This window comes from Erpetoichthys calabaricus, chromosome 4 (assembly GCF_900747795.2).
Source record: "Erpetoichthys calabaricus chromosome 4, fErpCal1.3, whole genome shotgun sequence".
Classification (NCBI taxonomy): domain Eukaryota; kingdom Metazoa; phylum Chordata; class Cladistia; order Polypteriformes; family Polypteridae; genus Erpetoichthys; species Erpetoichthys calabaricus.
The window spans coordinates 8,339,877-8,411,965 of record NC_041397.2 but is presented as its reverse complement, the minus strand read 5'-3'; the positions used below and the strand labels follow the sequence as shown (position 1 = coordinate 8,411,965).

Here is a 72,089-nt window from a genome sequence, read left to right as displayed (position 1 = left end):
CTTTTCTAACGCTGAGAAACTCGTCCCCTGCTTTTATCACATCCCACATCGATTATTGTAACCCGTTGCTGGCAGGTGCCCCTTGTAATCTCAGATCACAGCTCCAGTTGATGCAGCCGAATTTTGAAAGAGTCCTGACACGGACCAGCAACATGGAGCACATCACAGCCATCCTGCTCCGCCTTCACTGACTCCATGTGTCCTACAGGATTGAATTTCAAATTCTATTAAGCTACAAAGCTCACACCGGACTACTTCAGTGACCTTCTAAATCACTAGGCTCCTGTGATTCTGGTAATCTTGTTGTGCCTCACACTAACCTGAACTCCATGGGTGACAGCAGGACCTTCAGCTCCATAGCACCCAGACTTTGGAATGACTTCCCGACTCCATTCATTCTTTTAAAAAACAACTCAAAACTCATTTAGGAAGGCGTCTAAGTGAACTGAACATTCTGCCCTTTCTTTCAGTTTACCTCTCTGTCCAGGTGCTCAGGGTGACTTGTGTCTCTGTTGTTATATCACAGATGAGGTGATTTGTTAGGCTTCTGAATTTAGTATTGAATTTAGTATTTTGCTCTGGTTTATTGTTCTTTATTCTATTTAATGCTTTGTTATCTGTTTCATTGTTCTATTCAGGAAAACATTTATATCCAATGTTACATATACCATGCTGTTTTATTCTAAGACTCTGTGAAGTGCCTTGAGCATGAGAAAGGCGCTATATAAATAAAATGTATTATTTATAAATAAAATGTATTATTATTAGATTTCATGGTGGCACAGTGGTAGCACTGCTGCCTCTCAGTAAGGAGACCCGGGTTTGCTTCCCAGGTCCTCCCTGCGTGGGTTTCCTCCCACAGTCCAAAGACATGCAGGTGAGGTGCATTGGTGGTCCGAAATTGTGTGCTTGGTGTGTGGGGGGGTGTATGTGCCCTGCAGTGGGGAGGGTTTGTTCCTGCCTCATGCCCTATGTTGGCTGGGATTGGCTCCAGCAGACAGACCCTGTAGTTAGAATATAGCGGATTGGATCATGACTGACTGTATAATAGATAGATAGATATGAAAGGCACCAAAAAATAAATAGACAGATAGTGTGGGGTACAGCCTGGACACAGACAGGTAGACATGTTGTTACACCACACACACGTGTTTATTTACAAGTATTTACAATGATAGATTTGCACAAACCCAGTGCCTCGGCACCAATCACCCCTTCAGTCCTGGCCTTTCTCAATGCCTTTCACTGTCTCAGGTCCACCTCCACTCCTCTCCTCCGAGCTCTGTCTTCTTCCACCCGACTCCAGCCATCGAATGGAGGTTAGGCGGCCCCTTTTGTTCACACCCGGATGGGCTCCAGGTGCTTCCCAACACTCCTCCGCTAACACTCCCCTGAGGTCCAGGGCTCCCAAGGCATCGGGTCACCCCTTGGCGGTGACCACGGGCCCCTACAGGGTTGAGCTTCCCAGCTCTGTACCCGTGGCCCCCAACACAACCAGGGTGGTTGCCCCCTCGTGGTCTGGAGGAGGCACCTCCTGGGCGTCCCAGCTGGGTACCACAAAACATAAAAATGAAAGGTGCCATATTATAGATAGATGTGAAAGACACTATATAACAGATAGATATGAAAGGCACTATAAAATAGATAGATAGATAGATAGATAGATAGATAGATAGATAGATAGATATGAAAGGCACTATATAACAGATAGATAGATATGAAAGGCACTATATAACAGATAGATATATAGATAGATATGAAAGGCACTATATAATAGATAGATATATAGATAGATGTGAAAGGCACTATATAATAGATATATAGATAGATGTGAAAGGCACTATATAACAGATAGATAGATATGAAAGGCACTATATAACAGATAGATAGATATGAAAGGCACTATATAATAGATAGATATATAGATAGATGTGAAAGGCACTATATAATAGATATATAGATAGATGTGAAAGGCACTATATAACAGATAGATAGATATGAAAGGCACTATATAACAGATAGATATGAAAGGCACTATAAAATAGATATATAGATAGATGTGAAATGCACTATATAACAGATAGATAGATAGATAGATAGATAGATATGAAAGGCACTATATAATAGATAGATAGATATGAAAGGCACTATATAATAGATATATAGATAGATGTGAAAGGCACTATATAATAGATAGATAGATAGATAGATAGATATGAAAGGCACTACAGTGGTGTGAAAAACTATTTGCCCCCTTCCTGATTTCTTATTCTTTTGCATGTTTGTCACACAAAATGTTTCTGATCATCAAACACATTTAACCATTAGTCAAATATAACACAAGTAAACACAAAATGCAGTTTGTAAATGGTGGTTTTTATTATTTAGGGAGAAAAAAAAATCCAAACCTACATGGCCCTGTGTGAAAAAGTAATTGCCCCCTGAACCTAATAACTGGTTGGGCCACCCTTAGCAGCAAGAACTGGAATCAAGCGTTTGCGATAACTTGCAATGAGTCTTTTACAGCGCTCTGGAGGAATTTTGGCCCACTCATCTTTGCAAAATTGTTGTAATTCAGCTTTATTTGAGGGTTTTCTAGCATGAACCACCTTTTTAAGGTCATGCCATAGCATCTCAATTGGATTCAGGTCAGGACTTTGACTAGGCCACTCCAAAGTCTTCATTTTGTTTTTCTTCAGCCATTCAGAGGTGGATTTGCTGGTGTGTTTTGGGTCATTGTCCTGTTGCAGCACCCAAGACCGCTTCACCTTGAGTTGACGAACAGATGGCCGGACATTCTCCTTCAGGATTTTTTGGTAGACAGTAGAATTCATGGTTCCATCTATCACAGCAAGCCTTCTAGGTCCTGAAGCAGCAAAACAACCCCAGACCATCACACTACCACCACCATATTTTACTGTTGGTATGATGTTCTTTTTCTGAAATGCTGTGTTCCTTTTACGCCAGATGTAACGGGACATTTGCCTTCCAAAAAGTTCAACTTTTTACTCATCAGTCCACAAGGTATTTTCCCAAAAGTCTTGGCAATCATTGAGATGTTTCTTAGCAAAATTGAGACGAGCCCTAATGTTCTTTTTGCTTAACAGTGGTTTGCGTCTTGGAAATCTGCCATGCAGACCGTTTTTGCCCAGTCTCTTTCTTATGGTGGAGTCGTGAACACTGACCTTAATTGAGGCAAGTGAGGCCTGCAGTTCTTTAGACGTTGTCCTGGGGTCTTTTGATGAGTCGTCTCTGCGCTCTTGGGGTAATTTTGGTCGGCCGGCCACTCCTGGGAAGGTTCACCACTGTTCCATGTTTTTGCCATTTGTGGATAATGGCTCTCACTGTGGTTCGCTGGAGTCCCAAAGCTTTAGAAATGGCTTTATAACCTTTACCAGACTGATAGATCTCAATTACTTCTGTTCTCATTTGTTCCTGAATTTCTTTGGATCTTGGCATGATGTCTAGCTTTTGAGGTGCTTTTGGTCTACTTCTCTGTGTCAGGCAGCTCCTATTTAAGTGATTTCTTGATTGAAACAGGTGTGGCAGTAATCAGGCCTGGGGGTGGCTATGGAAATTGAACTCAGGTGTGATACACCACAGTTAGGTTATTTTTTAACAAGGGAGCAATTACTTTTTCACACAGGGCCATGTAGGTTTGGATTTTTTTTCTCCCTAAATAATAAAAACCATCATTTAAAAACTGCATTTTGTGTTTACTTGTGTTATATTTGACTAATGGTTAAATGTGTTTGATGATCAGAAACATTTTGTGTGACAAACATGCAAAAGAATAAGAAATCAGGAAGGGGGCAAATAGTTTTTCACACCACTGTATATAACAGATAGATAGATATGAAAGGCACTATATAACAGATAGATATGAAAGGCACTATATAATAGATAGATATATAGATAGATGTGAAAGGCACTATATAATAGATAGATAGATAGATAGATATGAAAGGCACTATATAACAGATAGATAGATATGAAAGGCACTATATAACAGATAGATAGATAGATAGATAGATAGATAGATAGATATGAAAGGCACTATATAACAGATAGATAGATGTGAAATGCACTATATAATAGATAGATAGATATGAAAGGCACTATATAACAGATAGATAGATGTGAAATGCACCATATAATAGATAGATATGAAAGGCACTATATAATGGATAGTCCCTAGTGTGTACTAGGTGTGTGTGTGTGCCCTGCGGTGGACTGGCGCCCTGCCCTGTGCCCTGTGTTAGCTGGGATTCGCTCCAACAGACCCCCGAGACCCTGTGTTAGGATATAGCGGGTTGGATGGATATTTTAAGTCAGGGGTCTTCAATCACGGTCCTGGAGGGCCGCAGTGGCTGCAGGTTTTTGCTCCAACCCAGTTGTTTAATAAGAAGTCCTCATTGCTCCAGTAACACTTCTGCTTCACTTTAGTGGTCTCGCTCATTAAGATTTTGAACCCTTATTGCTGATTTTAGTCTTAAACAGCTGTATTCTTGGTCTTTTAATTGCTCCTAATTAGTAATAACATGCAAATGACAGAAGAGACCAGCAGTTCTCCATTTAACTTGTTACCATTGACACCTGTGTGCGTATTTATCATGCACTATTGGGTTTAATTAAATACTTAGAAGGAAAGTGAAGGACATTTTGGCCTTCAAATCATTTGGATGATATCCTTAGAAAGGGGAAGAAAATCTAGAATATGAGAATGAGCTGACATAGCAGAGTTAAAGCACCGACAAGCCATGCCATTAAATTATTAGCCAGAATTGCTTTCTAATTAAGCAACCAGGTTAGGGACTGCGGCCCTCCAGGACTGGGATTGAGGACCCCCGCTCTACGTGATTTTGTAAGTTGATGTTTTCATCTTCCGCACCATCACCTCCAACTGTCTCAGCAGAGTCTATTGATACGCATTTAACCAGTGTGCCATTTTACCGATTTTCACGTTAATTCATTTCACTCTCAGTGCTAGGATTGCCCGTGTACTCCTTTTTTCTGTTGATAGCCCTTCAGTATGAAATTCTTCATTATGATTTGGACATAAGAAGTCTTCTTTTATTGGGAACTTAAAGTGAGGGAAACGTAAAAATATACAAGAGCTGAGAGAGCAGAAAGTGTGTCTGTCAAAAGCATTCACACCAATGAGAGAAGAGAGGGGCGTGGACCATTGAGAGGAGGGCGGGACTTGAGAAAATCTCTTGGAAATAGTCTTGTCTCGAAGATTTTCTTTTATAATATATATAATCTCGATTATTCATCCATCCATTATCCAAGCCGCTATATCCTAACTACAGGGTCACGGGGGTCTGCTGGAGCCAATCCCAGCCAACACAGGGCACAAGGCAGGAAACAAACCTCGGGCAGGGCCGCTTTGCTGGTTCGCAGTCCCGACGTCCCCTGTCGTGTCTGAGTGCTGCTCGGCAGATCTGCTTTTAGCGCTTCTTACGGTTTGCTTTGACCTGCAACACCCTTCCCACCTTAAATGTGCGATACACTTTTTTCTCTTTAGATTTTGCAGTTTTCCCCTTGAATATAGTTTAAAGTCTGAGTGTCGTCTTCTTCTTCTTCTTCTCCTCTTCCCGTTAGAGTTTGCCGCAGCGGATCAGACTGTTTAAAGTCTAATGGTAATTTGATTAAATACAATATTTTGTTAAATAAGATCGTAAGCTGTAATGCGTAGTGTTCTCTTAAAAGCAGACAATCTTACCTATGTTGTGATTTACGGAAGTCAAATCGGATTGCACAATTGAATACATTTCCATTGGTAGAATATGCGGGGGCCACTCGCTACAGAACTGCTGGTCACTCCAGACGCGCAGGGTTACCACAAACACGTGTCTTGGAGCGCATTGCACCGTCCTCCCGATTGCAGTATTAACATGGAAATACGTACAGTAATCCTAAATGGCGTCTGATCGGAGCTAACACTGAAAACTGCGGGCCTGCACTGGCGTCAATAGAAATGGGGGTGGAAAAGAATCCAGTTCGGCCTCGCGGGGAGCGGCAGCCCCGTCGCCTTTAACAATGTCACCGTTTTAATGGATGAAGCTGCTGGAGACGGGTGACTAAAAATGCAGATTTTCTAAGGAAGAAAGGTCTTTGTTGTAGATAGTAACTGTTTGGCTTTAACAAATTAAACGGATAAATGCTGCTTTCGTTGAGTGTACAGGATATAAACACACACACACACACACACACACACTGCTTCGTAATGAAAAAAGTGCTCCACATATCCTCCAACATACAGAAACATCGGGTGGTCGTGCTTAGGACACGAAACGGCAACGCTTGCATTTGTAGACGGAATGGCTTTTTTTTTTGACCGTTTATGTTCTACGGCGACATCGAACCCGTTTGAAACAGCAATCATATAAAAGGTCCAAGAGCACACCTTAAAGACATCGGAAGAGTTAACAGTTTGGAAACAAGGGGCTTCTTCTGTATCCATCTTATATAGTGCCTTTCACGTCTATTAATCAATTTTAAGCATGGGCCCGGCCTTTCACAGCTGGCCTTGTGTTTGGAAAAGAAAGATGAAGACCTTTACACAATTAGTAAGAGTGAGCGGCCTGAGGACAGAGGTCTTCTGTCTGTTTTGGTAACGGTGTGCCATCCAGATCGGTCTCTCAGTCAATTACTGTATATGGAGTCATCCCCGATAATCTCTGCATTACACCCGGCTTTACTACTTATACTGTATATTCACTTAATTGTGCCTTTACAATCTGTTATATAGTGCCTTTATATTTTACAGTGCCTTTATTATCTATTCATCTCTGCAGTAATAGTGCCCTATCTATCTATCTACCAACCATATAGTGCCTTTCCTATTTATATTATACATTGCCTTTATTATCTATTAATATTAATAGTATATTTCCTATCTATCTATCTAAACATACATTATATAGTGCGCTCTTATATAGTGCCTTTCATACCTATCAATTATATAGTGTCTTTCCTATGTATCTCTGTATTAATAGTACCTTTCCTATCTGTCTATCTATACATACATTATATACTGTAGTCTATTATATAGTCTTTCATATCAATCTGTTTATCTATCCGCCATATAGTGACTTTCCTATTTATGTGTATTATACATTGCCTTTATTATCTATTCATCTCTGCATTAATAGCATATTTCATATCTATCTATCTATACATTATATAGTGCTCTATTATATAGTGCCTTTCCTATCTATTTATTTATCTGTCTGTCTATCTGTCTATCTCTGTATTAATAGTACCTTTCCTATCTGTCTATCTATGCATACATTATATAGTGCTCTATTATATAGTGTCTTTCACGTTAATCTATTTACCTATCCACCATATAGTGACTTTCCTATTTATGTATATTATAATTGCCTTTTATTATCTATTTATCTCTGCATTAATAGTATATTTCATATATCTATCTATCTATCTATACATTATATAGTGCTCTATTATATAGTGTCTTTCACATTAATCTATTTGTCTATCCGCCATTAGTGACTTTCCTATTTATGTGTATTATACATTGCCTTTATTATCTATTCATCTCTGAATTAATAGCATATTTCATATCTATCTATCTATACATTATATAGTGCTCTATTATATAGTGCCTTTCCTATCTATTTATTTATCTGTCTGTCTATCTATCTCTGTATTAATAGTACCTTTCCTATCTGTCTGTCTATCTATCTATCTATCTATCTATACATTATATAGTACTCTATTATATAGTGTCTTTCACATTAATCTATTTATCTATCCACCATATAGTGACTTTCCTATTTATGTGTATTATACATTGCTTTTATTATCTATCTCTGCATTAATAGTATATTTCATATCTATCTATCTATACATTATATAGTGTTCTATTATATAGTGCCTTTCCTATCTATTTATTTATCTGTCTATCTATCTATCTCTGTATTAATAGTACCTTTCCTATCTGTCTATCTATACATACATTATATAGTACTCTATTATATAGTGTCTTTCACATTAATCTATTTATCTATCCACCATATAGTGACTTTCCTATTTATGTATATTATACATTGCCTTTATTAACTATCTCTGCATTAATAGTATATTTCATATCTATCTATCCATACATTATATAGTGCTCTATTATATAGTGTCTTTCATATCTATCTATCTAATAGCACCTTTTCACATTCTCTTTTGTATGTTGCTTTGGATAAAAGGATCTGCAAAGCAAATAAATGTAAATCTTTCTCTGTCTTCTCTATCTACGTATCTGTCTTATATAGTGCCCTTTGTTCCTATCTATGTTTCATAGTTCATAATTATATAGTGCCTTTTATATGTACCTTCTATCTGGTTTATAGCACCTTGTATAGTTCATTCATATCTCTCTCTGTCTATTGTATATAGTGTCTTTCGTATCTGTCTATCAGCAAAAGAAGGAAGCCCCAAACGTCTAATATCGTGGTTAAGAGTTGACAGCTCGAATTCAGGGGTCGTTGTCTGTCTCTCTTACATAGTGTCTTATATAGTGCCTTTCATATCTGTCGAGAAACGAGGGAAGCCCCAGACGGTTAGTGCGTGATACGAGTGAACAGTACGCTTGTTTCTGGAAAATCCTCCGGAGTGTCCGTCCGACACCGATGATGACATTAAGCAGTCGGTGACGATGTAACCACACAGCCCGATCGCCAGTGTTAAATTAACATGTAAACCGTAAAAGTAGAGAGCTGGTTTAACTCTGGCGGTGTATTCATTTGCATTTGCCCTGCTGTTTTGAAATGACATCGTTTTCGCACAGACATTGCAGGATAAAGGCGGGGCAGTTATTTAATTGATGTAATTATAAGGTGACACGACGGCGCTTGGTATTGTTTCGCTCCTCGAAATTTCAGTTTAGTTCACTTTGTGTTTGTTTAATACTCTTCCATGAATGCGCAGGCGCAGAGCGCTGCCAGAAGTTCTCATGTAAAATGCAAACTTTTTTTTTTTTTTTTAAATACAGAATTAATATGCTTAAAAACACAGACTGGTTTACACACACAAGGAAACAAAGTAGTTTGAAACTGATTAAAATAAATGGGAAAGACCACTATAGGTCCATTAATTAATCATTGAACCGTGGCCAGTTGACACATCATGTTGCGCAAATCTGCTTTAGGAGGAATGCGAGACTGTGTGATAAAAAGCCTGTGATGATGGCCTGCCTGGTAGTCGTGTTTACCGATTGGGTTAACTTCTTATCGGTGCTAATGGATTTAAAAAGCAAGGCTTTGAGAGAGCCGAACAACTGCGGATCTGCTCTTCACTACGTGCGAACTGCGCCTGTGCAACAATTACAGTCAACACGCCACACCGCGCGGGCGCCGCTCTTTTGAGCTTCTGGGTTTTATTAATTAAAATGTTTATTTATTTCCCCTCACCCCTCCCCCCCAAAATACACAAGAAAACTGCACAAGAATAACTTTATACTCTTCAATATAAAGGTGCCGGAATTTTTTTTGTTTTTGTTTTATTTTTCTTCAGAATGAAGCCACAGGGGAACCGTTTTTGATTCTCAAAAGATCCCATCCACATGAAGGTTCCGGAAAGGACCTTTTATCGATTTAGCTCTGTGACAGGCGTCGTGCAGTAAATAACCATGAATAGAGGATGACAGATTTGTGAAACGCCAATGGATCATGATAAAAAAAAAAAGTAAGAAATGAACGAGAGGAGATTAGTTATTCCATTCGTCACTCGTTTGTTTAGCTAATAGCTACGATGTCCCGATGTCTCATCCAAATGCTTCTTAAAGGTTTTCAAAGTTTCTGCTTCCAAAAACAACCAAATAAACAAACAAACCAACCAACAAAATAAATAAATAAATAAATAAATAAATAAATAGACTCTCGTTGCATACAATAACACAGGCAAAGTCCATATTTTCTTATCCGGTTAGTGTCCTGCTAGGTAGCCTACTATACGGTTTTCCCCCATATTTTGAAGATTTTTAAAACCCAAACAACTAACTTTATATGCAAAGAAGCCTTCTCAGAATGATATGATGCTTGATTAAGAAATGGTGCTACGAAAAATCTTCGTACTACCCAGTAAAGAACCTGAAAGTGTCATTAAGTTGACATCGACCCTAAACGCACCAAAGCGAAGCATCCCGAAGTGACAAAGGTGCGGAGAGAAGTGCAGGATATTGAAGGGCAACGGAGAGGTCTGAAGGTCTGACCACACGGGTTCAAAAACCTGTCAACAGCGAGCATGACACTAGTTTATGTGCCAGATATAGCGCCTTTCTGACTTGTCACGTAGTCCATCTACAACTGCTTTATATAGTGCCTTTTGTCATTCGTGAACAATGTATCTGCTTATAGGTCTAAGCTCCTCGTGCCCTTAATGGGAAACAGGCAGCAACAGAAAACGGAGACATGAACGACTGTCTAATATTTTATATAGGAGCTTATCTAGTTGTCAGATAGCTAGATAGATCTGAAAGGCACTATATTAGATAGATAGATGAATAGATCTGAAAGGCACTATATTAGATAGAGAGATAGATCTGAAAGGCACTATATTAGAGAGATAGATCTGAAAAGCACTATATTAGATAGATAGAGAGATAAATCTGAAAAGCACTATATTAGATAGAGAGATAGACCTGAAAGGCACTATATTAGATAGATAGATAGATCTGAAAGGCACTATATTAGATAGAGAGATAAATCTGAAAAGCACTATATTAGATAGAGAGATAGATCTGAAAGGCACTATATTAGATAGATAGATAGATAGATAGATAGATAGATAGATAGATAGATAGATAGATAGATAGATAGATAGATACGCCCAATATACATAATCTACATCCAAGTGACTTTCATAAATTAAACATGCGAAACGTATAAAACATATTTAAGTTGCCACCTTTTTTTAAATTAATTAATTTTGCAAAGTGATGTTTACACATTTAACTAAAACCTTTTCAATTCACCTTTTTACGCGTATTTTCACAGACTGGACTCTTTCTGTGTCGAGGTGATGATGTCCGGCTTAAAACGTTTCATTTCGATAGAATTACAAAGCCAAGGCGAATTCCAATTCCAAGTGATGATTAGAAATTCCATATGAACACGGTATAAAGTTTACTTTTGTTGAAATTACATTCTTATTCGAAACGTCGATTCGTGACTCAATAGGAATGCATTTATAAGCAGAATGTTGCTGAGATTTGATAAAAACTTGCATATTTGTTCCTGTAGTGATTAGCGGTGCCTCTCCAAGTTTAATTTCACTGAAATGAGAAACAAAACTTTATTTTTAGTCCTGCTGAGGATCAGCGAATCCATCAGAGTGCACTAAAAAAGTCAAATCTTCGATTAAATTAGGTAATCTGATTTTATATTTATATATAGCGTTCACAATTTTGTGTTAAAGGGGATAATTTTGCCGAAATTAAAATGCGTTCTTAATCCTGACTAAACCAAATGTAATGATTGTCACTGAAAAGTAACTAAAATGCTGCCTTCTTACTCCACGTGATGATTACTGATTCCATTTGAACATAATATTCGCCCTTTTTGGGTTCGTTTTCATGAAGTTGGTTTGAAACGTTAATTTAAATGTACGTGTCCTGTTTCATTTTGCTTGCAACACCATGCAGTTCCCTTCCGTTTTCTCGGCGAAAATAGAGATTGCGAAATTCGGTCCTTGTCGCTTTTTTTTGTTTTGTTTTATTTTATTTAAAAGAAAGACTTTAACCATTTCTACTTATACTTGAGAAGGTGTGGGCCACGTGTGCCCCCCCAATAGACAACAACTACAACAAAACAAGAGTAGTTAAACAGATTTAAAATCCAGGTTGATGTTTTGTAGAACGGGGTTTTGAAAAAAAGAAACTGTGGATGTAAGAGAATTATTTTTAGCTACTCTTGTGTATTTTTGGACCAAAGAGGAACTATCAGTTTCCTTTAAATAAGGATGTTCTCCGTTAAAGGTCACATCTTTGCTCCGTGTTAAAAGAAAACAGGGCCTCGCAAAGCCAAAGCACAATACACACTGCAAGCTCATCTTAAAGCGTCTACGAAAAGAAAAAAAAATCAAAGCAGGATCGGTTTACTGCGGCTTTTTAAATGGGGGGATTGAACTACAAGCCGCGTAAATTGTGTATTGGGACTGCTGTTAATTTGATTTTAGCACGGCTGTTATTTTTCACACGTTTCCTTTAACGTTCTCTACAACCGGAGATCTGTGTTTGTTTAAAATGTGTCACTTTAGTGAAGATGAATGCGCGTTTAACGAAAAGGTAATTGTGTCTCACTCAGTGAAGCAACAGCAAAGAAACGCACGCGAAATGTACGGGCTGCTTGGCGGACTTAACGTTTGTTTTTAACTCTTCTAAATTCCGTCTGAGTATCAGTTGGGTTAAGCTAAAACTTCGAGAGCTATTTAGGCAAAGAGTTTTTATTTATTTTTATTTTAATAAACCTGAATTCTATTTAATTAAAAAATCAGAACGTTGATCTGTTACTTTACCTTCTGAATTAAATGAAGACCTGCTTCGACTTGCCAGTTTTAGGAAGCGTGTATCAGTTTCTTTCTTTCTTTCTTTCTTTCTTTCTTTCTTTCTTTCTTTCTTTCTTTCTTTCTTTCTTTCTTTCTTTCTTTCTTTCTTTCTTTCTTTCTTTCTTTCTCGTTCCATCTCCATTGATCAAGTTTTATCTGGGCTGCTGAGAATGATTAATCAAGATCAAAGGCAGGCATTTACGGGATACGGCGAGCACAGTCCTTACTCTGCGCCTGCCTGTCTCGTTTCTCTTGTACTTTCCACACGAGCGCGACGCGCATTAACGCAGTGAACGCGGCCGTGGATCGAAGTGGATTCGCGTTGATTAATTATTTCATGAAACATTTCTTACGATCAACACCCCTGACCAATTTAGTATAACGTCTTAAGTATCTAACCCTGCTTTTTTTTGTCATAAAATGAGACTGTATTTTAGTTTCGATGCCTATAGTTGCTCTACACGCACTTTACTAAAATTTCTCTGGCAAAGAGAGCATTAAGACTTTTGGCACACGAGAGAAGAGCATTCAGTCCACCGAGCTCGTTTTGTTAGCATATAGTTAAGTTAAAGAAACGCTATAATTGAATTCGGGTTCACTTACAAAGAAAAAGTTTCAAATTTCGAAAACAAGAAAATAATTCACTTACATACGCAAATCCGTCCCTTCAAAACGAGTTAAAAGAACAGCATTGTTTTCACGCATCTGCAAAAGGATATTATTTGTAGAAGTTCAGTTCACATTGAAAACTAAAAAGAAAAAAAAATCAGAAATATGTGATTAAAACACACACACACACAAAACATTTTAGTGACATATTTCTGAATTAACAACAGTTTGCTGTCTGGAAACATATAAGAAAGTAAAAGGGCAGATGCTGTACCAGCAGCTTAGATTCACACGCGATAAAACATCATTTAAATATAAAAGGTTAAACATTTCCTATTTACATTTGCGCAAAAATAAGACCGCAGCATACACTGTCATTAACGGGTGCGTGTGGCTGTATTTATACATATAAAATTAAAATGTCTTTGGGATTGAATTTCCCTACTTATCTTTATATTGCACATTCATATCTAAATGGAAGGAAGGTTGGGAGCATGCATATCTGTATACTTGTATGCAATTTATTAATTTAATTAGTTCAAAATAATTTCAATAATTTTAATCACAATCAAAATGCCTTACTTTAAAACTTAAAGCCTACATTATATTGTACATACACACACACATTATATATATATATATATATATATATATATATATATATATATATATATATATATATATATATAAGAGATGTGGGCGCGTACACTTATTTAAACGTACTTGTTTAACTTTCTGGAGCATGAAACTGGATCGCCCGATTCTCTATTAACTAAACTACGATTTTGCCCGGTAGTGGGCGCTGTTGATCTATGGAAAAAAATGTTTTAATAACAATCTCCTTTTCTCAAACACTAAACCAGGCAAATTATACAGAAGACTCGAATGTGTTAAAGGCCTTTATTGAGTAAAGATTCAAACTGAAAAAGAAGGGAAATAAAAACGTACACATGTATAATCTTTAAACACATAGTGAATTTCAATATTGGACCCTGTTCCTTCCACATTAAGGAACATTTTCAATCCCCGCGTGTTCATGCGTTAATACATACTGCTCAGTTACAATGTTACTGAATTTTACAATTATTGTATTTAAAAAGGAACATCGCTGCTTCTCGTTCCCGAGACAAGGGGCGCGCTTCCCACTTCCAACACGTCTGCCCAAGTTTTGCTAATTAGACTTAAGAATGATTATTCATCTTTAATCAAGTATCTTTCAGTCGTAAATGCCACTCACACCCTGTAAAACACTTGAGCGTCTCCCGGTTAGAGGTCTGCCTGTTTGACCCTCGAGGATGTGTAGTTGATTCAGACTTATATGTTAAAAGTTAAAAAAAAAAACGGAAGAACGGTACTTTACAGAAGACACCGAATTCCAGATTTTATTTAAATTTACTGGAGACCCTTTCAGTTATGGCATATTTCTAAACTTATTACCGCTCATATCTCATACATTTTAATGTATTTTAATAGCTATTGTGCCATGCATTTAGAGAACGCGATCGTCGGTTTTAGCTCTATTGATAAAATAAACCGTACGACTGCTTCGAAATGCAAAAACGAACTTTTCTGATATGTGCATATCGTATCATATGAGTTTTGAATCGACTTGCCGAGGTTAGCATTCTAGTTTCTATATGGAAACGTCTAAGCGAAGCCTTTTCGGCATTTATGGGGTTAATGTATACTCATTAAGGTCATATACATACGATTACTGTTTCATTCCTTGTAGTTTTCAGGTGCTTGTGCACTCAGCCAACCGTAAAGCGCCTCGCTGATTGACAATCTTGCGTTCCATTTAGAAAAAAGCGCCTGCCAATGGGCGCAGACGTGGGCGGAGCTCCGTCGTAGAAATTGCTACCAAACATTGTGTCTTTTAGTCACTCTCAGTTAGTTCAATCCGAGGCGGCTGCAGTGCTGCTCCTGGCGGCGACGGCTCTGGTAGTGGAGTATCCAGCTTGCAAATTAATGAATTTACGGCATTAACAATAAAAAACATCTGCTGATTCTATTTGAACATCAATAAGGACTTAATTACAAAAGAACGTGGCTGCGAAGGAAGAAATACAAATACAGCTTTTTGCCTTGTTTTGCCGAAACCAACACGTTCGAATGCGCTTTGGCTTGTTCCGATTCTGATTAGCAGTTTCTAAGGAGGCATTTTGGAATACATTTGGACGAATACCACCGAAAGGGCATCTGCAGTGTACAGTTCGCCAAACGGTGCCTACATACGCACTGTTAATTTGGATCTTTACCGACAACTGCCGCTGGATCGTGGGATAGACTCTGGTGCATTAAAAGGTGCATTCGTATAATTTTTACAGTATTTGCCCTACAACGGAGAAAGACGCGCTCTGGGACTAGAAACCTATTTGTGCGATTTTTTTTTCTCTCTTTTGGGAATTGGGGATGCCGTTTTTAAGTTTATTTCTCTGGCTGTTTTTACATTTGGAAGCCTTTTTTTAAGCGAAACCAAAAAAAAAAGGATCGTCCGCTCTAGCGTGTTGTTGCTACCTTTCCGAAAGCGCTGACTGGGAGTGATCGACCATGACGATGATAATGAGGAACTGGCTTTGGAAATACTGCTTTGGAGTTTTGGTCATGATATGCAGGATAGCATTATCCCGTTCGACGATTTTGGACTCCATCTACTGGAATTCATCAAATACCAAGTAAGGCTAATTTCCTTGGGCTAACCAGTTTACGCGTTTGGATCGGGTTGTATCCCAACCGACTCCTTTCGCCTTTGGAATTTTTTGTTTTTTTTATTTAAACTTTTGTTTGTTATAGAATACCCCGTGATTCCCAAAACCCAATTAAAGCGCTTTTATGTTTATTTAAAGTGGACGATTTTAATCTTGTACAGTGCAATACTCCATTGACGCTTAGCAAAGTTGTCTAATCGGGTGTGTCTTCTCAGGTGGTGTGTATGTATATAACCTTTCAAAAGTGAACACTTGATGGCTTAGTACTTTTTTCATTTTACATTATCTCGCTGTTCACTTTTTTTTTTTTTTTTTTTTTTTTTTCTCCACTTGCCAAAACTAAATTCTGCTAGCATAAGCATTTCTATCAGACAATCCATCACTGTGAACATTTTCTTACATAAGATACTTGTCCGACCTTCGTTTTTCATCCTCTTAATATACAAGGGGCAAATAAAGTTTAGCTGTCTAGCTAGTAGTGACAGACGCCGCTCACAGCTTCAAGTAAAATACTTATTTTATTAACAAACGATATGTAAAGCGTTCCTGTTTTGGAGCGCTTACACCAAATGGCCGTACCTGTTGGTACTAGAGGTTGTAGACGGTCTGTAAAAATATATAGTAAATGAGATTATGGAATTAGTTGAATCCTTATAAACTTAGTCAAGAAGACGGCTCCTGTGAATTTTTTTTCCTCCCCTACACGCCCCATCCCAGCGGGCAGAAATTTTACTTTTTTGGCCTTCACAGCCCCTGCTTAAAACTCTTTACAGACCTTTGCGCGTTAGCAGCTGCACCTGTTTATTTTTGTGGTATTGTTTATCTGCCGTGTTTTGAACGATGGTCTTTTTTGTGTGTGTGTGTGTGTGTTGCACCGAAACTCGCGTCCACTTGTATTTTTTTTGCATACCGAGTTGATTTAAAATGTGCGTACCACACTTTGAAATTAATTTATACTATAATTTTTGTAAAGGGTTGTGCGTCGATGCTATGTATCGCACATTTATTAACCCAAAAACTACTTTTCTTAGGAAAGTTGAATAGCCACAAAAGTAAAACGCGTGCAGCGTACTAGTAAGCCACATTCTTATTTCTTGCCTGAAGCACTCGCAATAAATGAAGGCCGACTTCGTATGTCGCTTTATGGCGGCGTTTACTTTCACCCTCTTGGGAGTTCGCAGACCATACAGGCTAGAGGTGGTCTGTCCTGGCTTGACGGGATTTGCTTCGATTCAACCCCTTCGCGATTTGTGTAATCGTTTTTGCAAAAGGGGGTGAAAAATGCGTCTAGAAGAACCGCATGAACATCTTCTTTTTAGCTACGTATAAATCGTAGTTTATTTTTTTTTTTCCCCCTCACCCTTTAACACGACGTCCATTTTTGAACCCTCCTTTTTGCACAACGGTTTTGTTAAGACGCACTCCTCGATTTTTAAAGGCGTATTTCCAATCGCGGAATGGCGCTCTTCTAACCTGACGGACTCGTCCCTTGACCGTAAATTCTTGTTAACCCTCTGGTAATTGAAATTGCATACTGTGATCGTGCTTCCAATGCCACCTCGAATGTAAGACTGTCTTCTGCAGAGCGCGGCTTACGCTCATGCCCTACAGAGGTCAGTCGAGTCCTGGAGCTTCGTGTTCTCCTCCTCTTATTTTGGGGGATCTGAACGATTTTTGTATATTGATGCTGCCACCACGCAGGTGTGCGCAGTATTAGCTGCAAATCGAAATGCTTGAATTTAAAGCGTCGTATCTTTTTGCGTGGGCCGTTTGCACCGCATTGTAGCAGCATTTCCTCGTACTGTCCGGTATAACGGGGAAAACGGTAATCGGCAACTCTCTCTCGAGGGGTTGGCTGTGAAGATCTTTCTGTGATCACTGCTTCTTAAGAACCTCGCTCTTTATTTTTTACCCCCCCAAACCGTAAAGCCCATCGAGTTGCATTTTTATCGGTGACGCGTTTTTATACACTCGCCCTCTGGCCTTAGTAAAGGGCAAGGCAGCGCAACAACAAAAAAATCGGTCTGTGCCGATCAGACTGAACGGTTTAGTCGTCGCGAGCTTGTCTGTGTGCGAAATTGAATCAATGGAATCGGCGCGCGGCTTCAACTCAGTTAGCTTAGCGCAGCCGCTCGCCACCCCACAAGAATTTATTGCTTTTTTTTTTACACAAAAAAACGAGTGCAACATCCTTGATATGGGGGGGGGGGGGGGGGGATCAAGGTAGCCAAATTGATATGGACCTCATTACCGACCTCATTGTTCGGAGTGTTTTACGGCTTCAGCGAGGCCAGCGCGGTGCTGTCGCACGTATGGCTTTCTAAATCACATTCAGTCAAGTCGCCGTCCTCTAACAGCCGGCTCGGCTACTGTATTTGAACGTCTGGCGAATCTTTTCTGTAATTTATTTAACGGGTTGTAATTAACGCACACACATACGCGCGCGTGCGTATGTGTGTGTGTGGACCGCCTCGGAGATAAGTCGAAGAATGCGAGATAAAGAGACCGCTTCGTAAATGCTGATCTTGCCATGCGGAACAATAAAACGCGATCCGCGGCCTTGCAGAGGGAATCTCTTCCGTTGCTTGCTCCTTTGATGTTTTGTTTGAACAGATTATCTCTGTGTATTCCCCCCACCCCCCCCCCCCCAACAAAAAAAATCCTGCCCCTTATTTGTTTTTAAACTTTGCAGTGTATACTGGAGCAGTTTTTAATTGTTTGCTAATCTTGTGCCCTGTTTTGAGGTAACGGGGGATTGGGCTGCAAAGGCGGTTCTTTATCATTTGATTGTCTCATCTTAAAATCATTAAGAAACATTTTTAAATATTACCCCCTCCATATAGGTAGAACACAACCATTCAGCAAGATGTATTCAAAAACAGAAAATTGTAGTCTAACGTGGCAAACCTTGCCCGAGTACAGCCTTAAAAATGAAGGCTCTGAAGTGGCACTTTATTGAGTTGTGTGGTTTCTTTTTTTTATTGAATCTGTTTGCTTGGGAAAGAACCATTTCATTCATTAACATCCGGAATATGTATAATATAAAAAATATGCATGCAAATAAACACTGCAAACTTGGAGTACACACTCAAAAAAAAAAATGATTATGAAATGGCATTTTATGAGTCTATGCGGTTCCTTGTCGAACAATTGCTTGATAAAAGAAACCCTTCATCCTGGGAAGGGCTCTTGAAAGAGGTGGACGAAAAATGAAATCTCTAGTGTGTGTGTGTGTCTGAATATGTATATAAAAATACGCTCCCTAGCATGATACTAACCGATTTTAAGAACTCCTTTAACTTGGTCTGTGTTGTTGTACCAAGCGAGACTTCTTTCGTAAATTGTGAGCCATACTGAGATTTCACAGACCTATTATCTCTAAATTATTGTTTTTTCTTTTTGAATTTGTTAGACTTTTTAATAAAAAAGGACGTGCCAGAAAGAACCTTATGTTGATGGTTCACAAAAATGGTTAACCCTTGTGCCATCGCTTAGAACTACTGTACTATGTGAACCTCTTATTTTTAAGAGTGCATGAATGGTGTGAATTTAAAAAGGTGGCTTATGCCCCCCCCCCCTTTTTTTTTTTTTTTTGAAGAGGTTTATTTGCTAAGTTTTTAAGTAAACAAAGACCCCCCCACCACACACCCCCAAAAAAAATCCAACAATAAATCATTACTGAACAGTGCATTTCAATGCTGCTGTTTTGTATGCTGGCACTGATAAGGGTTGTTATCAGATGTAAAGTTATTTAAAGTATTGTGTGTGTGTGTGTGTAGAAGAGATCTGCACTTTGTTTTCTTGTACATAAATAGAAAGATTAACAATTGCTTAACCTTGCATTTAAATTTTATGACGGCTTTCTCCCCATAATATTAGTGAAAAGTCAAGCAAAATGACACCTTTTATTGGCTAACTAAAAAGATTACAATATGCAAGCTTTAATATTAAAAACCGAAATTCCATTTGCCACAGATGAAATGGTGCCCTGGCTGCCATCTCTGCCGAAGCCCCTGCCTCAGTTTTAGTTTTCAATAATTCCTCACCCCCCCCCCAAAACTGTTGCACAGAAGTTTTACGGGGCACATCTAGACAATGAAAAGGCAAAGCTTTCCATTGTTCAATGAGAAACCCTGTTTTTAGATTTTATTATTAAAAATGCACCTTACAGTGATTATCTGTGCGAACTATCTTGAAATCCTCTTGGAGAAAACATGACCATGGGGGAGATTTATATATAATATATATATATATTAATTTAGAAATCTTCCATTTTAGAAGGACCTCCTTTTAAAAAGCACTTTACTGCAGTGTGTGGCTCCTCTTTGAACCATTTTATTCTGTAATGGGTTCTCAAATCGCAAATGTGTGACATGCACATTTCCAGGACAAACAGAGTAGATTACACCCAAAAATATATACTGGTACTTTTTGATAGCATTTTACTGGTTTGTGTGGTGGTCCCCCACAACCCCATTTCCTTCTTGACCAGAGTTCTTTGCATATGAAGTTGGTTGTGCTTTGAAAAACTTTTCTAATCTGTAGAAAATCCTTCCAGCTTTAATATTTTGGTAGGTTACCTAGCAGGACACTAACACATTAAGAGAACCTACTTGAGGGACCCTCAATGCATACAACACCCACTTTTTTTAAAAAAACAATGTGAGCAATTGCCATTTTCAAATGTCTTCCTGGCTAGTCATGGTTATCTACTGTATGGAGCTCATTTTGAATTTAAATAAATAAAGGACGGTTCTTTCTGGAACCTTTTTCATGTGGAGTAGTTTGTTTTCCTCTCCAAAATGACCATTCTAAATGACATTTTACGTGGTGGTAGTGGTGTAGTTCCTTTTGTAGAACCCGCGCTTTGACAAAGAACTGGGACCGGTTCCTTATGTATGAAGTTGGTTTCTCGGGCTCTGAAAAGATTCCTAATGTGGGTAAAATGGATATCGGGTGCTTTATAAATTAGTCTTTTAATGTATAGTTTAGGGCAGAGTGGTGGATCTGAGGCTAAGGATCTGTGCTGGTATCCAGAAGGTTGCCAATTCGAATCCCTGTCACTGCCAAAAGAGGTCCTACTCTGCTGGGCCCTTGAGCAAGACCCTTAACCTGTAATTGCTCCAGGGGTGCTGTACAATGGCTGACCCTGCGCTCTGACCCCCAAGGGGTATGCGAAAACTAACAAATTCCTAATACAAGAAATTGTATAAGGCAAAAAAAAAAAGTCGGCTACCCAACCTGAACTTTGTATGCCCCATGGTGTATGCAGCAGTCATTTTGCTCTCTAACTTCTTTTAAAACATACACATTTTATTTTATATGGCTTGTCTATTTTTAACTTGTAATCTTTTTTTAAGCTTTATTGGATCTAGGCTGAGTGACTTGTTTTTCTCGTCATACACATTTCATTGTATGTTGACCCTGTGTTAACCTATATATGACACACAAACCTTAACCTAACCTAACCTAAATCCGTCCTATTCATTCGATCAATCTGGACAAGAACCGGCCATCCCGCCCACCAAACCTTACCAGTCCTATCTACTACTATTTCTTCATTCTTCCTAAATAAAATCAAGTTGTGTTTCTTGGAGGTCCCTAAAGTTCTACTGACGACCCCACTACTTGGGTCACTTTAGCAGAGAGCTACAGACTCCTGGAATATTTATTGAGCCCGTTGTCGATCTAAATAGAAGGTTCCTTTCTAGTACCTTCACGTGGATGGTGGTGCTTTCAAGATCCCAAAGTGTTTCCTCTATGATGACGCTCTGGCCATCGGACCTTACTCCTTTTCTATGTTAACTAATGTTGCCTTATTTTTCTTATTTTGTCTTTTTCTTCATTATGTAAAGCACTTTTGAGCTACTTTTTGTATGAAAATGTGCTATAGAAATAAATGTTGTTGAACCGCTCTGGCACCTTTTTTTTTTTTTTTTTTAAATAAGTATACTCTTTTTAAAAACTAAACCCGCGGGGGCTTCAGAAGCGTGCTTGTGCACAACAAGAACACCACGACGTATGTAATGGTTTGTGTTCGCGTGTTTCTAGTCTGAATTCTCCACAGGCCCACCCCACCACCCTGGTAAATAGCAAATGAACGGCGGTGGTTTTTATAGAAATGAGTGAACCTTTTTGTGCGAGAATAAACTGGTGTGTAGAAGTGTTATCAAGATTTAGATTTTTTTAAATGTACACGCCTTTTAAGGTGCAGTGCTGTGTTTATGAAGGACCCTGCTCAAACTGTGCCAGCCCCAAAAGCCTCGGTCCCTCCACTTTTATTCTTTTGGGTACAGTATTTGGAAAAGGGAACCACAATGTGAAGAAATGAAGAACCGTGCAAAAATCTATAACACTAAACCCCCCCCCACCCCACCCATGGTTCTTTTGTCTTACTAAGGCCCAAGTGGACAAAGACTAAGACGTTTTTGTCTGTCGTGCGTGAAAGCGAATTTAAATTGTAGGCACGGATTTCTCGTCCCCCTTATTATTTTGCAAGTTGTCGTTACTTTTAACAGATGTGTGAATTTGCCGGTAATCCATTTTGTAGTTCAGGAACCAAAACAAAGCGGGCAGCCGTAGCACTTTTTTTTTTTTTTTTTTTCCCCCCGTCCCTCTCTCCTTCCCACCCCCTCTTGATTTATTTTTAAGTAAATCAACCCCAGCTCTAGTTAATAAGGAGATTATGCTGCATACTACCTCTTTGTAAAAGTGATGCAAATGAAAGGCTGCGGTAGAAAGGCACAGATCTGACATGAATGAGGTACAGATAACACACAAAAAAAAAAAAAAGGGGCCAGAGGAACTCGCTGTTGTGATCGGGCTGTTTTTTTTTTTTTTTTTTTTTTTTTTTTTTTGCAGAGTCGTCATGTCACCCCCCCTAACCTTTATTTAATTTTTTTGTCTTTTTCTACATGTGCTAAATCCTCCTACTTTATACAATGTATGGAAAAGCCAAAAAAAAAGGGTGCTTCCATGGCAACCTATAGATTAAGTTCATGTTCACGATGACGAACCCCCCCCCCAAATCATCGCTGTGGCTCGAGGGTATTAAGTGAGAACGCCAACGGCCTTAGAAAGCTAGGATTAGAGTCCATGCCTGGCTGTGGACTGGGTAGTATGCCAGGTTACAAAGAAATGGGGAGGGGGTTCTTAAGGTTGACCAAACACTTTTTGGTTAGCAACCACCCTTAAGTTTTCTGCACACTTTATTTTATATATTTATGTATTGTTAAAGATTCATATTGTCGGTTTTTAGATTCCCAAATTCCATTTACTTTACCTTCGTGCCCATTCAGCTAGATGGGTACTCCGACATCTGCTTCATTCATTTGTGTTGCAGACGCGGCCTGACAAAGGCTGGCCATCTTGGAGGTTATCTGAAAGGAAAACACAATTATGTAGATGTTAACCTGAGAGGGTTCCCAACCCCCCCGCCTCTGAGCAAACACGCAATACAGAACTTTTTGGGAGCAGCCGACAGGCCCGTCCAAAAAAAATAATATATATTTTTGGCATGGAGCTGCCTTTGTTTATCCATTCTGAGTAATTTATTTGTCTCTTGTCTTTTTTTTAAGGTGCCCCCTTGTTGTGTTCTATAAAACGTCTCTCCTAAAATTTGATTGGCATCTAACTTTATTTAAATTTAGCAGTATTTTTATTATCCGAGTTAAGTTTGTGTTTTTTGGGAAGCATGCTGATGTATGTCTACCAGTACCTCCTCCTATTTATGCGCTCTTGCGCTAAAATTGCTTCTGACAGGGGAAGGTGGGAGGGGAATTTACCAGTTACAGGTTCTGAGCAGTAATGGAATTTGAGTTGCGGCTGTGCAGATTTATTTTTTTTTTCCTCCCCAAGCGCTACGTTCAGCACCTTCCATTAATTTTGTATTTGCCTGGAGGAACAAAAGTCAATTACATAAAGTAGAGTCCCCTATGTTTTGTTTTAAATGGTGGAAAAAAAACCTAAATAAATGAATACTCCAATACACTCCTCAAAGCCCCCCCTCCCCGTTCACGGTATAATTCAGATAGATGAGCTCTTAATTTGAGCTTTGCAAAAAGCCAGAACAGCTGCGTCTGGAAGGACTTCTGAATTCTACCCCTCATTTGGTGGTCCGGTTTGTAATCTGCAGGCGTAGTTTATCTGCTTCCCGACCCTCTGCGCTCTCAGATCCATGACACACAAAAATGTCAGGCCGAGTTCCCGCTTTGCATTACAATGCATCATGTCACTCTTGTCAGTAGAGACCCCCACTGTTTGCTTTGCTATTGTCTCTACCGATTTGAAGGGGTTGTGGGGAGAAATCCTAATTACGTTAGAACTGGTTCCCATTTTGACCCTCTATGCCAGCGTTTCTGAACCGTTAAGTATTTGTGAACCGAGTTTTCATAAGTTTTAATCGTGCCCACCTAACTTTTTTTTTTTTTTTTTTTTTTTTAAAAGCCCACTAATACCAATTTGTTCTCTTTTTAATATGTCATAGATGCATATTTTATTATACCTACTTAACTTTTATCGACATTTATCTAACTCTATATTTTTCTAGTATCGGAATGTAATTGTTTTGGATTCAATAGATGTATTTCATATTTTTGATTTTTTTTTTTTTTTTTTTTTTTTTTCACATCTTCGCGCCCATTTTTTGTTACTTCGCACCCCCCTATGTGAGCCCGCCCCACAAATTGAGAACCACTGCTCTATGCAGTTTACACTTTGGCAACTTTCTGATCTTTTCTTTTTCTTATTAAAACATTTTATTTTTTCTCTATGTAGTAATGGCACTGCAGGTTCGCATCACCCCTTTAGCTTTGGGCTTTCTAAAAAAGCAAACTATTGTCAAATTAACAAGTATTGAGTTGGATTGTAAGAAAAGCATGTGAGTGAGTGTCCGTCCAGTTACTGTTTCTGTTGTGTGCCATTTGGGATTTATAAAAAAAGCGGTGGTAAGGTTTGTGATGCGCCATCTGTTGAAATGAAAAATACAAGTATTTAATCACTACATCCATTATCCAACCTGCTATGTCCAAATTACAGTGTCACTTCTGGTGTCTGCTGAAGCCAATCCCAGCCAACACAGGGCACAAGGCAGGAAACAAACCCCAGGCAGGGTGCCAGCCCACCGCAGGGCACACACTAGGGACAATTTAGAATCGCCAATGCACCTAACCTGCATGTCTATGGACTGTGGGAGGAAACCCACGCAGACACGGGGAGAACATGCAAACTCCACGCAGGGAGGACCTGGGAAGCAAACCCAGGACTCCTAACTGCAAGGTTATGTATTACAAAATATATAGTGTACGGTCTCGATGCATGCTCAATAATCCAGGTAAGGAAATTCTAGAAAGTTGATTTCTGTTCATCTGAACTTAGTTTTTTCCAATACATTTCATCACTCATCCAAGTGACATCCTCCATCTCGGTTGACTGCCGGTTTCTCCAACTTTATAAACGGCACCATTAACTAACAATGGGCCGTGTGATCAGTGATACACAAGCTGTGTACTGCAAACCATACATCCAACAGAAAGTAACTGCCGGCTGGACAGAAATCAACTTCTCCACCTTAATAGACCCAACATGATTTGAAGTGTTGAACATTCTGCTCCATATCATTCTACCAAGACCTTAAGTCAGCCAATGCAATTTGTATATTTTGTAAAGTACTTTTATTACTATTCAGTTTGTTGTTGTTTTTCTCGTCATTTTAACTCTTATTCCTCACACTGAGTCGACTGCACCTTCAATTTAGTTGTTCCTTTGTAAAAGTGACAATGACAAAGATCTATCTATTCTGAAGAGGAGTAGTCCGGCAGATCAAGACTATGACTTTAAAATGAGTTAATCAACAACACTGGGAGAGTAAATTTCACACAAACATTGTAGAGAAAAGCCAAGCAAAATGACCCCTTTTATTGGCTAACTAAAAAGATTACAATATGCAAGCTTTCGAGGCAACTTGGGCCCCTTCTTCAGGCGAGATGTAATGAAGAAGGGACCTGAGTTGCCTCGAAAGCTTGCATATTGTAATCTTTTTAGTTAGCCAATAAAAGGTGTCATTTTGCTTGGCTTTTCTCTACAGTCATAATGGCTAACACGGTACAACACCCTAGTACTACACAAACATTGGGAAGTTTTTCTTTACACATGGAATAAATGACCAAGTAGTGTGGTGGACTGGAGGACTTTGGGGGCCTTCAAGACTCGACTTGATGTGTTTTTGGAGGAATTAATTGGACGGGACCAGCGTACTTTGTTGAGCTGAATGGCACGTCTTCATGGGTGGAGTGGTGGCTTTGAGGTTAGGGATCTGCACTGGAAATCGTAAGGTTGCCGGTTCAAATCCCATAAATGCCAATAGGGACTCTGCTCTGTTGGGCCCTTAACTTGCAATTGCTGAGTGCTTTGAGTAGTGAGAAAAGCGCTATATAAATGCAAAGAATTATTATTACTATTCTCCCTTTTTTTTTATTGGAACAATCTGGACAAGTGTCGGTATGGCCATCCAGTGGTTAGCGTTGGGAACAATTTTAAATATGGGCAAAACCTGTAGAATTGTGTTTTGTAAAAAAAAAATCAAATACCAAATTAGGAACTAAAAATCTGTAATCCACCAATTCCGTTTTCTATTCTATGCCCAACAACTTTCTTGCACTTGCTCGGGCCACGTGAATGAGGTTTTATAGCTGTAATGCTAATGACTGAGAACTTTTGCGTGGTGGGCAATGGATGAGTGAAAAGAATGATAAATTTGGCGCGCGTGTCACGGAAACTGAAGCCCTGACGTGACTTGGCCAGTGTCGCTAAGCCAGGCCGATGTGATGGTGACCACCGGCTTATTTTATTTTTTATTTTTTTTCTAGCAAAACACTTCAAGTGTAGGAGTGGGAAAAATTCAACAAGCAGTGCTGGGAGGCAGCAGTGAAAATGGGAGTCTGTGTCTGTAGAGGAAAAGGCCTCTGCGAGGGAACGGGATTGGGTGTGTGGGGTTCTACCAGACCAAACGGAGAAACCATGAATCAAACTGACCATTTTTCTAATTTCTTGGATTTCAATCCATCTTAGGTGGGTAGCATAGCTAGTAAATACACAAAATTGAGAACTTCTGCTTTGGGAAGGGGTGATCTCTAATGCCCGCGTGGTAAGTGAGAGCCTTGCGTACATACGGCATGCCATAATTTGGATCGAACATTCTCTATTTAAATTGCCTTTCAGGTTGCACATAAACTGTCCAGCTGTATAATTCAAAACTCTTTGACGGATCATATGTTATAAATTGCAGGTTCAATCCCCACCACTCCCTCTCTGCTGTTTCCCTTCACCTTCTAGGGTTTAAGCTACAGAGACTGTTATAGCTGCATTTCAAATTATTCTTCATACCTCCATTTATGAGCCCAGATCTACCATCTCATAAGCCTGCTTAATCCTGAACAGGGTGGGCCAGACCTAAACCTAGCAAGCAAGGGGCACGAAGCAGGAACAATCCCTGGATAAGGGTGCCAGCCCACTGCAGGGTAAACACACACATGGGATAATTTTAAGCATTGCCTGCTCGCCTGACCTGCATGTCTTTTGGACTGTGGGAGGAAACCCAAGATGGAGAAAAGGAGACTGTGGAAGATTGTGGGTTCACTTCCCGGTTCCTCCCTGTGTGGATAGCGCTTTGAGTACTGAGAAAAGCGCTATATAAATGTAATGAATTATTAGATAACACGCAAAGTCCACACAGGGAGAACTTTAAATTTTGACAAATGCAAGGAGATCATTCCGTTCATCAAGCTGGTTTGTTTAGCTGATGGTGAAGCTGTTCCAATATCTCTCTTCTTAAAGGTGTTTGTGGTTTCTGCTTCCATCTCCATGTCTTGGTGGGTTCCCAATCACCCCTACCTTCCCACCACAATTGTTTGCTTAATGAATTTCCTTTCTGGTTTCACTTTACACTCCATTTCCAAAGGTGTCCACGATTACCCCGGTACTATTTACGGCGAGGCAGCGGCACTGCCCCTGCACCACCATGCCACCCTAATTCCAAAGAAATAATATCTTGAGTTCACTTCACTTTTCGTTAAGTCACTTTTTGGTTAAAATCGTGCAGTTCTATTTCCTGAGCCTGCTTTTTCTATTACAGGGTCACGTACAGTCGGACCTTCCTCAATCCCAAAACTGACTACAAAACAAATGGCGATTTTCTTTTATAGACGTCTCTACGTTGTTTGAAGCGCCAGTACAAACCATCAGGGGTGTCTCTTTTTTGACAACATGCTTCACGAAAACAGACGAGCATTTTAGGTGTCCTGCTGTGGGTTCTCTTAAACGTTCAGGTCCTTTCCTACCAGTAGAATAACAACTTAGAAATGTGTGTGTGTGTTTTAAATAAATGGTATAGACTTTTTAATTATGACTTTACGGCCTGATCCACTTGAGCTCTCTGATGATTGAATGCCTGCAAAAGGCAAAGAAAAGGGTACCAGAGGACTATCTAATTATAGAGTCGTCTTCCAGGTTCTCGCAAGTGTGTAGCGAGATCTGGTAGGGCAGGGCAGGGCTTCCCAGAATGCACTTTCACTTTCATTGAAACGCCAATTCAAATGGTGAGGTCTGGGGAAGTAACTTGTAGAGGATGGAAGAATTCCATCGGCCTCCCGCTGAACACTCCTTGTGCTCTCTCCATTCAGAGAATCGCTGTCTGTGTGTGTGTGCGTGCATCTTGAACGCTCGAATAGCTAATTGTGTGTGATCTAATTAAAGTGCACATATGTGCTGCACCAAAGCCCATACAGATCCCAGCATTGTGTTTCTTGCCCACCCCTAGAAGTGAGGAGGCCTTCTATCATTTCCGTCACAGCATGCCATGTCTGCAGCTTGCTTGCATCATCAAGTTTTTATTTAATGAACTGATAATCTGGGGTGGGGGGGGTGTTCCCCTGAGGTAGTGTTAGGGTGTTACGCAGCCCTCTCACCCCTTCAGTTGATCGAAATGAGCTCAGTGTATTAAGGGGCCATGCAACTGTATCTCCTAATCTGCTCACCCGCAGCAGCGTTCCCTTCGTCCTGATTGCCTCTGGATGATAATTTTGTGAAATAGTCGTGTAAAGAATCCATCCTCTCTCTCTCTTGTTGTGAACATGAAACTTTAGTAATCCATCTCTGTAATTGTACCTTCTCTTCATTGCCAGGCTGCTCACATTCGGTATTCAACAATGATTGCTAATAGCCCATTCAGGCAAGTATTTACTTGTTAGCAGGAGAACAGAGCATGATAAACGTCCAGCAAGCCCCGAGCCTCCATCGGCCTTTTTATATGCAGACTGGTGCATATTTATGGAGAGGAAATGACAAAGGAGAACGTGAATGGACGTGGCCCTCCGTGTTTACTTTAAATGAAGGTTAAAGTGATTACAGGCACAGATATAAAGGGAAGCCGGCTATGTTTATTTCTCCTTATCAAACATGGAGCTTCACTTGTGTACCTGTCTTTTTATTTCATTTATTTCCCCCCCCAAATTAAATTAATGGCGTCTGTGTGGAATGCAGACGGCTTAACAACGTGACCTTGCAAGCTTACATTTGGGGGGGGGCAGCTTGATCCAATACATGTACACCAGCATCTGTTTGTGTGGTGGCTTGCGTCACATTTCTTCTGTAAAGTGAAACGCCTTTTGTGATTATACGCTTTTTTTTAAAAACCACACACTTGTGTAGAATCACAAAAGGCGTTTCACTTTACAGAAGAAATTAAGCAAGCCAGCTGTACTAGACAGCAGAGTTAGTAAACGGAGATATGCATGTGAGATTATATATAATATATATAGACATGTTGCATAGTTTACTGTCAAATAATGCAAAGAGCACGCTACACGTGTTGCCCTCATTTGGGCTCATCAGGCGTACACACCCATACAATCGGATCGGGACTCGGACTATGAATGTAATTCCTCTGATCTACAGGCTGTCAAATAAACAAACCACACGGCGTGGCGCAACGTAAAGGGGCTTCGTCTCTGACTCTGATGTCCGAGGTTCGATTCCCTGAGAGGGGAGCAGTAGAGTGCGTACGCATGATGAGCCCAAATACGTGTCGCGTACTCTTTGCATTATTTGACAGTAAACTATGCAACATTCCATGATCTGCTTCTCGCAACTGAAAGAGGGCACCGTGGTGGATGTTTGCCGAATGGAAGACCAACCACGTGTGCTACCTGGTAGGTAACCACCCATACAATTCAGGTCGGGACTCGGACTACAAATGCAATGAATACATAAGACATATATTTAATCTTCTATAATACACTACCGTGGCTGTTCATCTGTCTGTCTAGGATTTTAAATCGCCTGTAGCTCACAAACCGTTTCACCTATTGACTTGAAATTTGGTACACCTATACTATGTGAAGTCTACTATCCAATTTTGGGGTGATGATTTTATTACTTTTTTTATTTTATTGTAGAATCCACTCTTGGCAGCAGGGTGGCCGTGCAGCGCATGCGTACGGGCGCCGTTCTCATTCCCTACCGCCTTCGCTAATCATTCTTGAGGCAGATTGAAGATTTAAGTGCCAGATTAAGTGAAAAATTTAAAGAAAACGTACTAAGTAATTACAACACAAAATCTAAGTTGGTTTTAATGCGAAAAGATACCGACGAAAGAGAAGCAGCGGGCTGCTAGGGTGCAGTAAAGAAGAGCTGCACAGCAAGCAGCAAGCACATCAGCCTCTGAGCAAACGAATGGTAAACGTACAGAGAGACAGGATGAAGACTGAACGCTCAAGTCAAGTGTATTCACTGCACGCTATTGTGCAGTGCACCGTTGTGTGTATGTATAATATATACACACACATTATAATATATATATATAAACTATTTCAACCATTCTATGATCTGCTCCTCACAAACTGAGGGCACCGTGGCGGATGTTAGCAGATTGCTGGCCAACCACAAGCGTTACCTGGTAGGTAACCACCCATACAATCAGATTGTGACACAGACTACGAATGCCGTGAATGTAATTACCCCGATCTACATGCTGTCAAATAAACGAACCACATGCCGTGGCGCAACGTTAGGGGCATCGCCTCTGGCGCTGACGTCCGAGGTTCGATTCCCGAGAGGGAGTGCAGTGGAGTGTGTACACCTGATGAGCCCAGAATGAGGGCGAAACACGTGTCGTGTACTCTTTGCATTTATTTGACAGTAAACTATTTCAACCATATATATATATATATATATATATATATATATATATATATATATATATATATAAATAATTAATTTCATTAATTATATATTATTATTTATGTTAGGTAGAATGCCCAGAGGGGACTGGGTGGTCTCGTGGCCTGGAACCCCTACAGATTTTATTTTTTTCTCCAGCCGTCTGGAGTGTTTTTTTGTTTTTTCTGTCCCCCCTGGCCATCGGACCTTACTCCTTTTCTATGTTAACTAATGTTGCCGTATTTTAATTTATTTTGTCTTTCATTTTTCTTTTCTTCATTATGTAAAGCACTTTGAGCTACTTTTTGTATGTAAATGTGCTATAGAAATAAATGTTATGTGTGTATATATACTGTGTGTGTGTGTGTGTATATAAATTCTCACACACTACATACTTCTGTCATATCACCTATGTCCATATATTCAATCTCTTTTCGCTGTTCTGTTATTTCACGGAGTAATTTTCCGTTTCTTAGCGCTAATGTGATCTTTACTATCTCTTTTTGAGAATTTCGAATTTTATCACTTCCATTATCTCTAACCTGCTCTGCATGTGTATTGCACCAACGTTTTTGAACCACCTTTACAACATTCTACTTTGTCTTCTACTCTTTTTGTCTTTCCGACCCCGCTTGGAGCGGAGAGCGCAGGAATTGTCTGACAATAGGATTCACATGAATGAGAAGTGAGTGGATTGTGGGCGTAGTTGTCAATGTTTGCGAGGATGGGGGACTTTGTTAAAATCTCTTGGCAAAAAGTCTCGTCCCGTGGGTCCTGAAATTTATCTCTGAGCAAGTATCATCCCAGGATTTCCTTTTATAAAACTAGGGGGCTTTGCCCTCCTGCTCGCTTCGCTCACCAACCCCCTACCCAGCCCCCTGGTCTGCGGTATGCACCAGCCACTTCACATCTCTGCCCATCGCGTATGTGGATTTCGCGTTCACTGAAGAACAAATCTTTTAATTCTCGCAGAAACCCCTCTTCATTGAGAAGAAACACTACTTTTCCCTGATGGCATCACGAATTAGACGATCTACAAGTCTCCTACTTAGTTTGTAGCCAAACAATTGCTACACACTTCTGTCATATCACCTATGTCCATATATTCAATCTGTTTTCGCTGTTCCGTTATTTCAGAGTAATTTACAGTTGTTAGCGCTAATGTGGTCTTTACTGTCATTTTTTTATTTTATTTTTTTGAAACTTTTGAATTTTAGTACTTGCAGAGCAGGTTAGAGATTATGAATGTGTATCACACCAACATTTTACAACCTCCTTTTTTTGACGTTCTACGTTGTCTTCTACCGTTTTATTTCCGGCCCCGGGCGTGGTTAAATCTCTTGGCACAAAGTCTCATCTCACGGGATGTGAAATTATCCCTCTGAAAAAGTCGTGTCACGTCTCAGAATTTTTTTTTTATTACAGATATATACATACCACCCCCCCCCCCCCCCCATTTTCTAACTCAACATAATGAACGGATTTGAAACCAGTTTAATTTTTGTCGTAAAATTTTATATGTTGCCGTCTGCAAAAATCAGTCCTGTCCATACAGTCGTCATTTTTTAAAATTGTCCGCACTCTCATCACGAGGATTTATGTTGCATTGCCATCAGAATTAAAATAGAGGCTATAAGTGTTACACCCCCGCCCCCCGAAAAGGGCCCTAAGAAATCTGTTAACCTACAATTTATACGATAAAATTAGAAGAGGCTCTCGTAGATTGGTGAATACTATTTTTTAAATATACGTAAATTAAAACTGGATTAAGATTATTTTGTTGTCTGTCATCAGGACTACAGAATTGAGTGTTTGCCTTCCCCAAAAAATATGCAAGCAATAACCAACCCCACAAACGTACACAATGTATTCAATGACTTGACAAGAAAATTATCTCCAACCTACTTATTACAGTTTGGCGGCGGGGGTGGACTGGAGCCTGTCCTGACAGAACTGTGTGCAAAGCAGGGAACATCTCTGTGATAAGCCAGTAACACTGCAATGATGCCACTCGTCCATCAACTTCACAAGTGTATCTTTGGGGATGTAGGAGGAAAAAGCAAGCAAGTAAACTACAGGTGGACAATGAAGGGAGACTGGGACGGTGAGGCAGCCAGCTAGCTAACAAATGGACAGTATAACACTTAAAATACAAAATAAACCAGCAGTTAGCTGGTAGAAATGCACAACGTTAAGTATACATTTCTAACCAGTATCTGAAAGTGAATGTATTGCACCAGTTATGGTGATCACTTTTTATGAAGCGCTGTAATAAATCTGACCCCCTTGTTTTCCGTTAGGGGGTGAACCTCTGGGATGAGTTGATGTGCCATGGCCAACCTCCAGTCCTTCTGATTGTGGTGGTGGTTTAATTTTGAAGACCCCATTAGTTTATGCTTTTTTCAAAAAGTGTGTAATTTCCTGCAATCAAGGTGGTCTAAAAAGTTAGTTTTATTTGGGGTGTAGAGGGCTCAAAATAAACGAGAGCCCCAAAAATGTGGAGTCTTGCATAACTAAACTTTAAGTTTTTAATGAGATCCCATATGTTGGGGTTTTCTCATACTACTGAGCTAGCAAAAGTGATTTTTTTTTTTTTTTTTCAAAATGTTCAGAAGTAATTCTCATGAACCCAATTTATTAGCTGTAACTGATAAGTTCATAGTTTTGGGGTTATAACTGTGTATATTAAGAATGCCCGTAAAGATCATGAGAAAAGATGATTTCCCCACAGGGATGAATAAGATATATTATTTATATTAAAAAAAAAAATCTGTAGTGCTGTATTGGTTTTGTAAAACATGTGCATTCTATAGATTTTATTTGTATTAAGTGGCCTTGTCTGTAGATAACCACAGAACGAGGCGTGGTGGTGGTGGTAGCCACTTTGTTATATTAACGTAACTAAAATCGGAGTTGATCTGTAGCACAGAGAGTGTAAAATAAACATGTGGACTCGGGGATACCAGTTTTATCGGCTAATCATGTCGTGTTGCCTTACGTTGTGATATGCAGCGCTGGAGGTATGGTATTATCTGTCAAAAAATGGAAGCACTGGCTTGAATTTCAGACCTGGGTGGAGTGACCAGCAATTGAGACCGTCTACGTGAAAGCTAGAAGTGCTTTTGGAGGGGTAGCCATGCCCATTCATGAAGTGCGGACCTATTTGATGCTTGTTTACTTGGTGCCCCCTTTTTTTTTTTTTTTTTTTTTTTTTTTTGCCTAGTCAGTGTATCGGAAACGTGCGAGTCTATTGTTGGCCACCCCAAGTCAGCCCGTGCTTTTGATTTACACCCTTCTTTCAGAATTGCAAGAGCAGATGGTAGCTAGCTGCCTGCCTGCTTTTAACTCGTGAACTGCTGGACTTTTATCGTATGTATGAGTGCCTTTCGTATGTATGTACAGGGTGGTCCAGATCTAATTATGCAGATCCAGATCGTCTGGATGACTTCAATTTATGCGGAGACTATTCCAGTTCAGCAAAAAATGATTCTTCGTGTCGTCCATTCGCACACTTCTTGATGGTCCGGGATTTTTTTGGGTGATTATCTCATTAATAAACTTAATGAGTTATAGCATAATGAAAATTGCATAATTTAGATCTGGACCACCCTATATGTATCGGTGCCGTGTGTGTGTGTGTATCATAGATACATACATAGATATAGTGCCTTTCATATCTATGTATCTGAGTGCCCAGTGACTTTTCAACATATATTTCTGCGCAGAGGGCATCTTTAGTCAAAAAAAAAAAAAAAAATATAAAAAAATTTAAGCTCTTAATATCATTCAGAAAAGAGCAGCAACATTTAACCTTAAAGTGCTGCTAGATTACAAGTATATCTTCTCATTTATAAATGATAGGGATTTTTATAAATGTAAGTGGCAGCATGTTGGTTGACCCCCACCCAGGCATTATTATTTATTTTTGCACTTTAGTTTATTACATGCGTATCAAAGGGAGTCATTTTTCATCTCTGTGGTGGTTCCATCTTTCTGCTGTAGGCTGTGAGGCTTAATCTTATCCGCATCTTGTATTGGTAATTGTAAAGAGACATTTTGAAATTAAAATTGAAATATAATTGTGCTGAAAATGACACCAGTTAAGCCAGAGGGGAAGGGAAAGGGAAGCCCCTCCAGCACTTATTGGCTGAGGAAGTGTAATAAATGACAAGAGGTGCAATCTGTAAGGTGTGCTTTTAGCCCAGTAGTCAGTGAGGCTTAGTGGCTAACGACTGGATTATAGACTGTAAGGCTCCATGTTCAATCTTCAGACGCTGCTTTACCTCCTGTGCCTTTCTTTCTATTTATTATAGGGAAAAAAAATATTGTAAATATAAAGGGCAGGGTTGCTCAGTGGTTAACACTGCTTCTGTTTGGGTCCACTATCAGATCAGGTTCAGATCCTGCAGCTGGTCGGCGTTTCTATGAAATTTGCACATTTTCACCATATCTGCATTTAGTTTTCCTCCCACATCCAAAGACAAGTGCGCGCGCGGCTATGTGTGTATAAGTGTGTGCGTGCGGCTATGTGTGTATCGTATGTATCTAATGTGTGTATCTAATGTGTGTGTGTGTGTATGTGTGTGTATCTAATGTGTATCGTATGTATGTATGTATGTGTATGTATGTGTATTGTATGTATCATGTGTATGTATATGTGTATCTAATGTGTGTATCTAATGTGTGTATCTAATGTGTGCATCATGTGTATGTATGTGTATTGTATGTATCGTATGTATGTGTGTATCTAATGTATGTATGTCTGTATCGTATGTATGTCTGTATCTTATGTGTGTGTGTGTGTGTGTATATATATATATATATATATATATATGTGTGTGTATATATATATATATATATATATATATATATATATATATATAATATATATATATATTAATAATAATATTATATATATATATATATATATATGTGTGCCCGTACATATAATATAAAATGTGTGTACATGTACCCAGCAAAGATCTGGTAGCCCCATCCAGGGTTGTTTTGGACCCTTTGAAACCAGTTCTTCCAGGATTAGGATCGGAGGTACTTGTGTACTAAACGGACGGCTAGTACCCTTTTCTATTCTCGTGACGCAAATCGGATTTTCGTTTTTTTATCATTAGGCACCCATAAGGGACCTATAGGCAACTATGCTCTACCCCCACTAACTTTATGATTAGTATGTGTGCTTGGGGTAGTTCAGTCTAATAATTTAAACTCCAAAAATTTAAGCAACCAGGGCGCCTCCCCTACCCTTTCTAGTGCTGGTCTCCATAGGAAGTGCCGTCCGTTTAGTACGCAAGTAGCGGATCAGGCCCCAATCCTCTTCAGTTATCTTGCACAGATTCCTCATCGACCACGCGGGTCTCACATTGAATGGCGTCTGGCGATTCTGCTCCTACGTGATATCAAATCGCAATCCAAACTCATCTTGTGTGGCTTCTAGCAAGTGGAATGATGGTAGCCATCTCCATTTGGAGGCTCTCGGTGTGTTTTGAGGACTCTTGTACTTCTAACTGAAATTTTGGTTCTGTAATCCTCAAATTTTTTTTAAAGCCTTTTCCTTTAACACTTGGTCCCAACCAGTCGCTTAGACTGATGTTGACCTCTTTGTATACGTCACTTTAGATAAAATGGGCTGCTGAGCACATCAATGCAAATTTATGCGTGCATGCATGTAGAATATAAATATAAAATGGGTATGACACGTTTATTTATATATATATATATATATATATATATATATATATATATATATATATATATATATATATATATATATATATATATATATAAATACCCCAAAATGGTGAATCACTTTATTTTATCTCCATGTGTTTGCATGTTGTTTTTATACTCTGGGTTTCCCTTCCATGACCCTACCCCAAGGCATTCATTTATAAATTTGGAGTTGTATTTATGGAAAAGGTCCATTTGTAACTGACCTTTCTTCATCACCAGATCCTAGACAGTCCAGAGTCAGACATTTTCTTAATCGCTGTATCCTGACCTTGGTTTGCAGGGTGTTCTGGAGCCTAACCCAGCCAGCCAGTATAGGGTGCAAGGCAGGAACAAAACCTGGACAGGGCACTGGTACAGCGCTGGCAAACACACACACACACACATCAGGGCCAATTTAGTGTCGCCAGTCCACCAACCCTGCATGTGGAAGGAGCACCCAGAGGAAACCCATGCAGACATGAAGAGAACATGCAAACTTCTTACTGCAAGACCACTGTGCCACCCTGCCACCTCCGTCCATTTTGATGCTTTGTGGTGTGACATTTTTACATCCAGCTTTGAAAAACTTTTAATAAGTGCTGTGTAGTGTATTCCTGCCCAGTTGTAAAACGGCTAAAATGTTGTCTCCACCTTCTCAGGTCGTTCTTTACTTTATACATTATCTTTTACTCTTGTTACAATATTTTTGATTTGTCTTTACGTTATACAGTAAGGTTTTAATATTTTATTACATTTATATAGCACTTTACATAGAGTGGGGAGCCACTTCAGCCACCACTGTGTTAACATCTACCTGAATGATACAATGGCAGCCATTTTTGTGCCAGTTTTAATGGTGAAAAAGTGAGGGAGACTGGGCATGATTAGGGGGCTACAATGACCAGGTCATGGCGGGTATTTTAGCCTGGACATTGGGATACACTCTACTCTTTTTACTAAAGGATGCCCAGGAATCTTTAATGACCACAGTGAGTCAGGATCTCAATTTTACATCTCGTCCAAAGGCCATATTTTTGCATGGAAAACCCCTTAAATGTAAAAGAGTAAGTATTAGAGGAGTTTGTGCTATGATTTCCTTAAAAAAACATGGCTGGGTTATGTTTCTAGTGTGCCCCTAATTTACATTTCTTTTGTGCTGTTGTAGCATAATTCAGGCCTAATAAGTTGCAGTTATAAAACCCGCTCCTGACATAAGGAGGAAGCCTCTCTTTATGCATACAGCAGAACTAAACGTCTGTTCTAACAAGCGGCTTGCTACCCCACAAATAAAGAAGCTGGGCATTTGTGGCATGGTGGAGGATTATGCTTTGGTTTCCTCCTCCTTGCGAAGTACCGCTTGACAAAATGAATTTGTAGACGGGCTTCAGTTGGCGCTCTGTACACAAAGCCGGGAGGGCGCTGTCTGTTGTGACGGGGTGCGGCTTGGAGTTTCTGTTCCTGTGAAATCTTATTTATTCACATCTGGAGTGAGTTTAGTGCAGTGGCGGGCGGGCAGGAGGGCACTGGGTACTGAGCTCATTTTGAGGGGAGCAACATCCAAGATGGAGAACGAGTTTCTGTGTTTTTTAAAAACCGCTCTTTTGTTGAGAAAGGCCAGTGAAGGCTGCAGCTGACTGCAAAGTGTTTTCATGCGGTTTGAAGGGCTGCTGCCAGCATTTTGGTTTGAATGAATTTAGAGAATGGCATGTTGCCTGTAAACCAGAATATGCTTAGGGTGCAAATGTGACTTGTGTAATTTATGGCTTTGCTACCGAGCAAGCAATATATAAAATATATATATATATGGGTGGTTTGGAATTCTTGGTGTTGGTGCCTTTTTTTTTTTTTTTATTATTTTTTCCTCCTTGGATAGAATTTCCACAGATCTTGCACTGCTTTTCCATTGTCACCCCACTTAATGTTTTTAATGATACTCTGCTTCCTCTTGATACGTCGCACCCTGTGGCACTAAGTCTGCCAAATGTGTTAAAAGCCCCGCAAAGGAACAGGCCTCGAAATTGCAGCCTTTTCTGTACCTTAAGAAATGTCTGTCTGGAAGAACTCTGACTTTTTATCCTAATTCTGTTCAGTAGGCACTTCATTACAGTTCTGTCTGGAAAGAATTCCTGCCTTGGCTCCTGTGCTGCTTTGATTGTAAGAGCAGATTCAGGAGATGGAGAGTGGGATTTTTTTTTTTCTCCTCTCCTACGTTTGGGTTTTCAAAAAGGTGAAGTTTTAACAAACAGAAAAATTAGTGCGGAGGATATGATTATATGGGGCGAGTCAAAAATTAACATTTGAATGGCAGAAACAATTTTATTCACAAAACGTACTTCATGTGTGCAAGGTGATTTACAGGAACGTCTCGACCTGTTCGCCATCCTGTTCAAAACATGGACCATATGTGGCACAGAACTTGTATACGTGTGTGTGTGTGTATTTATGTATGTATATATTGTGTGTGTATATATCTATAGCAGTGCCATTAGTTTTAACATGATTTTGACTCGCTTTGTCTATCAAGTAGTGCCTTTCATATCTGCGTATGTATACATTTATTTATTTAGGGGGGTTAATGGGTAACACCAAGCACATTGTTAATAAGCCAAAATCATGAAATTATTTAAATATGTAAATTTTTAACTTGGTAAAAATCATGAAATGAGAATAAAAATATTTACTCTTACCGATTTTGGAGTATTCCCATTAAACTGAAGTCCATTATGCTCAATAAGTATTTATTTATTTTTTATTTATTTATCTATGTATTTATTGATTTATAAGAGACTAAAGAAATGATTCATTCCTTTTTAACTGACATTCTTATTTTTTTTAATTTTTTTTTAAAATTAGTTTTCACCTGATTTTTCCAGTTATTTAAAGGAGTAAACTGGTATGCAATGGGTAATCGTAACTCAACCATCTTGATATTTTAGTTTTATAATTTCAAAAACTGAATAAGAATCTTAAAACCCTAATAACATCACATTCAAATTTGATAAATTCTGAAAAGTGACACTGTGTGTGTGTCCATCCATCATCCAACCCACTGAATCCGAACACAGGGTCACGGGGGTCTGCTGGAGCCAATCCCAGCCAACACAGGGCACAAGGCAGGAAACAATCCCGGGCAGGGTGCCAACCCACCACAGGTGTGTGTGTGTGCAGCTGGAGATCCACGAAGGGGGAGAAAAGAATCGTATATTATATATATTATTAATTAATGTGTGTGTGTGTATTTTTAAAATAAGCCCATTTTAAAGCATAACATATAAACATTGCATAATATCATTGCACTTTTAGGCTTAGGATTTTATGTATGTGTTTTGTGTGTTAGATATACAGTGGACCCTTGACTTACAACCAGCCCTCGCGAACAAACTGAGTTTGTAACTCAAGTTGGTTGTAAGTCAAGACTATTTTTCCCATAAGAAATAATGGAAATACCCATAAATGTGTTCTGAACCTCCCACAGCAACACTTTAATAAAAAACGGTTGTATAATGTGCATAATTTACCAAAAAAACACCAATAATTTTTCTAATGTACTAACCACAGGTGGCGCAGTGGTAGTGCTGCTGCTTTGCAGTAAGGAGACTGTAGAAGATTGTGGGTTCTCTTCCCGGTTCCTCCCTGTGTGGATAGCATTTTGAGTATTGAGAAAAGCGCTATATAAATGTAATGAATTATTATTATTATTAACCAAAAAGTTATTAAAAAGTGCCTAGCCTACCACAAACAACAATTTCATACTGTACTCACCATTTAAGTTGACATCTTTGGCTTGCAGGAAGGGAGAAGGAGGAGAATGAAATGGAAGATGGTTGTTTGGAAGGAGTTTCCTTATACAAATCTTCTTTGTAAAATTGTCGAGGTGGTGGATTTCGACATGCTGTACATATTAACGAGATCGGTCACACGAACGCCACTCATATTTCCGCACAATTTCCTTCATTTCGATTGTGATCACTTTCTTTACCTTCGTTACCTTCTCTCCCTTCCTTAGTAATTATCAAAATAAATTATATAAATCACTGCACTGACCGAAATTACGTCCACAAACACGCGTATCTGGGCTCCGACTGACGCTTACAAACGCTCTCGGCTGTTTGTTTACAATCGCACAAGTGGATACACGTGACCACATTCGGGTCGTAATGCAAGATGTTGGTCGTAATTCAAAACCAAAATTTTGGTCGTAAACCAAGTTGTTCGCATGTCAGGCCGGTCGTATATCAAGGGCCGACTGTATTATATATATATTACATAGACCTACATTGCTTATCCTTACTTGACATCCATCTGATTTGAAAGCTGTACAAATGTGTGATTTAATTGAGTCTTAAAGAAACGCACACAAATTTATTGTATAACTGAATGGAAACAGTCGGACGTGTGCTAGATTCACTTTTTAATTTAATATTTTTTTTATTCATTGTATTGTAACTTTTTTTCCTTCTGTGTTCGCTGAGGTTGGATCCCATTTTAACAGCGAGGAAGGCAGGAACCAACCCTAGTTGGCCACCACTTTGTCACAAAACACACACACACTCTTACAGCCTACAAACTCAGCACAATACCAGCTGAGAATTCCCAAGTAACCTGGTCTATACAGAGACCAAGTGAGGACATGTTAACACCTTGCACACACAATTATCAGTCTAGAATTTGAACCCGGGTATGTAAAAACACATATAAGGCAACAATAGCAGTTTTATTTAGTTCTTTGCTCATTGTATGCCCAGCACTACGCTTCGTGGGGTTTGACGTGAAGCTTTTCTTTTCGCTGCTTTAGTATTTTGCTGACATGGAAAGCTTGTATGCTGTTTCTTATGCCATTAAAGGGGTTTACCTTGTAGAGGCCTCCAGGTTCGTTCTTGGTTGGCTGTAGAAACGATGCTGTTTTCTTTCTCTCCTTGTTTGGCTGAAGTTCTACCTGTAAAATTGCAGGAAAAATATTACATGACTTAGAGAAGGATTTAAAGATCTTGTTGCATTAGTTAGTTAATTTGTCTAAATCAACTGCCTTTCTGTTTGTGGACATGTCATCGTGTGAGATTTGTCCAGGTTCTCGGGTATCCTTCTACAACCAATATTGTGTCTGCATTCATTTTTATTTACTAGGATTACTCCAAACTTGCCCTGTTCAACTGTGGTTGTGCTTCTGCAATGAACTTTTGCTTCCAATGCCTTGGACCCAATACTGCTGAAATGGCAAAATAGGTGGGAGTATGAAAAGCAAGCGCAAAGAACGAACAGAGCAATTGACTTTGGGGGGTGGAGGGGTGCCAAGCTCCAAACTTTTGAATTTAATACCCTTTTATCATTAAGAGGCCAGACCGCAACATAAAAAAAGAATGCTCTAGAAAATAAAGGGTAGTAAAGCTCATTTTAATGGGTCATAATAAAAAATGGTGTGTGTATTAAATGCTGGAGGTTTTGAACAGGGAGTGGTGATGGGAGGAAAAAAAAAAAAAAATAGGCTTCATCACTGGTAGGCAGATATAAAATGGCAGCCACTTGGTCTTGGCTGCCAGGGAGAGCTTGCCCACATGTCCCCAAAAAAAGAAAACACCGTGGATGTGTGTGTCTCTTAAGATCAAGAGATGGCTTGATAACCAGCAGAACTAGTCCTGTAGCTCTCAAGGAACCTGCAGGAAGAAAACACTTACGGGGTGGATTTTTTTTTTTTTTTTTGTCTTCTCAAGAAGCGCACAAAAGCTTTTTCCAGAAACCTGTTTGGTGATCTCATCAGTGTTTCTGTGACAACAGATATGTGTGTATGAGTTGTGTGCTTTTAAATATAGCCACCAGCGAGTTCCCACAGATACCTGATTGCTGTGTGATAATTTTTTTTTTTTTTTTGCATATACCTGGCTTGACACGTTTTCTATTTTATTTTTATTCATTTTTTTTTTCCTCCCTCCTTGTCTTAATAGGTTTTCCCCTGGACAAGGACTGGTGTTATATCCACAAATTGGGGACAAGATGGACATTGTTTGCCCAAAGCTGGACTCACGACAGAGTGACAAGTATGAATACTATAAACTGTACTTGGTTCCAAAAGACCAAGCGGAGAAGTGCATTATCACCAAAACGGACACCCCTTTACTGAACTGCGTCAAACCAGATCAGGACGTCAAGTTTACCCTCAAGTTTCAGGAGTTTAGTCCAAATCTGTGGGGGCTGGAATTTTCCAGATACAAGGATTACTATATCATTTGTAAGTATTCAAACCTGAAATGAAGTGAACTTTGATGTGACGCATCCTTTTCATTTTATTTGCCTTTACAGTGCGTTGTAAAAAGTAAACCTGATTGTTGCCTCAGGGTTTGGCAGGCTTGATAAACCATTTAAAGCTGCAGCTCTAAAACCTCCCTGTGCTTTCTCACAGTAAAAGCCTGTTGTTTCCTGAAGCAAGAGATGGCCGGCCGGCCTGTCTGTCTGTCTCTCTCTTTCTCTCATTGTGCAAATGGGCCTCCACCATGAGGTGCTGCATATGTCTTTTTTTTCATTTGAAACAAATTTCTAGCCAGATGTGGCAAGATCCAATTTTTATTTTATATATCTCTTCCCATTTGAAACATTTCTATCCAGATATGGCAAAATATATATAAATAAAAAGCAGGTATTCCCATTTGAAACATTTCTATCCAGATGTGGCAAGACCTGCTTTTTATTTTATATATTTGTGAATGTGTATTAGTTCCGATCCCTCTATATAATTTTACACTTTTGTGCGAGTACAGAGAGCTTATATACAAGTGTGCCCACTTCTATGTGTGTACAGTAATCCCTCGCTATATCGCGCTTCGCCTTTCGCGGCTTCACTCCATCGCGGATTTTATATGTAAGCATATTTAAATATATATCGCGGATTTTTTGCTGGTTCACGGATTTCTGCGGACAATGGGTCTTTTAATTTCTGGTACATGCTTCCTCGGTTGGTTTGCCCAGTTGATTTCATACAAGGGACGCTATTGGCAGATGGCTGAGAAGCTACCCAGCTTACTTTTCTCTTTCTCTTGCGCTGACTTTCTCTGATCCTGACGTAGGGGGATTGAGCAGGGGGGCTGTTCACACACCTAGACGATACAGACGCTTGTCTAAAAATGCTGAAAGATTATCTTCACGTTGCTACCTTCTGTGCAGCTGCTTCCTGAAGCGACATGCTGCACGGTGCTTCGCATACTTAAAAGCTCGAAGGGCACGTATTGATTTTTGATTGAAAAACAAACTCTCTCTCTCTCTATCTCTCTCTCTCTCTCTCTGCTCCTGACGGAGGGGGTGTGAGCTGCCGCCTTCAACAGCTTTGTGCCGCGGTGCTTCGCATACTTAAAAGCCAAACAGCACCATTGATTTGTTTGCTTTCCTCTGTCTTTATGACAGTCTCTGCTCCTGATGCGCACTCCTTTGAAGAGGAAGATATGTTTGCATTCTTTTAATTGTGAGACAGAACTGTCATCGCTGTCTTGTCATGGAGCACAGTTTAAACTTTTGAAAAAGAGACAAATGTTTGTTTTGCAGTGTTTGAATAACGTTCCTGTCTCTCTACAACCTCCTGTGTTTCTGCGCAAATCTGTGACCCAAGCATGACAATATAAAAATAACCATATAAACATATGGTTTCTACTTCGCAGATTTTCTTCTTTTGCGGGTGGCTCTGGAACGCAACCCCCGCGATGGAGGAGGGATTACTGTACATCTATCATAATCTCTCAACATCCATTCATCCATCTTCAAACCTGTTTAATCCAAATTCACCAGAGCCAATTCATATGTACCCTTCTATTCTTAAGGAGGTTCGCGAGTACAGATATAAACCCTTGGTACATTATTTTAGGAAGTCCCTGTGCACTGGGGAAATTCTGAAGGACTAGAAAATGTCAAATATTATCCTGCTATACAGAAAAGGTGACCGGGCAGATCTAAGCAACTATAGCTTAGTAAGCTTAATGTGCATCACAAGGAAATTTTAATGGAATGCATTATTAAGGAAATGATGGGGCAACACATGGGGTGAGCAGGAGTTTTACTGAACAGTCAGCACAGGTTCAGACAAGGGAAGGTCATGTTTTACTAACATGTTGGAATTCTATGAGGAAGCAAAAAAAGGATACGACCAGAGTGGAGCAGATGATGATGATGTTATCTGGACTTTCAGAAAATCATTCAATAAGGTGAATGAGATGTTGGGCATCAAACTAAAAGAAGAAGTTGAGGATGGCTGTTAACCGTGGTGTTTAACAAGGGTCACTGGGGCTGCTGCTGTTTTTAATGTAATAAACATTTTGATAGGAATATAGATGACAAACTGGTTAAGTTTGCAGATGATACCAGTCTAGATGGGTAGGTGGATTATAGAGAAACGCACTGCTTCTTTTAAGTTTGATGGCCAGCAAATGTTTTCTGAAAGTTTTAGAAGTACATTTCTGTATTTTTACATTGGCTATCCAGAGTAAACCCAAATAGTAACCTTTGTAGTATCGAAGAGGAAACAATACCTTTAAACTCCATGCTCTAGCTCTCTGCACATCACATGTACACAAACTTGGACATTGTAGTGTTCTGGTAACATTCAGTAATGGTTCACTGATGTAATTTCACAAGTCTGTGGCCCAGACTTGCCTTGCCATGCCTTTTGTAAACTGCATGTTCTCCCTGTGTCCTGGGGGGGCTATCTCTGGGCACCATTTTCATGTGTCTACGTAAATGTTTATGTGATTTTTAAATATAAACATGTTAGATTGTTCAGATGGGTACACCAAGTAAAACAGATGAGAGCAGGCCATTCAGCCCAACAAAGCTCACCAGTCCCTATTCACTTACTACTTCTAAAATTATCAAGTTGATTTTTGTAAGTTTTTTTTTTTTTTTTTTTAAAGTCGCACTGTTCATCACACTACTTGGGGACTTCCTAATGTTTGTGTGAAATTTGTCCCCATGTTCCCAATAAACTAATTTTAAAGTCCGCAGGCTTGATCCACTGCACTAATTCCCTTCATACTTTTTAAACACTTCAGTCAGGTCTCCTCTTCATCTCCTGTAAAGGCTCGGCTCTTTTCATCTTTCCTCATAACTCATCCCCTGTAGCCCTGAATCGGCCCCATCACTCTTCTCTGGACCACCTCTAGTGCTGCTATGTCCTTTTTCAATAATAATTCTTTATATTTATATAGCGCGTTTCTCGCTACTCAAAGCGTGCTCTACACAGGGAGGACCCAGGAAGCGAACCCATAATCTCCTTACTGCAAAGCAGCAGCACTACCACTGTGCCACCTGTGAGTCTGGGGACCAAAACTGCACACAGGACTCCAGATGAGGCCTCACCAGTGTGTTATAGAGCTTAAGCAGAAACCTCCTGTGACTTGTACTCCACACATCAAGGCGCTATATAACCTGACATTCTGTTGGCCTTGTTAATGGCTTCTGAACACTGTCTGACAGTTGATAGCTTAGAGTCCACTACGACTCCTAAACAAAGTCACCGTCTCGATCAACTGGACTAATTCCCTTCATCATGTTAAACACTTCAGTCAGGTCTCCTCTTCATCTCCTGTAAAGGCTCAGCTCTTTTAACCTTCCCTCATAACTCATCCCCTGTAGCCCTTAATCAGCCCAGTCACTCTTCTCTGGACCCCCTCTAGTGCTGTTATGTCCTTTTTGTAGCCTAGAGACCCAAACTGCACACAGGACTCCAGATGAGGCCTCACCAGTGTGTTATAAAGACTTGAGCAGAACCTCCTGTGACTTGTACTCACCACACATCAAGGCGCTATATAAGCTGACATTCTGTTGGCCTTCTTAATGGCTTCTGAACACTGTCTACCAGATGATGATGAGTCCACTAGGACTCTTAAATCCTTCTCAAAGGCATACTCTTGATTTTCAGACCTCCCATTATGTATTCAAACCTCACATTTTTTACTCACTTACTGATGTGACTTAAGATGTCTAGTGAAGGCCAAATCTTTGCAGAAATTCAATGGAGGCCTCAGACTTTCTATATCTGTAAAGACTCCACAATTTTAATGTAAAGACTTGATTTACATTACACTTAAATATTGTACAAGGCAATTTTTAACCTTTGGTATGTAATCCACAAATTGTCCCACCAGTGTTCTACAAGTCGCCTCCAATTATGTTTATGTTAAAATATAACCACATGAAATTAGGCTGTATACAGAAATGCAAATAATTGTAAATTAAACTGGAGTTAAATAGACCATCACAATTATTTTTATAACATTTTCCAGTGTTTTATATGAAGTGGAAGTTCAGACATGTAATTTTGTACACTTTGGTATAGAGGTGTATGGAAAATGTGACACCAAGACTACTTTTAAAGCAAATGCGTATTATATTTAGCTATATATAGCTTTTTTTCTGGATAAATTTTGTGCTTCAATCCTGAACCCACTGGGCTGAGCATCTAATTGCGCAGAAAGGTGAACCTTTTTTATATATTGCTCCGAGTGTTTTAACTGAACACGGCTTTCTTCCGGTGTCCTTGAGTTTTCCTAAACTGTATAAAGTACGGCTCAATCTCCCTGTAGTTGTGTCCTACTAAAAACAATACTTTTTTTAAACTGCTTTGTTTGCCGAAGAAAAGTTTAAGTGTGCAGTCACCCGGACTGGATTGCATTTGCTCGTCTTCCAAGTGTTTTTGAAATCTAGGGGAAAAAAAAAAGAAAGCGATGTGCACATCTCTGGGTGCCTAACGGAGCTTGAAAGTTGTAAGTTGTTAATGGAGTCACGCACCATTGGGATTTAAAGCCTAGATGCCACAAGGGTGCAAGAACACACATTTGGAAATAATAGCTCATTACTCCACTTGAATGACGTTAACTCTGCAATGGGCGGCCACTCTAAAGAAATTTTTAAACGAGCGAGTTGTCCTCTCTGTTTACCTGTCCTCGGGACTTTAGAGGTGAGGCATGGGGATCTCCTACAGCCTCACCCCATTTAGGAAAAAGTCAGGAAGGGGAGATTATCCACCCTGCCATCATTGTGGAAAAACTGAGTTGTAGTGTGACTTGTATATCTAGTGAAGCGGAGCACGGTTTTTAGGTTTGGATATGGTGGTACACTTCATGGCTGACTGTGGACTAAGAATGAGTTTTCATGCAAACTTAATTTGAATGCGCTGTGCACAAGACCACTCTTTATTGTCTAGTGTGTGTTGGTGGCCTTATTTATTTACTTTTGGGAAGAGCAAACTGTAGAGTGAAATTAAATATTGACATATTTGCATTATTTGTAATTTTTTTTTTTTTTTTTTAATTGTGTATAGTGCATTTCCCACTGTCAAGCTTGGAGTACTAAACTTTAACAAATCAAAAATTTAACCCATCAGAACACCACCTTGATGCAGCATGTATTTACAGATAATAATAAATACTTGATTATTTCAACTTATAGTGTGACTGTAAAGAGACTAAACTGAAACTTGAGCCTTCACAGATTTCATGCTAAATACAGGGACCCATTGTTTTAAACAGCCACATGAAAAACCTGACCTGGGCTCGTGCGCATAATATCGGAGTTAGTCATAGGTAACTTTCCATCGTCGGCTCTCTGAATTATCCCATCTGTTTTTTGAGCCAAGTGGCAGCAAATCATTGAATCACTAAAAACTGAACTGCTAGTTCTTTACCTGTGCTTTGCAGGTTTGTTCCCTGCCACAGTACATGAGACAGCTGTCTATTCAGCCTTGGGCTCCAGGCAATGGTATAGAAGGAGACTGCGGTGTGGCTCTGAACAGGCCTATGAATAGTCTTCCTCTTCTAATGTGGAGGTCGACGTGCCTGGTCCACCTTATTTAGACGGCTTGCTCCTACACCTTCTTGCCAGTCGGAACCTTTTTTCCTTCAGATCTTCTTTTTATTCCACCTTGGCCTCCCTCGCTTTCTCTTTCTGTTGTTCATCACATATTCCTTTTCTGTCCTCCTCCACATGTCAATAACACTTTTTTGGATAGCTTTCCCACTTTTGTTGTACCTCTGGTCTCGTTTCGGACCCTATCCTTTCTTTGGAACTCCACACATCCATCTCGGTCATCTCTTTTCTGCCATATCCAACTTTTTTTTTTCCTCCTGTGCTCCCTTTACTGCCCATGCATCATTTTAACCTTTGCCTAAATTCTCTGATCACACAATACTCCTGATACTTCCTTCTAATTATTCCATCCACAGTGCACTCTATGGGTTATCTTTGCATCGAATTCTCCATCTTAGGCTATCGCTCATCCTACATATTTAAACTTCTCCACTCTTTTCAGTGGCTCTCCTTGCAGACTTGACGTCTGAATCCTGATCATGGTTAAACCTCATTCAGTTTTCTTATTTCTTTTAGCCCTCTCTCCCAAAATCCTCCATTCTTCCGCTTTCCTGAAGCTATTACAACATGGTTTTCATATTCCTTCAAATATATGGAAAATTTTTTTTTCCTCCAAAAGACACACCTTGCTTTACACTGAAATAAGTGTCGGTTAAACAGCAGCTGTGAATTATGAAGCCACACTAAGTGCTGGGGTTGTGTGCATCTGGACTAAGGTGGAAAAAGTTATTGACCCTTAACGTTAGGCAGAAAAGTGGACAAAAAAAAACTGAAATTAGGCAATAACTGAGTGAAAACAGCTAACCTCTACGCTTGATTGCCTATGGCAAACTAATTATAAGGACCATTAATACCTTTGCCAGGCGTTTTAGTGTGTCGAGAGTTCTGATCCAAACAGTTTCTTTTTATTGTAAGAAGCCCTTGTATCTCGTGTCTTGAAGTGTGCACTTTGAAAGGTGCTATAATAGTACTGAATAATTAACCAACTGCATTGTGCTTCTGCAAGGAGGAAGGAAAGAGAAAAGGAATCTGAAATGAAACCCTGAATTCAGACTATTGTTCTCCGAGCTGACTGAGCAGGTTTTAGATTTATCATTTAGGGAAGTAATGAAAACAATTATTGCTGAAGGATTGTGGCTTGTAATCACTGTTTAACTTTTTTTATATATTTTTTTTTTTTTTGGATGCCTGTTTAGAATATAGAGCATAAACATTTGACAAACAAGAGGCGGCCATTCAGTTTTGTTTTTTTTTTTCTCCTTTCTCTACCCGATCCCCCCACCCTTAAGGTATTAGCCACGCTGTCCCAACATCTCTTGTAGATGTTAAAGGTTATCATGGTTTCTGTTTGAATTCCATGGCTTAGTAGTTTCTTGCAGATACCTACAAACAACTTTTTGTGTAAAGTGCTTTCTGGCTTCAATCCTAAATGCTGTTTTTTCCTCTTAATTTATACTATCATCGTCAAGTTTGTGATTCATGATTACGGTAACTTGTAAGAATTCTGTTGGAGCTACTTTATTAATGCCTTTGACTATTTTGAAGACCTGGATTAGGTCTTAATGCTGTCTCTCCTCTGTTTAGACTAAACCGGTTTAATTGTCCTGCTACAGTAGGAAATGCCCTTTAAAGTCCTGGGGTGCACCTGGTTGGCTCTCCTCTATTTAGTTGCTGATAATAATTCTTTACATTTATATAGCGCTTCTGATAATAATTACAGATGATACATGGGAAACGAGGGCACCTGAAGGCTAAGCATGTTCGGGCCCAGCCAGTACTTGGATGGGAGACCAACCAGGAAAATGGGTTGCTGAAGTCACCTGGGGGCGCTTACCCTGTGGTCTGAATGTGGATCCCAGTGCCACCAGTGCAGCAATGGGGATATTGTGCTGTAAAAATGGTGTCATCCTTCAGATGAAATGTTTAAAACAAGGGTCTCTCTGTCTGTCTTTCACTCACATCATAAAGAATCCCTGGGCATCCTTTTGTAAAGAATAGGGTGTATCCCAATGTCCAAGCTAAACTGCCCTCCATAGCACCTAGTCATTCTGGCCCCTAATCCTTCCCATCCCTAATAGGCTCACTAGATCTCTCACGACTTCACCACCTAATAGCTAATGTGTGGTGAGCGTACTGAACTGGTGCAAAAATGGCTGCCATCGCATCATCTAGGTGGATGCTGCACATTGGTGGCTTATTATTAATTCTCAAAGCCAATGCATAATTCAAGTGAATATCATGGGAGTGTGAAGCCTATCCCGGCAAAAAATTCCTATAATTAATACACGTTATGCTGTGTTTTAAATACACATGCTGCTTTTTTATATATATATATATAATATATATATATATATATATATATATATATATATATATATATATATATATATATATATTAATATAATATAATACACATACTTATACTAGCCATGTGCGCCCAACTACGTTGCACGTGTTAAAGTTGTCTGTGAAGGGCTCCCTGTTTAAACGCGGCTGCCAGTTGTGAACTGGGCCCTTTGTCGTACAGCATTATGATTTTTTATAAGGGAAACAAAATTAAAAAACAAAACCCTTGGACATTGATTCGATAGGAACGGCCTACTCTGAATCACTGTCCGAATAGTAATTGTGGTGGTAGAGGAGCATTTCTGCTTCTCTCCGTTCACAGTCCGTCTCGTATTCACGACACTGTCGTTTTCCTCTCACGATCTCTTCTCAACCTTTCTCCAATCTCGCAGGTTGCCTTGTGGCAATCCAAAGAGTAAGGAAGAACCAATGTTTCTTTCTTGAACTCCAAATGCCGACTGATGAAAAATCACAGAAGTATGCCCGACTTATATACTCTGACTGCCGACTCCAAGAAGTGGGTGAATATTCGATTTGGACGAAGTGCTGCCAACGACGGTCGATAGAAACACAAAAAACCACAGTCTCGACAACGAAGCAGGTGTCGACGCCAGATCTAAACACACAGAGTGCTGTCGACAGTGTTTGTAAAGAAAAGTAACAACCAAGGTGTTGTGTATTCAGCCAGTACAAACAGCACGTAGTCTCCTTTAGTTCGATCCTCTTTAATCGCCACACTCCAACCTCATCTAACGATCCTCCACCTCACTTCCTCTCCTCCTCCATCACTACTGCCCTCTACTGAACACAGCAGGAACACCACACACGGCAGTGAATTCGCGGACAAACAAAGATCAAGATCCAAATGAAGATTATATATAAAGATTGTGTGTGTGTGTGTGTGTATGTATGTATATATCCATCCATCCATTTTCCTGCTGGAAGCCAACACAGGGCACAAGGCAGGAACCAATCCCGGGCAGGGTGCCAACCCACCGCAGTGTGTGTGTGTGTGTGTGTGTGTGTATATGTATATATATGTATGTGTATATATATATATATATATATATATGTATGTGTATATATATGTATGTGTATATATATGTATGTGTATATATATGTATATATGTATGTATATATGTATATATGTATGTATATATGTATATATGCATACATACATACATACATACATACGTATGTTGAAATAGTTTACTGTCAAATAAATGCAAAGAGTACACGACACGTGTTTCGCCCTCATTCTGGGCTCATCAGGTGTACACACTCCACTGCACTCCCTCTCGGGAATCGAACCTCGGACGTCAGAGGCGATGCCCCTAACGTTGCGCCACGGCGTGTGGTTCGTTTTTTTGACAGCATGTAGATCGGGGTAATTACATTCACGGCATTCGAAGTCTGTGTCACAATCTGATTGTATGGGTGGTTACCTACCTGGTAACACTTGTGGTTGGTCAGCGATCTGCTAACGTCCGCCACGGTGCCCTCAGTTTGTGAACAGCAGATCATAGAATGGTTGAAATAGTTTACTGTCAAATAAATGCAAAGAGTACACGGCTATATATATATATATATATATATATATATAATGATGTGTATATATATATATGTGTGAGTTCTCTGCTTTATGAGGTGTCTTACTTCTATAATTAAACTGTCAGCTCAGTATACAAGGTTTTAAACCTTTTCATTTAGAAGTATTAAAGTTTATTGTCCCTAGGTGTAAATTGTGGGTTTTTATTGAAGCTCTTTCCTTATCTACCCATTTATGCATATACTTACTTAAATAAATACACACACACAATGCAGCCTTCCTGAGTTCCAATGAAATGTGGTACAGGATTTGCACCATGCAGGTATGAAACCGGACCCTAATCAGATTCCTTAAAGAAAAGAAACTGAGGAGGAGTCTGGGAATGCTGAATGATTCCCTTTGTCCCTTCATGGCTCCCGAGGAGGGAAGCAAAAAAAAAAAAAACTCTCAACACCTCCTTGCACTCCCCCAACCCTTTAAAAAGGGTGCTTTCCAACCTAAAATAATTTGACCTTTTAAAGGAAGGGTGAGCTAATGTGCAGTGATGCAGTGAGAACTTTGCCTGTGTTTTCCCTTCTCTTTTGAACTCCCTCACTACTTTTTAATTCTTTAACACCGCACTGAGGACACCGTTGGCCTTGTCTGCTGGACCAAATAAACTGTCAGGTTCCAACAGTGACTGCTTCAAACACCCCCCCCCCCCCCCATAAAAAAAAGGTGCGATGTAAACTTTTTTTTAAACCCCCTTCCAGTCTCCTATTTAGTGAAGTGATGCTATTCTTATCAGAATCCGACTGATTGTGATTAGATGAATAAATTAAGGTTTTTTTTTTTTTTTTTAATCGGGTTAAAACAACAAGCATGCATGCTTAAATCCGTCCTCTGTGACTTAAATAAATTTTCCAGTGCAAGTGGAACTAAACATGAACCCTTTTATGCAGCGGTAAATAGTGAAAGGGGATTACAAGCCTCACAATTCAAAAGAGCTCCAATGCCACATTCTTTAGCACAAAAGAGCCATTTTCCAACCTCCTTGTCTTGTAAACTACAGCAAGCTAGTTCATTTATTTTAGGTTTCAATGGTTTGGGACTTAAAGGTTTTTTTTTGTTTTTTTTTTTTTTTTAGTTATGTAGACCTATGCAAATTCAGACTTGTTGCTTTTAATGGAGGGGCAGTGTTTCACTAATGTAGGATTTGGTTATGAGGGTAGTGCCTGAAAATCTAGACAGTGATGACTAAATAAATATGTGCGCTTGTTTTTCAAGACTTGCCTCCGTCTTGTCCACTTCGATAATAGTATTGCTTTTTTTTTTTTTGTTAACTGGAAGCCAGATACTGCATCCTGGAAGTTTTGGGAGTTTAAAACATTTTTATATTAGGAAAATGGGTTAAGCCTACTTCACATATTGAGCACTTGTAACTTGTCATTTTTGTTGTGCTAATCTTACCCAGTTCAGGATATAGTGGTTGAGGTCTTGTATAATTTTAATTTTTCTCGGATGCCAGCACACAATCTTTTTGGATTATGGAGGATACAGAAGGGTTGTCATGGCAAATCTGCAATAAGGAGGGGGAAAAAAATAAATGAAAAGTTAAGTCTAGTTGCAAAAAAAAGGAAATTTAATTGCACAGTAACTCTGCCCCAAATCTGTAAATGGCAAGTAGTTTCATGCTAGAACTTAAAAAAAATTCTCCTTATGGTATAATACATTACAGTATAATATCTGAGTAGTGTGGCCCGATGCAGGAATGACCAGTCACACAAAGATGAAATTTGGAACACCAAGGTTGTCCTGTGTGGGGTGTTTCTTTAAATGAACTGAATTGTTCAAGAGGAATGATACTCGCCCAATGCTACAGATTTTTAGGGTCTTATCATAGGAGCTCCATCCAGCAGGTTACTCCATTCACAAAATTAGACACAAAAATAACCGGACTGGGCTTGGGGCTTTCCTGGAAAACCGTCTGCAGGTTGGCTGGACGTGAATCCTAGAACTGTATCCTCTCAAACCGCCGACCGGCTCGGGGTATCCTGTGAAGAGCCCAACACGAGTTGCTATGATGATTCCCTCAAATTTCTCTCGAATTTTCTGTTTTTCCGTAAAGCAGTTTTTAACTGACACACACATTCCTGTCCTCGATTATCCTCCCTATTTGCCTGATTTTTAGCTCCCTGTGAGAGAGAGAGAGAGAGAGAGAGACTATATAATATATATATTATTAAATTATATAAATTTTTTTTTTTTTTTTTTTGTAACTTGTAAATCATGTGTGCTGAAGGGAACACATTTTTTCTTCAACAGCCTTGCTGTTTCTGTCTTCACTTCATACATGGAAGACCCTTAACCAAGAAGACATCCAGAACTCAATGGAAGTTACGTATGGAGGGGGGGTAGAGATGGTGACAATATTTAGAATGATGTAATTCATCAATTTTATTTTTTTTTTTTTCACCAATCCGGTTATTTTTGTGTCTCGCCTCGTATATCTGGTTAACTGAAACTGGTAGGGATGGGGCTAAGTGCCCTCACTTGGCAGTTTCTCCGAGAGAAGAGAATGTTAGCAATAGCACACAAACGACTTATTACATATCTCAAGGCCGTGAGGAGATCTTCAGACGTCCATGCAGGGCGATAACATTGCATTGGAAAGATTTCTGTATATAATTTATGTGCCTTTCAAACTGACGTCCTCTCCAAAAGTTCACTCTCGACATTCCTGTTACTCTGTACTGAATGAAGTGGCTGTGTTGAAACAAATAGACGTATTTTACATTTGAATTGTGTTTGTCCTATCATGTAATCTATACTCTGCCTAACATATTATTTAGCCAGTGTGGAAAAGCAGATAAGGTTAGTCCTTAACCCAAAAAAACTGCTGATTTCATGCCTACAGCCAAACCTCCATTAGGTGACCCTGAGTAAATCGCTTTTCCTCACTTGCTCAGGGTCATCCAAAAAATGTTACATTTTAAATGCAACCTGATCTTGCAGGCCTCTGAGTTTGTATCGCTCATAGCCGAGATTACCCAAATAAATGCGTGTACAAATCAAAGGTTGGTTTTTGCACAGCAGTTGTCACTCTAGTTTGATGTCAAAATAATGACATTTCTGCATGGAGTTTACTTGCCCCACTAGTGTCCGCTTGGACAGCCCGAAGGCCCAGTGCTGTATCGATGGCAACTCTAAACTGCATCATGTTATGTGTGTGCCCAGAAATAAACTAGCAGCATCATCATGAAGGTGATCTCTTGATAAGCGCCATTTACGATGATTGTAACACTGTGACCTTGACTGGAATGAGAGAGAAATGTGTATATGTGCAAATGTTTTTAGGGTATGTGTGTAATACAATATATAGGCCTGTATTTGTGTGTAGTAATCTACTAACTTACAGATTTTTATAATAGAAAAATTATATAGAACTTTTTCACTAAACACCAATATATAACAATAAACTGAATTGAATTTGGAATATCTAGTTAGGGAGACCTATATTATTTATTTATTTATTTTTTTTTATGTAGTGAGGTTTGTGTATTTAGGTAGGGGTGTGTGTATAGAGAGATGTATTTGTGTATAAAGAGAGTGATGTACTGTATCTGCATATATATATATATATATATGTATAGAGGTGTGTGTATGTATTTTATATATAGATGTGTGTGTAGATAGAGATTGAGATGTGCTGTATCTGTGCATATATGTATGTATAGCTGTGTGTGTGTGTATAGAGAGATGTACTGTATATATGTTTTATATAGAGAGAGATGTGTGTGGAGATAGCGATAGAGATGTATGTCTATATATATAGAGAGAGAATAAAACTTAAATAGGTTCTGCTTTTTGGGCAGATTTAAGCAAAGCTGCTAAAATGACAGGCTTTTAATTCCCTTCCGGTTGGTGAAAGGTCTCCAAAAGGGATGGTTCCACCCCTGCGCTTTGCTGCCGTTACTTGTCTCTCTTTCTAATCGCTCTGAATGAACGCTAACACAAGCGCAAATCCGGCAGCTTATTCTTTCATCTGATTAGTTGAATGTTACTGACCTGATGGGCCTCAAGCCGCCTGTCTAAAAGCTGTAACTCGGACTCTAGGGATGCGGTTATAATTATCAGATGAAAATGTATTAAATGTGAGGGTGTGTTTTCTGGGCATGTGTTCGGTCTCCACTGTGGTCAAATAAATTTTATCGGGCACATTTTTCTTTTTTGTACATTGGATTTCACTCTAGTTTTTAACCTCGATTTGAAAAAGCCACCAGTGAGGAGAAATGCACTTTTTATTTTCCCCTTCCTTGGTCTGTCAGTAAAGCTTGACATCTGCGTTTGACAAGAATGTTTTTCTTTTTTGTGTCCACATACTGCCTCATGGATGCCCGGGGGAAGGATAATCCTTCTCCGTTACGTACCTGTACGCTGTGCGTGTGTTGTGCACTGAAATAGCAGCTTTACAGAAGAGCTGAATTTCCTTCGTGATTTTTTTTTTTTTTCTTTTCTTCCCCCCCCCAGACCCCCCCCCCCCCCCCCGAAAACTACTGTGTCATAGTGCTTGCAATTTATGGCACCAATTATTAAAAATGAGTCAAAGCTAATTGACTTGAAAGAATTCTTGGTGTAGACCCAGCACTTTAAATTATGCATTGCAAATGGAAACTGCTGTGCTTACCAAAGGGGCAGACTGGCTACACAATCCTGCTTTTGTATTATTAATCACGACAGCTGTTTCCAAAACGCTATAGATGGTCGTTCCTGCCACCCAAGGATTTTGCCAAGGTCCAGGGCACCCTACCCGCCAAGGCATTTTTTTTTTTTTTTTCTTTTGATGTACTCAAAAGATTTTCTTTTTCTTTTAACAACATTCCAGTACGTAGAGATAAGAACTGAAACAAAAGGATGTTGGTCAAATTTAATGCGGAGCTTTTAAAGATTTCCCTTCTTGCTAATAAACATGTCTTGTTAGGGCAGGTGGCAGGATTACTCGTTTTTATTTATTTATGTTGCCTTTCATGCCCATCATCCTTGGTTGTTTGTTACAAATCAGTCTTTCAAATTGGGAAGTTCTACTCCCGTCAGTCAAGCAGTCTCTGTATGCAGCAGCATCATTCAGTTTGGATGAATTGCACTAAAAACTGAAAATCATGAATTTTTTTCCGATCTTCCTTTCTTTCAGCCACTTCAAATGGATCCTTGGCGGGTTTGGAGAATCAAGAAGGTGGAGTGTGTCAGACCAATTCTATGAAGATTATAATGAAGGTCGGCCAAGGTAAGCTGTACTTGTTGGCTTATTTCTGGTATTCTTTCACAAATCAACTCAATCCAGTTAAGTTCATCTCATTTTTGTATAGCGCTCTTTACAGAGTACATGCTCCTAGCATTATATTTACAGCTAAAGCACAAATTACCCATTTTAAGTATAATAATATCCATTTTCCAACCCGCTGAATCCGAACACAGGGTCACGGGGGTCTGCTGTAGCCAATCCCAGCCAACACAGGGCACAAGGCAGGAACCAATCCCGGGCAGGGTGCCAACCCACCGCAGGACACACACAAACACACCCACACATCAAGCACACACTAGGGCCAATTTAGAATCGCCAGTCCACCTAACCTGCATGTCTTTGGACTGTGGGAGGAAACCGGAGCGCCCGGAGGAAACCCACGCAGACACTGGGAGAACATGCAAACTCCACACAGGGAGGACCCGGGAAGCGAACCCAGGTCCCCAGATATCCCAACTGCAAGGCAGCAGCGCTACCCACTGCGCCACCGTGCCGCCCCCATATAATATGCACAAATTAAAATACTATAACAGTGGAACACCTGTGTTTTGATTTCTACGAACCACGGCGTGACCTACCTAATCTTGTAAAGACCCAATCTGCACTCTTTCTTCCTGCTGCTCACTGACCCTCCATACTGCCCACCCGGTTTGCCTTTAGCACTTTATTTTTTTTTTCCCCCAAAATTTGAGGTTGCGCGACTGTCTCAGCACGCTGCTCCCTGGGAAAATTTGGCGTCTTCGTTCAAAATCGGAAGCCGCGGGCACTTTACTCACGAGACTCTCTTTCCTGTTTACAGGACCCAACGACAGTCCCCGAAAAGGGACCCCGGCAACCAGAAGCCCCAAGATGGCACCAGAAGCTACCAATAAACCTTTGGATCCAGGCAGACCACCCAGTAAGTGCTTTTTCAAGTCACTGTCACCCTCCCCTCTTTTTAAAGAAGAAAAATTACGAGTAATTGAACAGATTAGCGCACGTCTGCAGAGTAAACCGTGTGGATGTTTCTGCTCGAAAAATGAGCAGAAGGGGTAAATGGACAGCTAAGCTTGTTTTATGGTTCCTACGTGCAATAGTGAGCTCGTTATTCCAAAAAAGTCAATTAGTTTTAAAATATGTTAACAAGAACGGGAGAGCACGCATACAACGATGCTCAAGTCTTATCCGCACAGCTGTTGCTATATGGGGGGGAAAAAATGGAAGATAATGAGATTTTAAGATATACATTGGGTCGGATCCTTTAAACTTTGATGCTAATTTAAGTTTTGCGTGATCTGCTGCGGATACAATTCACTGGGAAACCGGACCACGTTTGTGGCCACGATGTTTAACTGTCATTTCAGAAGGTTAAATCGCGTTGGGTTGCTTTTTGATTTCCACATTTGCAACAAGAAGGTTTTCGTCCGTTTTACAGAGCTGATGAAAACTGTCCAACCCAAAACGGTTTACTTGACGAATCGTATTGGAAACCTCTTTAGATCCGGCACAGACATAAAGGTATTTTATATATCCTGGAGTTTGTGCGTTTGATTGGCAAAACCAAATTAAACCTGTGTTGATCGTAAGCCCACCGGGACCATCCACGGCAGGGCATACTATACACGCAGCAACACTGACTGTCTGATTGGATTAGAACTATCTTCTTCTTTACCCCTCAGATGCAGGCCTATAGTGAGCTAGACCACTAATTAAAGGATCAAAAATAACATTTGCATTAATCCGGTTAACGTCACTTTGAAATGGCCATCTAAAGTGGGGTCATACCTTGAAATGACACAAAATGACATGCGACATGACTTAAATGAGTGATTTCCCCCATTTTTTGTTTTGTGAAAAAGTAACTTTGGCACCTCATATCCCATTAGTGGTCTGAACCCCAGGGATCTTTTGAAGTTTCATGCACAACTTTGTCCTTCTAATCGTTTTTGAGAAACTCCTGAATTAAAATTACACATAGCATAAAATAAATATCCAAGGGTCATTTGATTACTTTAGATTTAAAAAAAAAAAATAATAATAATAATAATTATCTAGAGGGCCAAAACTAAGGGTTACCAGACCCCCCAAACCCCAAAAAAATTTTCCATAACTGGACATCAAGAAGAGATGAACTGTATCTCACATATGGAGCTTCTGACCAAAAAAAATCTGATTTCAGAGCATTCACGAGTGATTCTTATGAACATAATTAGCCTTGTGCTAACACGTATTGGTGTATGTGTTAGTATGCCCTGTGATGGACTGTCCAGGGGTGTGTTCCTGCCCGTTGATGCCATCTGCGGCCCTCATGAACCACGCAAGGTCGCTAATTGTAGGTTATATTTGTTAGTGTGTATCAGATTGGGTTTAGAAGTTCACTTTATCCATCCATTTTTCCTAACCTGGTTTATACAGAGCATGGAAGCTGGAGCCTGTCCTAGCAGGGTTAGGGCACAAAACAGAAACAATCCCTGGTCTTGAAGGGTGAAAATGCATGCACACACACGGGGGGCCCAAATAAACATTGCCAGTCCTCTGTACCTACATAATAAAGTCACTTTTCACAATTCATTAAATTATTTAAATTTAATAGGTGCTTTATTTTCCATCCTTTCAAATATTTTAATAGCTTGAAATTAAAATTACTGTTAGATCAAACTGACACAATGCAGCTGTTTTAATACCAAAGGGACACTGACATAAGTTAGATTGATTCACAATCTATGTATTTTGTTAACCCGTTTGCCCCGTGTTGGGTCAGCTTGATCTCTTCTTGCATGGATTTAAATTTGTAAGAATAAATCGATACACACACTGTAGTGTCGGGGTGAAAAATACACGCGCTTGCCATTCCTTGCTAATTAGGTACACTTTGCAGATAGTGGAGAAGGTTTTTTGCAAGCAAACTGCACACATTTAGACATTTTTAATACAGCAAGATGGGAGCAAACTCGAGCAGTGTAGGAATGTCTAGTGCGTGTTTGTGAGCGCCTGATATTTTTTTTTATAATCTCCCAGGATCTCAAATGTTATGAATTCCTTTTGGCAAGTTTACCTCTAACTTTACCAGAAATGGTGCATTATGAGCCTGTACGCTCGGTGAAGAGCACTATACAAAATGTTGATTGCTTAAAATGTTTTTTGCTAGTACAGATGTATGCATTGTTTACTGCAATCCGCCATTCTCTTCTTTTAATGCAACTTCTTTACTGTACATGTATGTATTTGGCCGATGCCTTTATCCAATTATACTTCTATCCATCCATCCATTTTCCAACCCGCTGAATCCGAACACAGAGCCAATCCCAGCCAATCCCGGGCAGGGTGCCAACCCACCGCAGGACACACACGCACACACTAGGGCCAATTTAGAATCGCCAATCCACCTAACCTGCATGTCTTTGGACTGTGGGAGGAAACCCACGCAGACACGGGGAGAACATGCAAACTCCACGCAGGGTGGACCCGGGAAGCGAACCCGGGTCTCCTAACTGCGAGGCAGCAGCGCTACCACTGCGCCACCGTGCCACCCATTATACTTCTATCTATAAAAAAAATCCTAAGCTCCAGAAATGCTGAGAATGCTGTTGAGACTTTAACTGCACATTATTTTGAAGGTTTACTAATATATAATACAAGGTGGGCTCTGCCCCCTCCTCGTTTCACTTGCCCACCCTCACATTTGGTTAACCGGATAAACAATTTTAAGAGATTATCTTCATGGTAATTGTTACATATACATTATTTTCACTTTTACTTTAAAATTTTAGTAAAAACAATATTTGGAATTTAACGTTTCTTCAAGATCGCATTGAATTTTGATTCCGTGTTTGGACTTGCATCGTGGCAACGCAACATATAAATGCCTGCAAGTGAATATCGTTTTTTTCTCTCTAATAAATGACTTTTTTGATACTTTGTCCCTGCTCACTCTTATACGCTTAGTCGTTGACGTGTCATCTAGAACATATAAAATTATTGTCCTCATAAAATTTATAAGGAAGTGTGTCTGCCAAAAGCATTCACACGACTGAGCTTAGATGACCGTGGTCTTATTTGAAAATAGTTGTAAGTATGGAGTGACTTGGAGACTTTTAACATGACATTCTTTCGTCTCACGAGACTTTATACCGCACCAACGTTTTTAGAATCTCTTAGTTCTCGATGGCAACTCGAATTAGACGATCTACAAGTCTCCGACTTAAAGTTTAAATCTGAACAATTATATTTGATCTCTTTTCGCTGTTCCGTTATTTATCCTTTTTTTTGAGACTTTCAAATTTTCATACTTCCATCATCTCTAACCTGCTCTGCATGTGTACCGCACCAACATTTTTGAATTCGTTACGACATTCTACTTTGTCATCTACTCTTTGTCCTTTATTTTCAGCCCCAGGCGTGGATTCATCTCGCAGGATGTATAAATGTCTCTCCGAGAAAATCACGTGTCATCTCCTTCGAAGATTTTTTTTTTTTTATCTATATATAATAGAGAGAAATACAATCCAATGTCTGTCCACTTTTCACGAGAGAACTAAACCGATTTAGATCGGGGGGGGAGGGGTTTGTTTTTTTGTTTTCCTTTTAATTTGCTTGAACATTCCGGTTGGTCATAATTCGATTTAATTACACGAATCCGAGAGAGACGTAGGATGACTGTGGGGACGGGGACGGGGCTCTCCACACTCGCGTGCTTAATCGGCGAATGAGAACTACTTATTTAGATCGGGTTTTTTATCTATAATTTGCTTGAACATTCTGGTTGATTTTTTTTTTTTTTTTTTTTTTTCCCCCCCCCCACTTATGATGACTAAGAATCATGGTTCGCTCTGCAGGAGCGATTTATATTCGCGCTAATCCACACAGGACGAAGGGAGGGGGAAGCGTGACGTCGGGATTGAGGAGCCAGGCAGGGCCCTCCTCACTGTCCTGTTTCATTACTACGCAAGCAGTGCCATGGGGGGGGACGGCTAGTCTGAGAGAATTGGTTCCATTGGTTTTGTTTTTTTTAGAACGCAAGCAGGTGAATTCACTTTTCCCAAGGTTTAACTGGTGTCAGCAGTGAGATTGGCCTTTCACATCGATCCCTCTATTGATCTGCCTTTCCAGATCAATTATTACTTATTTGGCTCATGTCTTTATTCAGGGTGACTTGCAACATTTGAGATGCAATTTATTTTTCAATTTATCCGAATTGGAGCTCAGGCAGGTAAAGTAGGTAGGTCATAGTCAGATGGTGTCTGCAGTGGGCTTTAACCCACAGCCTTAGGGTTTGAGGTTCAGAGCCTTAACCACCTGCCTGCAGTATAAAGGGTTATGGGGTGCCGGAACAAAGCAGAAATAAATTCAGGATTGGACACTAATCCATCACAGAGCACACAATCTCAACACTCCCTAAACCCTCATGTGAGCAAATTTTTAATGAAACCAGTTAATCGTAAGGTCTGTCTCGATTTACACACCATTTCTGTGTGGGAGTTTTCTCCGAGGGGTACACGGGTTTACCTCCCAAATCTGTGTCTTCTAATGCCAGACTCCAAAAGGATTGAATATGCCATACATTACTCCATCTAGGCTTGTGTTGCATCCAGTGCTGCTGGTAGAAGGCACAGCACCCCATTGAACACACAACTTTACTCGAGTACATTTAGGAAATCGATGGATGTAAGTAAGCCACATGCACGTGATTTGCCTCTTGTTGAGGAGGCCGTGCCAACTACTTGGCTGCAGCCGACATCTGTAAATATTTAGTTTAAAAAGTTTTAAAAGTTAAAAAGTTTTAAATACAGTATATCTCATAACCTTACCTGGTGTCGTACTCCAATTTTAAAATCCATTTCATGAGGTGGGAAGAGAAATCTTGACAACCTTTTTAAAAAGGATGAGAGATTGGGACATCTTTAACTATATTACTAAACAAACAAACAAGCGTGGTGGAGAGGGTGGTGGTCTTGTTTTGTTTTAATTTTTCAGTCAAACCTCTCCTGCATTAGGATGGTCTCTGATGAAGTTTAATGTGATGGTTTTGCGATAGTTTATGCTCCCTGAATGCTTGTTTAAAATTTGACTAACTCCCACTATCTTTTTTTTTTTTTTTACTTTCCACTAGACCCTGGATCTGGCACAGATGGGACCACCACAGCAGGCCATTCCTCCAGCATCGTTGGTTCTGAAGTGGCCTTGTTTGCTGGGATCGCCTCAGGCTCTGTCATCTTCATCATCATCATCATCATGCTGGTTGTCCTTCTGATGAAATACCGTCGAAGGCATAGGAAACACTCTCCACAACACTCTGCGACGCTCTCTCTCAGCACCCTCGCAACCCCTAAACGCGGGGGAAACAACAATGGCTCCGAACCCAGTGACATTATCATCCCTCTTAGGACTGCGGACAGCGTGTTCTGCCCTCATTATGAAAAAGTCAGTGGAGACTATGGACATCCAGTTTATATAGTTCAAGAGATGCCACCACAGAGCCCAGCGAACATTTATTATAAAGTTTGAACTAGCAGGAGGACCACTGCTGAAGAATAGTCATATATATATATATATATATTTTTTTTTTTTAAATGGAGAATTCCCTGTTCAGCTGCTTTTTGTGGTTGGGGTTTTTTCAGTGGCTAATTGTGCACTATGAAAGACTTGAACATGAACTCCCATACGAGAGATCAAGAGAGCAACTTCGGTGGATCGCCACGGTTGTTGGTGGTATGCAAGCAGGCTTATCTAAAACTGGAGTACCGGCTGAGGGGTATTTTTTGTTCTGATGCCAACATCCTGGGAATTAAAAAACCAGAAGCAAAAAAAAAAAGACAAAATATGAGGGATGGCTTGAACAGAGCATCACGGACTGGATGTTCTGCGCATTTAAAACATTTTGGCCCTTGAATTTTATTTTATTAATTTTACGTTACTCATAACTTTTTAATTTAGGAGTTTCTCAAAGTAAGTCTGTATTCTCTTTTTTTTTCTTTTTGAAGTTTGCCACTGGTATCACAACTCTAATTACTTGAAGACACTTTGATGTGCGTTTTTTTTGTTCTTCCCAAACTTTTGAGGCATTTTTTTTTCCCACTTTTATGAAATATTGACACTGTTAATTTGCATGTAAACATCACTTTTTTTTTCCCTTTATCCCCCCCATACATTTAAAAGCCACAAACAGGCTTAGTAGATTGAAAAGTTTTCGTAAATAAGTGGAATGATGTGGGGGAACAGGAGGCAAGTCCACTGGAAGGCTGAACTTGGGTGGTGGGGGGGCCCATGCACATGGTGTCGAGGCTCGGGAATTCACGTTGAACAGGGCCCGCCACACATTTATTATTGGTGGTGCTGCTGCGCTGCTACTTACGTTCTGCGACCCCTTGATGTTTCTTTAAGTAGCACTTTGGTACCGGCGGACGCGGTCGGCTAAAAGGAACGGAGTAGAAAGGTGAAAGCGGAGAATGAAGTACAAGTGAGGGGGGCCTGGCGTGGTGCGTTGCGCAGTCGTAAGGTCGCAGGATTATTTGTAGGTACAGGCAATAAAACAATTAAAAATTTAAACTGCCTTACAGCTTGTTAGGGACCCTGGTCGTCTTCTGGTTGACGCCGAAGCAGACTGAGGTACTACGTCGACTGTTCTGTGAGTACGTTGCAGTGCAGGTCCTGTGAGTTTCACAGCAGTTCATTGGTGCTCTTGTTCCACTGTAAAGCACATAAAATAGTTTCAGTTTATTTCACTCTAAATTTTTTTCTTTTCCAAATAACTGTACATTTGGGGGCAGGAAAGACTTATTTATTCTAGGTAAATATAGCACATGACTTACGTGGTATGAGAAATGTAATAATATATTCTGGTAAAAAAACGGAAAAATGCACATTATGCAAGCTAGGCTATTTTTATGTCCCTTTTTATGAAATGTTCAATCTGTAGCTGCCTTTTTCAAATGATAACCTGTGTACGGGGTGGGGGGGCGCGGACTTTGTGAGGGTTTTTTTTTTTTTTTTTAATTATTTTATTAAGTAAGCCCTAGCATCTTCTCCCTTCATGTCTCGCATTACAGGAGGTGAAGAAACAACCGCATGAACATGGAAATGATGATAAATGGCTACAACAATAAATACAATGTTCTGGGAATTCTTGTCTCCTCTCTCCCACTGGCATCGCATTTCCTTTCCCAATTGTGTTGTATTACGTGGAATTTTTATTTTTTTTCTCTTATTTTTTCCTATGTTGTTTTATACAGTGCAGCAACACAGAAGTGGTTTTATTTGTAAGTGTTTAAGGCTTTGGCGCACTCTGGAATAATGAAAACAAAATTAGTTGTATTTTTTACATAGATCCGTTACTATGGCAATATCTTTATATTCTGAAGTGGGAGGAAAGAGAAATAACCGCACTAGGAATCCCAGTCCTCCAAGGAGTGCATATGTATAAATGAACTGTCACCGAAATGATTATTTTGTCTCTTTCTTGAACCTTAAAATTACATTGACCAAGCAGCAGATCATAACGTGTACACTCGGCGACTCTCTTAAGAGGTTGCCATAGTTACTAAGTACTGCACATATGCAATTTATTTTTTTTTTCCTCCAGTCCTTACACCCATGGAAAGTGTTCTTAAACCAATATTATTATTTTTTTAATAATTTTGATTTTAGTCAGAAGCAGCTTTTTGCGTAACATCAGTTGCCTGTGTTGTGGTTATGAAGTAAACTGTGAAAATATAAAATGCAACCAGCAATCAGTTGGATATTTTTTTTGTGTGTGTGTGGTTGCTGAGAGTCTGGTGCAGAATATGACAATCTATTGACTAATTTCTTTTATTATTTTTTTTTTTCCTTTTGTTTTTTTAAATCTGAAGTTTGCTGACAACTTCAGGGTATTACTGTAAATGCCTTGCTTGTATGGTCATCCCTAGTCACCTGACTTTGAAATTTGCACCGTACATTTTTAGTAGTGAAGATTACTGTACATATGTTAATGTTTGTATTGTATATGGAAATTTGGGTTGTTACAATAGCCTTATTTTACCTTTTTAGGAAAGAATAAGAATACACCGCAAAACAATTTTTTGGTAACCAGCTTATGTAAATAGAAAGATGTTTTTATAAACTCTAAACAAAAGGTTTTTGTAAAAAAGAGGAAAAAAAAAAAATGACGAAAAGAGATCACATTTTTTTGCAATGTATTTTAGCTATAAAGCTTGTTTTAAAAGCCGTGTCACTTCTTCCCTCCGTCCCCCCCTTTTTGCACTGTTTTAAAAGGTAATTGGTTAAGAAATACTTGCCAAATTGACTGCTGCATACTTGTGCCATAAGCGCGTACCATGAATATTTATTTATTTTTTATTTTGTGGTGGTGGTGGGAGGGAGGGTGGTCCAGTGTGTAAGTATCACAGTATTATTTCATTTTTTTTTTTTTTTTAATTTTGTTTTTCTTAGCCTGCATATTTTTTTTTAAGTTATGCATTAGTTACACAGTGCATTTTAAATAACCAGGAACAATTCCTGAAGAATCTTAAAACAATCACATTCCACAAGTCTGTTACAAACTGAAGTTGGTTTTCAATAAAAATGTTTTTCCTATGGATATTTTTGTCTGTCTGCTGCATTTTTTTAATTTTATTTTTCACACAACGGTCTATAAATTCGAATCCCCGTCACTGCCAAAAGAGATGCTGGGCCCTTGAGCAAGGCCCTTAACCTTCAATTGCTCCAGTGGCGCTGTAAAATGGCTGACCCTGCACTCTGACCTGCGCAAAAAAACAAGTAATTTCCATTTGGGATTAATAAAGTAAATAAATAAATTGGTATTTACGAGGGCAATCCCAAAAGGTAAGGTCTCCAAAGCAGTGGGGACGTAGAGAAACTGTTTGTTCGTACAGCTGTTGGCCACACTGTTGTGATTGGTGATTCCTCCACTCCCAAACAAGCATGCACGGCTTCGCTGGGATGCTCAATCTTGGCTTGGCAGCCCTTGAAAATGGAGCTCCTGTTGAACGCTACCGCCAAGTGCGCAGTTATTCGATTTTGAACGCAAAAGGGGTTTATACCGGTTGAAATTCATCACCAATTGACGGAAGTGTATGGACAGTCGTGCATGGATGTCAAAAACGTTCGCAAGTGGTGTTAGAGGGTTTACAGCCGGTCGTGCTGAAATTCACGACGAACAAAGGAGCGGGAGACCGTCAATTTCCGGCGTGACACTCGCGAAGGTTGAGGAAAACATGCGTAAAGATCGTCGGATCACTCTGGATGCTCTCTGCACCCAGTGACTACAACCTGTTCCCTAAGTCGAAAGAACATTTGTCCGGAAGGCGATTCTGCTCCGACGAAGAGGTGAACGATGAGGTTCAACGCCTCCTGAAGGACATGGTGGCAAGCTGGTATGACATGGGCATTCTAAAACTAGCACAGAGTCTACAAAAATGCATCCACCAAAATGGCGATTATGTAGAAAGAATTCTTTTTAACCTTTTTAAAATGATGTAAATATTACACAAAATAAACGGTTGTTATTTCTAAAAAAAATAGACCTTACTTTTGGGATTGCCCTCGTACAATGCCTTTAAAACTATTCACCACTTGGAAGTTTTTTTTCACATTTATATTGTTGTCTGTGATTTTAATTTGGCTTTTTTTAACATTGATCAACAGAAAATGACTCTTAATGTTGGCTCACACAGGAAGTTGAGAGGGATGCTGGGTGGAACCACCTCAGAATTAGCTGACATTAAGAGTGGCGTCCAGCAGGGGGCAGTGCTGGGGCTGTTGCTGTTTTTAATATCCATCCATCCATTTTCCAACCCGCTGAATCCGAACACAGGGTCACGGGGGGGTCTGCTGGAGCCAATCCCAGCCAGCACAAGGCAGGAACCAATCCCGGGCAGGGTGCCAACCCACCACATGACAAGTACAAAGTCAGAAGTGTAAAAAGTATAACAATACAAATACTAATACAACTAATGATGATGATATTTTATATACTGCCAAAAGCCTGTAAAACACAAAGTCCATCCATTATCCATCCTGCTATATCCTAACTACAGGGTCACGGGGGGGTCTGCTGGAGCCAATCCCAGCCAACACAGGGCACAAGGCAGGAACCAATCCCGGGCAGGGTGCCAATCCACCGCAGCACACACACAAACACACACAGCACACACTAGGGCCAATTTAGAATCGCCAATCCACCTAACCTGCATGTCTTTGGACTGTGGGAGGAAACCCACGCAGACACGGGGAGAACATGCAAACTCCACGCAGGGAGGACCCGGGAAGTGAACCCAGGTCTCCCAACTGCGAGGCAGCAGCGCTAACCACTGCACCACCGTGCTGCCCTTTTAATATACAGGGTGGTCCATATCTATTATATAAAAAATCTTTTGACACGATTACTTTTTATGGAAAAGTCCCACAAGATGAGAATATTACCATGAGATTTGTTAAAGTCCCGCACTCCGCTCCACCATTTTTAAACAAGACCACGGCCCTCTCACCTCTCATTGCTGTGAATGCTTTTGTCAGACACAATTCCTGCTCTCTCAACTCTTATAAATTTTTGTTTTCCCTCACTTTAAGTTCCCAATTAAAGAAGACTGATTATATCCAAATCCATCCATTTTCCTACCTGCTGTATCTGAACACAGGGTCACGGGGGGGTCTGCTGGAGCCAATCCCAGCCAACACAGGGCACAAGGCAGGAACCAATCCCGGGCAGGGCGCCAACCCACCGCAGTATATCCAAATCTTAATGAAGAATTTCATCACGAAGGGTTATCAACAGGAGAAATGAGTACACGGGCAATCTTAGCATAGAGAAACGATGAAGTCAAATGAATTAACGTGAAAATTATCAACCGGTTACGCGGCAAATTGGTTAAAATTAGTATCAATAGACTCTGCTGAAACAGTTGGTGGTGATGGTGCGGAAGATGAAAACATCAACTTACAATATCATGAAGAACGTCTACAACCGTCAACACCGTCTGGTCTTCCACTGGCCAAATTACTGTTGGTAGAAAGACGTATCGTAATGTAATTGCGTAATTGATGTCTGAGTGATGGGCTATGCAATAGGACAAGATTAGTTGTATTCAAAATCGAACAATTCTGACATGTCAAATTTCAACAGGCGACAAAGGTCATGTAGTCCATCTAATATGAGACACCAAAGGAGATCTTGACATGCCATTCGTATTAAAACGTTTAGTGTTCCGTTTAGAAGTGTTTGCTATGACAGTTAACAAATCACAGGGAAAAACATTCGAAAATAGATCTATTTATTAGAGAGAAAGTAACAATATTCATTCACAGGCAGTTATACGTTGCAATGTCACAATGAAACTCCAAACACAGAATCAAAATTCAAAGCGATAGACGAAAAGTTAATTCCAAATATGGTTTTTACTGACGTTTTACAGTAAAAGGCAGTCGTCATCCAACCTGCTATATCCTAACACAGGGTCACGGGTGTCTGCTGGAATCAATTCCAGCCAGCACAGGGCGCAAGACAGGAACAAACCCCGGGGGATGGTGCCAGCCCACCGCAGGGTTCACCCACACACCCCCCCCAAGCACCCACTAGCATTAGAATCAGCAATGCACCTAACCTGCATGTCTTTGGACTGTGGGAGGAAACCCACGCAGACATGGGGAGAACCCGGGAAGCGAACCCAGCCAGCCACCGTGCCGCCCAACAGTAAAAGTGTACGTTTAAAAAGTATTTGCGTGTTAATTTCAAAGCCAAACAGAACAAAAACGTATAATGCAACAAATAGCTCTAATGCAACATGAAACTTTTTTTTCTTCAATTAATTACATTTTACTATTTTTATTATGGTTAATGACTTGCTGAAATGTAAAATAATTAACAAATATCGCAGCCAAATATTCGAAAAAGTTATTTTTATTTAATAAATAGAAAAATGAAATTCAATCCCTGGCAGTTATTCATCATGTTGATGCAAATTTAACACTTCACATAATTTAAATCTGTTTACATTGTACATCCGCATCCCCATACACGAGTGGCAGAACTGCAAAGAGGCTAACGGGTAGCGAAGTGAGCAGTGGGCAAAGCCCCCCCAGTTTATGTTTATGATTGAAAAGGTGTTATTGTCGGGGAAACTACCGAAGTTGTTATCAAGTAACATTGCTGCCATTCTGTATCTGAACATGGCAGGGGTTGCCCGGTCCAGCACAATTCATTACTCCCATTCCCAGGCTACACAATGACGCCATTTCTCGATACTTTTCACGCAGTAGTTTAAATGCTACAGCCTGTGAAACGTCATATACATAAATATGGGCCACCCTGTATATAGAAATGATTTAGATAGGAATATAAATAACAAGCTGGTTAAGTTTGCAGATGATACCAAACTAGGAAGACTGGCAGAAAGATCAAATTTGTTGAATCATCACAGAAGGACTCAGACAGCAGACGGCTCAGTTCTTTTAATCTTTCCTTATAACTCATGCCCTGTAACCCTGACTCAGCCGAGTTGCTCTTCTCTGGACTTTTTCTAGTGCTGCTATGTCCTTTTTGTAGACCAAAACTGCACACAGGACTCCAGATGAGGCCCCGACCTGGAAGGGATGGACATGGTCGGCAACAATACTCAGGTAGGCTGTGGCATTTAAACGGTGCTCAGAAGGTACTAAGGGGCCCAAAGTGTGCCAAAAAAAAAATCCCTTTACCTTTACAACACCTCCACCAGTCTGAACTGCTGATTCAATGCAGGATGGATCCATGCTTTCATGTTGCTGACCCAACCATCCGAATTTCACAGCAGAAATCGAGACTCATCATACCAGGCAACGTTTTTCCGGTCTTCTGTTGTCTAATTTTGGTGAGCCCGTGTGAATTGCAGCCTGTTCTTAACTGACTGGAGTGGCGCCAGGTGAGGTCTCCTGCTGCTGTAGCCCACCTGCTTCAAGGTTCAATGTGTTGTATGTTCAGAGCTGCTCTTCTGCACACCTCACTTGTAACGAATGCTTATTTGAGTTCCTGTTGCCTTTCTATCATCTTGAATCAGTCTGGCCATTCTGCTCTGACCTCTGGTAACAAAAAGGTGTTTTCGCCCCAAAGAACTGCCACCCTTTTTCAGACCATTCTGTTTCTACCCTAGAGATTATTGTTCATGAAAATCCTAGTAGATCAGACATTTCTGAAATATTCAGACCAGCCTGTCTGGCACCAACAACCATGCCACGTTCAAAGTCACTTTAGCCACCTTTCTTCTCCATTCTGATGCTCAGGTTGAACTTCAGCAGATCGTCTTGACAAGGT

General features: G+C 39.9%; 1 protein-coding gene across 1 annotated transcript; it reads left to right on the top strand.

Annotated features, from left to right (window-relative positions):
• The first annotated feature begins 15,046 nt into the window (after positions 1 to 15,046).
• Positions 15,047 to 66,920, top strand: efnb2a (ephrin-B2a). The gene is made up of 5 exons (XM_028799217.2): positions 15,047 to 15,845; positions 42,758 to 43,041; positions 57,722 to 57,814; positions 58,632 to 58,730; positions 63,921 to 66,920. Exons 1-5 carry the CDS (start codon positions 15,721 to 15,723, stop codon positions 64,313 to 64,315), a joined length of 996 nt encoding a protein of 331 aa, XP_028655050.1. The 5' UTR covers positions 15,047 to 15,720; the 3' UTR covers positions 64,316 to 66,920.
• Positions 66,921 to 72,089: the final 5,169 nt, after the last annotated feature.

What these genes read in the sequence shown, in the direction of transcription:
- efnb2a (XM_028799217.2), top strand. Translation starts at nt 15,721, where the DNA reads ATGACGATGATAATGAGGAACTGGCTTTGGAAATACTGCTTTGGAGTT. An exon ending in TATAATGAAGGTCGGCCAAG is followed by an intron (nt 57,815 to 58,631) that starts GTAAGCTGTACT and finishes TCCTGTTTACAG; the next exon opens with GACCCAACGACAGTCCCCGA. An exon ending in GGATCCAGGCAGACCACCCA is followed by an intron (nt 58,731 to 63,920) that starts GTAAGTGCTTTT and finishes ACTTTCCACTAG; the next exon opens with ACCCTGGATCTGGCACAGAT.